The sequence below is a fragment of the Caretta caretta genome, chromosome 24 (assembly GCF_965140235.1).
Source record: "Caretta caretta isolate rCarCar2 chromosome 24, rCarCar1.hap1, whole genome shotgun sequence".
NCBI lineage: Eukaryota > Metazoa > Chordata > Testudines > Cheloniidae > Caretta > Caretta caretta.
In genome coordinates, this window is record NC_134229.1 from 13,337,767 (window position 1) to 13,398,714 (window position 60,948).

Consider the following 60,948-nt stretch of genomic DNA (forward strand, 5'->3'; position numbering starts at 1 on the left):
GCCAGTCTCTGATCACCTCCACCTTGGCTGGTTCCGGCTTTAGGCGGCCGCTCCCCACCCGATGGCCCAGGTAAGACACTTCCGCCATCCCCACCTTGCACTTCTCCGCTTTTACAGTCAGCCCAGCCCCCTGGAGTCGGTCCAGCACTTGTCTAACCTGGGACACGTGGTCCTCCCAGGTCTGGCTAAAGACACAGATGTCATCAATATACGCCACGGCAAAACTCTCCATCCCCCTCAGGAGCTGGTCCACCAGGCGCTGGAAGGTGGCCGGCGCTCCCTTGAGGCCGAAAGGCAGGGTCAGGAACTCATAGAGCCCCAGAGGGGTGATAAAGGCCGATTTCAGTCGGGCATCTGCATCCAGCGGCACTTGCCAGTAGCCCTTTGTAAGGTCCATGGTGGTAAGGTACCGAGCTCCTCCCAGTTTGTCTAGGAGCTCGTCCGGCCTGGGCATGGGGTAGGCATCAGATACAGTGATGGCATTGAGCTTCCGATAGTCCACGCAGAACCGGACCGACCCGTCCTTTTTGGGGACCAGCACCACCGGCGAGGCCCAAGGGCTGGCCGATGGCTGGATCACCCCCAAAGCCAGCATGTCCCAGACCTCTCTTTCCAGGTCCTGAGCAGTTTTCCCTGTGACTCGGAAGGGGGAGCATCTTATCGGCGGGTGCGACCCTGTCTGCACCCGGTGGACAGTCAGATTAGTGCGTCCAGGCTGGTTGGAAAACAGCTGTCGGTACGGATGCAGCACCCCCCTGACCTCAGCTTGCTGGGCAGGGGTTAGCTGATCCGAGAGGGGGATTGTTTCCAGGGGGGAACCAGCTCTGGTCCCAGGGAATAGATCTACTAAAGGGTCATCTCCCTGCTCCTCCCACTGTCCACACACGGCCAACACCACATTCCCCCTGGCATAATATGGCTTCATCATATTCACATGGTACACCCGGCGGTGGTGCGCCCGGTTCGACAGCTCCACCACATAGTTTACCTCATTGAGCTGCTTGACGACCTTGAAAGGGCCCTCCCAGGCGGCCTGTAGTTTGTTCTTTCTCACAGGGATGAGAACCATCACCGGATCCCCGGTGGCGTAGGCACGGGCCCTTGCCGTGCGGTCATACCAGACCTTCTGCTTCTTCTGGGCTCTGGCCAGATTCTCCCTGGCCAGGCCCATGAGTTCAGCCAGTCTCTCTCGGAAGATCAGGACATACTCCACCACTGACTCTCCATCGGGAGTGGCCTTCCCCTCCCACTCGTCTCTCATCAGGTCCAGGGGGCCCCTCACCCTCCTTCCATATAACAGTTCGAAAGGCGAAAATCCGGTAGACTCCTGGGGCACCTCCCTGTACGCGAACAGCAGGTGAGGTAAGTACTTGTCCCAATCCTGCGGGTGCTGGTTCATAAAGGTTTTCAGCATCATCTTTAGCGTCCCGTTAAACCTCTCCACCAGCCCGTTGGACTGGGGGTGATAAGCTGAGGCCCAGTCGTGCCGGACCCCACATTTCTCCCACAAGCACCGGAGCAGGGCCGACATGAAGTTGGAGCCTTGGTCTGTCAAGACTTCCTTGGGGAACCCCACTCGGCTGAAAATGGTCAGGAGCGCATCGGCCACGGTGTCTGCTTCAATGGAAGCTAAGGGCACTGCCTCGGGGTAGCGGGTGGCAAAATCTACCACCACCAGAATGTATTTCTTCCCCGACCGGGTCGTCTTGCTGAGAGGCCCCACGATGTCCATGGCCACCTTCTGGAAAGGCTCCTCTATGATGGGCAAAGGTCTCAAAGCCGCTTTCCCCTTGTCCCGGGCCTTCCCCACCCTCTGACAGGGGTCACAGGATCGGCAATACTGCCGGACCGTGGTAAAGACCCCGGGCCAGTAAAAGTTCTGTAGCAACCTCTGCCGGGTGCGCCGGATTCCCTGGTGCCCTGCGAGGGGGATGTCATGGGCCAGGTACAGGAGCTTGCGGCGATACTTCTGGGGGACCACCAGCTGCCTCCTGATCCCACAGGACTCTACTTCCCTTGTGGGAGCCCATTCTCGGTATAGGAACCCCTTCTCCCACAGGAACCTCTCCTGGCAGCCTCTCCTCATGGTCCGTACCACCCTGAGGTCGGCCAGGTCCCTGAGCTTCCGCAAGGAGGGATCTTTCCTCAACTCGGCCTGGAACTCAGCAGCTGGGGAAGGGATGGGGACCGGTTCCCCCTCAGTGGCCAGGTCTGAGGCCTCAGCCTCTCTGAGCCGTGCCCCTCGGCCCTCCCTTCCCACCAGGGTAGGGTCCTGCGCCTCCGGTGCGGTACCCTCCCCGAGGTCAGGGAGCAGTGGCCCTCGCCGGCTCTGGCTACGGGTCACAACCAGGGCGGTCTGGGGCTTGCTTGGCCAGTCCTCTAGGTCTCCCCCCATCAAAACTTCAGTGGGCAAATGGTGGTGTACCCCCACATCCTTGGGGCCCTCCTTGGCCCCCCATTTCAGGTGTACCCTTGCCACGGGCACCTTAAATGGGGTCCCGCCCACCCCTGTCAGGGTCAGGTAGGTGTTGGGCACCACCCGATCTGGGGCCACCACCTCGGGCCGGGCCAGCGTCACCTCCGCGCCCGTATCCCAGTATCCATTGACCTTCCTCCCATCCACCTCCAGGGGAACAAGGCACTCTCTCCGGAGGGACAGCCCCGCGCCCACCCTGTAAACTGAGCGCCCTGAGTCCAGAGCCTCCAGCCCTCTGGTGGAGCTGGCCTGGGGTACTCTTCCCTCCTGAGCAGGTGGTAAACTGGTAGGCCCCCTTTCCTGGGTCGTCTGCCCCTCGTCCAGCTGGGTCCCTACCCAATTAACCCTGGGTAGGTTGGGTCTGCTCAGTTTGTCCCTGAGCCCAGGGCACTGGGACCGTATGTGGCCTCTCTGGCCACAGTGATAGCAGCTCAGGTCACGTTGGTCCCCTCGAGCGGGTCGGAGGGGCCCGACGCCAGGCGTTCCCCTTTGGAGGGGGTTCTCCCTATTTCCCCGCTGGGAGGCCCCCTGGTGACTCTCTCTCTGCATCGGGGGGGGCCTGTTCTTTTGGGACTCCTCCCGGCTACCCCCTGACCGACTGTTCACAAACTCGTCGGCCAGCTGCCCTGCGTGCTGGGGGTTCTCGAGCTTTTTGTCCACCAACCACAGCCTCAGGTCGGAAGGGCACTGTTCATACAGTTGCTCCAGTACAATTAGGTCAAGCAGGTCCTCTTTAGCTCGGGCCCCAGCTGTCCACTTGCGGGCATACCCCTGCATCCGGTTGGCCAGTTGTAGGTAGGTGACCTCAGGCGTTTTACGCTGACTCCGGAACCTTCTCCGGTACATCTCGGGGGTCAGCCCAAACTCACGGAGCAGGGCCTGTTTGAACAGTTCATAGTCCCCTGCCTCCGGCCCTGTCATCCGGCTGTACACCTCCACGGCTTTGGGGTCCAGTAAGGGGGTGAGAAACTGGAGCCTGTCTGCAGGGTCAACCCTGTGCAGCTCACAGGCATTCTCAAAGGCCGTCAGGAAGCTATCTATGTCCTCCCCCTCCTTACGCTGGGCCAGGAAGCACTTATCAAAGTTCCTTGCAGTCTTGGGTCCCCCCTCATTCACCACAGCCGGGGCCCCACTGCTCTTCAGCCTGGCCAGCTCCAGTTCATGCTGTCTTTGTTTCTCCTTCTCCTGACGTTCCCTCTCCTTCTCCTGACGCTCCCTCTCCTTCTCCTCCTGCTCATGTTGACGTTGTTTCTCCTTCTCCTCCTGCTCATGTTGACGTTGTTTCTCCTCATGTTGACGTTGTTTTTCATGATCCTCCAGCTCCCTCATTTTCATCTCCCTCTCCCATTCCAGCCGCCTCCGCTCCAGGGATGGGGAGCTCCGCCGGGAGGATCCCCTGCTGGGTGCTGGGGTCAGGGTGCCCTCGGTATTCGCTGGGCTTCCCCCAACCCCTCCCCCAGGCATAGGTAGGAAGGGTCTCGGGATGTCCTCGGCAGCAGTCTGACCCCTCCCAGCCCGGTCAGGCCCCGGGGCCCACGCTGCGTCTGCCGGGCGGCTCCCCTCAGGGACAGGGATCGGGTCATCCAAGCGATCCCTCTCCTCCAACTGGGCAATCAGTTGTTCCTTGGTGGACCTCCCGATGCGCAGCCCCCTCTGCCTGCACAGCTCCACCAGGTCACTCTTAAGGCGTTTAGCGTACATCTCCCTGCTGGCCACTCGCAGGCCGGGCAGCTTCCCACGGTTTCCAGGAAAAGCCCTTAGTGTGCCAGTCCTTCTTGAGGTCACCACCTCTTTGCCAGGGTCGAGCTGCAGACTCCTCCGCCCCTGGGACCGCTCACTGCAATCCCCCGGGGGACCCTGTTACTGCAAAAGTCTTTCTCTCTGGTCACACATTCCCAGGGGTTAGCCGCCCCCCGAAACCGTCTCTCTCTGAATCTTCAGCACGCCTGGTCCCCGTCAATTCCCCTTCGTTTTACTGTTCCCCAGTCACTTACTGCAGGAAGCGCCGTTCACGGGGTGCAGTAGATCCCACCGCTGCCACCAGTTGTCGCGGAGTGTGGGGGAGTCCAGGCCCTGCACCCCTCTTCCTGGGATCCACTGAGACTCTCAGCCAGCCAGTAAAACAGAAGGTTTATTGGACAACAGGAACACAGTCCACAACAGAGCTTGTGGGTACAACCAGGACCCCTCAATCACGTCCTTCTGGGGGAGCAGGGAGCTTAGACCCCAGCCCTGGGGTTCCCTGTGTTCCTCTCCCCAGCCTCCCAAACTGCCAACTAAACCCACCCAGCAGGTTCCCTGCTGCAGCCTCTGTTCACATTCCTGGGCAGAGGTGTTACCTCCCCCTCCCCCTCCTGGCTCAGGTGACAGGCTCTCAGGTCTCCCATCCCCAGGGCACATTCCCAGGTCAACACTCCCCCCTCCCTGCTGAGTCACATCGTCACAGGAGGGAAATAGACTTCTAAGATGGAGGATGGCATAACTGATTAAGAGAGCTTTAAACTAGGAATTTGGGGGAGATGGTTGGGAGATATCCAGGTAATCTCCACGTCGGATTTTAACATTGAGAGGGAAGAAAACGAAGTAAGAAAGGCTACAGCCGTGGGTAGGAGAATGGACATAAGGAGGAAGGGCAGTGTGGATACCAGTCTAATAGGTGATACTGGCAGTAGAATGGCCATGCCTAATTGGGTAAAGAATGTGAGCAAAGCCAAACAGCAAAAATTAAGATGTTTGTACACTAATGCGAGGAGCCTAGGTAACAAAATGGAGGAACTAGAGCTACTGGTGCAGGAAGTGAAACCAGATATTATAGGGATAACAGAAACATGGTGGAATAGCAGTCACGGCTGGAGTACAGGTATTGAAGGGTATGTGCTGTTTAGGAAAGACAGAAATAAAGGCAAAGGTGGTGGAGTAGCATTGTATATCAATGATGAGGTAGACTGTAAAGAAATAAGAAGTGATGGAATGGATAAGACAGAGTCTGCCTGGGCAAAAATCACATTGGGGAAGAAAGCTACTAGAGCTTCCCCTGGGATAGTGCTTGGGGTGTGCTGTAAACCGCCAGGATCTGATTTGGATAGAGACCTCTTTAATGTCTTTAATGAAGTAAATCCTAATGGGAGACTTTAACTTCCCAGATATAGACTGGAGGACAAGTGCTAGTAATAATAATAGGGCTCAGATTTTCCTGGATGCGATAGCTGATGGATTCTGTCATCAAGTAGTTGCTGACCCAACAAGAAGGGATGCCATTTTAAATTTGGTTTTGGTGAGTAGTGAGGACCTCATAGAAGAAATGGTTGTAGGGGACAACCGCGGTTCAAGCGATCATGAGCTAATTCAGTTCAAACTAAATGGAAGGATAAACAAAAATAGATCTGCGGGTTTTTGATTTCCAAAGGGCTAACTTTAAAAAATTAAGGAAATTAGGCAAGTGGATTGGACTGAAGAACTTGTGGATCTAAAGGCGGAGGAGGCCTGGAATTACTTCAAGTCAAAGTTGCCAAAACTATCAGAAGCCTGCATCCCAAGAAAGGGGAAAAAATTCATGGGCAGGAGTTGTAGACCAGGCTAGATGAGCAAGCATCTCAGAGAGGTGATTAAGAAAAAGCAGAAAGCATACAAGGAGTGGAAGATGGGAGGGATCATCAAGGAAAGCTACCTTATTGAGGTCAGAACATGTAGGGATAAAGTGAGAAAGGCCAAAAGCCATGTAGAGTTGGACCTTGCAAAGGGAATTAAAACCAATAGTAAAAGGTTCTATAACCATATAAATAAGAAGAAAACAAAGAAAGAAGAAGTGGGACCGCTAAACGCTGAGGATGGAGTGGAGGTTAAGGATAATCTAGGCATGGCCCAATATCTAAACAAATACTTTTCCTCAGTCTTTAATTAGGATAACGAGGGGTTTAGGGATGATGGTAGGATGACAAATGGGAATGAGGATATGGAGGTAGATATTACCACATCCAAAATAGAAGCCAAACTTGAACAGCTTAATGGGACTAAATCGGGGGGCCAGATAGTCTTCATCCAAAAATATTAAAGGAATTGGCACATGAAATTGCAAGCCCATTAGCAAAAAATTTTAATGACTCTGTAAACTCAGGGGTTGTACCGTATGACTGGAGAATTGCTAACATAGTTCCTATTTTTAAGAAAGGGGAAAAAAGTGATCACAGAATCATAGAATATCAGGGTTGGATTGAACCTCAGGAGGTCATCTAGTCCAACCCCCTGCTCAAAACAGGACCGATCCCCGACTAAATCATCCCAGCCAGGGCTTTGTCAAGCCTGACCTTAAAAACTTCTAGGGAAGGAGATTCCACCACCTCCCTAGGTAATGCATTCCAGTGTTTCACCACCCTCGTAGTGAAAAAGTTTTTCCTAATATCCAACCTAAACCTCCCCCACTGCAACTTGAGACCATTACTCCTTGTTCTGTCATCTGCTACCACTGAGAACAGTCTAGAGCCATCCTCTATGGAACCCCCTTTCAGGTAGTTCAAAGCAGCTATCAAATCCCCCCTCATTTTTCTCTTCTGAAGACTAAACATCCCCAGTTCCCTCAGCCTCTCCTCATAAGTCATGTGTTCCAGTCTCCTAATCATTTTTGTTGCCCTCCGCTGGTCTCTTTCCAATTTTTCCACATCCTTCTTGTAGTGTAGGGCCCAAAATTGGACACAGTACTCCAGATGAGGCCTCACCAATGTCAAATAGAGGGGAACAATCACGTCCCTCGATCTGCTGGCAATGCCCCTACTTATACATCCCAAAATGCCATTGGCCTTCTTGGCAACAAGGGCACACTGTTGACTCATATCCAACTTCTCATCCACTGTAACCCCTAGGTCCTTTTCTGCAGAACTGCTGCTGAGCCATTCGGTCCCTAGTCTGTAGCGGTGCATGAGATTCTTCCGTCCTAAGTGCAGGACTCTGCACTTCTCCTTGTTGAACATCATCAGATTTCTTTTGGCCCAATCCTCCAATTTGTCTAGGTCCCTCTGTATCCTATCCCTACCCTCCAGCATATCTAACCACTCCTCCCAGTTTAGTGTCATCTGCAAACTTGCTGAGGGTGCAATCCACACCATCCTCCAGATCATTTATGAAGATATTGAACAAAACCAGCCCCAGGACCGACCCCTGGGGCACTCCACTTGATACCGGCTGCCAACTAGACATGGAGCCATTGATCACTACCCGTTGAGCCCGACAATCTAGCCAACTTTCTATCCACCTTATAGTCCATTCATCCAGCCCATACTTCTTTAACTTGCTGGCAAGAATACTGTGGGAGACCGTGTCAAAAGCTTTGCTAAAGTCAAGGAACAACACATCCACTGCTTTCCCTTCATCCACAGAGCCAGTTATCTCATCATAGAAGGCAATTAGATTAGTCAGGCATGACTTGCCCTTGGTGAATCCATGCTGACTGTTCCTGATCATTTTCCTCTCCTCTAAGTGCTTCAGAATTGATTCCTTGAGGACCTGCTCCATGAGTTTTCCAGGGACTGAGGTGAGGCTGACTGGCCTGCAGTTCCCAGGATCCTCCGTCTTCCCTTTTTAAAGATGGGCACTACATTAGCCTTTTTCCAGTCATCCGGGACCTCCCCCGATCACCATGAGTTTTCAAAGACAATGGCCAATGGCTCTGCAATCACATCCGCCAACTCCTTTAGCACTCTCGGATGCAGCGTGTCCGGCCCCATGGACTTGTGCTCGTCCAGCTTTTCTAAATAGTCCCGAACCACTTCTTTCTCCACAGAGGGCTGGTCACCTCCTCCCCATGCTGTGCTGCCCAGTGCAGTAGTCTGGGAGCTGACCTTGTTCGTGAAGACATAGGCAAAAAAAGCATTGAGTACATTAGCTTTTTCCACATCCTCTGTCACGAGGTTGCCTCCCTCATTCAGTAAGGGGCCCACACTTTCCTTGACTTTCTTCTTGTTGCTAACATACCTGAAGAAACCCTTCTTGTTACTCTTAACATCTCTTGCTAGCTGCACCTCCAGGTGTGATTTGGCCTTCCTGATTTCACTCCTGCAAGCCCGAGCAAATTTTTATACTCATCCCTGGTCATTTGTCCAATCTTCCACTTCTTGTAAGCTTCTTTTTTGTATTTAAGAGCAGCAAGGATTTCACTGTTAAGCCAAGCTGGTCGCCTGCCATATTTACTATTCTTTCTACACATTGGGATGGTTTATCCCTGTAACCTCAGTAAGGATTCTTTAAAATACAGCCAGCTCTCCTGGACTCCTTTCCCCCTCATGTTATTCTCCCAGGTGATCTTGCCCATCAGTTCCCTGAGAGAGTCAAAGTCTGCTTTTCTGAAGTCCAGGGTCTGTATTCTGCTGCTCTCTTTTCTTCCTTGTGTTAGGATCCTGAACTCGACCATTTCATGGTCACTGCCTCCCAGGTTCCCATCCACTTTTGCTTCCCCTACTAATTCTTCCCGGTTAGTGAGCAGCAGGTCAAGAAGAGCTCTGCCCCTAGTTGGTTCCTCCAGCACTTGCAGCAGGAAACTGTCCCCTACACTTTCCAAAAACTTCCTGGATTGTCTGTGCACCACTGTATTGCTCTCCCAGCAGATATCAGGGTGATTGAAGTCTCCCATGAGAACCAGGGCCTGCGATCTAGTAACTTCTGCGAGTTGCCGGAAGAAAGCCTTGTCCACCTCATCCCCCTGGTCCGGTGGTCTATAGTAGACTCCCACCACGACATCAGCCTTGTTGCTCACACTTCTAAACTTAATCCAGAGACTCTCAGGTTTTTCTGCAGTTTCACACTGGAGCTCTGAGCAGTCATACTGCTCCCTTACATACAGTGCAACTCCCCCACCTTTTCTGCCCTTCCTGTCCTTCCTGAACAGCTTATATCCATCCATGACAGTACTCCAGTCATGTGAGTTATCCCACCAAGTCTCTGTTATTCCAATCACATCATAATTCCTTGACTGTGCCAGGACTTCCAGTTCTCCCTGCTTGTTTTCCAGGCTTCATGCATTTGTATATAGGCACTTGAGGTAACCTGCTGATCGCCCCTCATTCTCAGTATGCGGCAGGAGCCCTCCCCCTCATGCGCTCCTGCTCGTGCCTCCTCCCGGTATCCCACTTCCCCACTTACTTCAGGGCTTTGGTCTCCTTCCCGCAGTGAACCTAGTTTAAAGCCCTCCTCACTAGGTTAGCCAGCTTGCTTGCGAAGATGCTCTTCCCTCTCTTCGTTAGGTGGAGCCCATCTCTGCCTAGCACTCCTTATTGGAACACCATCCCATGGTCAAAGAATCCAAAGCCTTCTCTCCGACACCACCTGCGTAGCCATTCGTTGACTTCCACGATTCGACGGTCCCTGCCCCGGCCTTTTCCTTCCATCCTCCACGGGGAGGATGGATGAGAACACCACTTGCGCCTCAAACTCCTTTATCCTTCTTTCCAGAGCCACGTAGTCTGCAGTGACCTGCTCAAGGTCATTCTTGGCAGTATCATTGGTGCCCACATGGAGAAGCAGGAAAGGGTAACGATCCGAGGGCTTGATGAGTCTCGGCAGTCTTTTCGTCACATCTCGAATCTTAGCTCCTGGCAAGCAGCAGACTTCTCGGTTTTCCTGGTCGGGGCGGCAGATAGATGACTCAGTCCCCCTGAGGAGAGAGTCCCCGACCACCACCACCTGCCTCCTTCTCTTGGGAGCGGTGGTCGTGGAACCCCCAACCCTAGGACAGTGCATCTCATGCCTTCCAATCGGCGGAGTCGGACTATGATCCGGGAAACTACAGGCCTGTTAGTTTGACATCTGTAGGATGCAAGGTCTTGGAAAAAAATTTTAAGTAGAAAGTAGTTAAGGATATGGAGGTCAATGGTAATTGGGACAAAATGCAACATGGCTTTACAAAAGGTAGATTGTGCCAAACCAACCTGATCTCCTTCTTTGAGAAGGTAACAGATTTTTTAGACAAAGGATCTAATTTACCTCGATTTCAGTAAGGCGTTTGATACGGTTCCACATGGGGAATTATTAGCTAAATTGGAAAAGATGGGGATCAATATGAAAACTGAAATGTGGATAAGGAACTGGTTAAAGGGGAGACTACAATGGGTCATACTGAAAGGTGAACTATCAGGCTGGAGAGAGGTTACTAGTGGAATTCCTCAGGGATCTTTTTTTTATTACTGACCTTGGCACAAAAAGCGGGATTGTGCTAATAAAGTTTGTGGATGACACAAAGCTGGGAGGTATTACCAATACAGAGCGGGACTGGGATATCATACAGGAAGATCTGGATGACCTTGTAAACTGGACTAATAGTAATAGGATGAAATTTAATAGTGAGAAGTGTAAGATCACGCATTTAGGGATTAATAACAAGAATTTTTGTTATAAACTGGGGACGCATCACTTGGAAGTAACAGAGGAGGAGAAGGACCTCGGAGTATTGGTTGATCACAGGATGACTATGAGCCGCCAATGTGATATGGCTGTGAAAAAAGCTAATGTGGTCTTGGGATGCATCAGGCGAGGTATTTCCAGCAGAGATAAGGAGGTGTTAGTACTGTTATACAAGGCACTGGTGAGACCTCATCTGGAATACTTTCCAGAGTAACAGCCGTGTTAGTCTGTATTCGCAAAAAGAAAAGGAGGACTTGTGGCACCTTAGAGACTAACCAATTTATTTGAGCATAAGCTTTCGTGAGCTGTAGCTCATGCTCAAATAAATTGGTTAGTCTCTAAGGTGCCACAAGTCCTCCTTTTCTTTTTATCTGGAATACTGTGTGCAATTCTGGTCTCCCATATTTAAGAAGGATGAATTCAAACTGGAACAGGTACAGAGAAGGGCTACTAGCATGATCCGAGGAATGGAAAACCTGTCTTATGAAAGAAGACTCAAAAAGTTTGTCTTGTTTAGCCTAATCAAAAGAAGGCTGAGGGGAGATATCATTGCTTTCTATAAATATGTCAGAAGGATAAATACCAGGGAGGAAGAGGAATTATTTAAGCTCAGTATCAGTGTGGACACAAGAACAAATGGATATAAAGTGGCCATCAGGAAGTTTAGACTTGAAATTAGATGGAGGTTTCTAACCATCAGAGGAGTGAAGTTCTGGAACAGCCTGCCAAGGGAAGCAGTGGGGGCAAAAGACATATCTGGTTTCAAGACTAAGCTTGATAAGTTTATGGAGGGGATGGTATGATGGGATAGCCTAATTTTGGCAATTAATTGATCTTTGACTATTAGCAGTAAATATGCCCAATGGCCTGTGATGGGACACTAGACAGGGTGGGATCTGAGTTACTACAAATAATTGTTTCCTGGGTGTCTGGCTGGTGAGTCTTGCCCACGTGCTCAGGGTTTAGCTGATAGCCCTATTTGGGGTCGGGAAGGAATTTTCCTCCAGGGCAGATTGGCAGAGGCCTTGGGGGTTTTTCGCCTTCCTCTTCAGTGTGGGGCACGGGTCACTTGCTGGAGGATTCTCTGCACTTTGAAGTCTTTAAACCACGATTTGAGGACTTCAATAGCTCAGACATAGGTTAGGGATTTGTTGCAGGAGTGGGTGGGTGAGATTCTGTGGCTTGCATTGTGCAGGAGGTCAGACTAGACAATCATAATGGTCCCTTCTGATCTTAAAGTCTATGATTCTATATTATTCTCAAGCTTCCCCAGGAAAGGGGGTGAAGGGGCTTGGGGGAATATTTTGGGGAAACAGGGACTCCAAGTGGCCCTTTTTCCTGAATTTTTGTGTAAATCACTTGGTGGTGGGAGCAATACCATCCAAGGACAAGGAAAGGATTTGTGCTTTGGGGAAGTTTTAACCTAAGCTGGTAGAAATAAGCTTAGGGGGTCTTTCATGTGGGTCCCCACATCTGTACCCCAGAGTTCACAGTGGGGAGGGAACCCTGACAACAGGGGAAGAACTACAAAGCTCTGGTTACTTGTCTGTCTGTAGCCAGACCCTGGAGCTGAGTGGGAAAACAGCCCTGCACAGGGGAGAGGTGGCTCACACTGGCTATGATGTGGCAACCAAAGCAGTGGGCTTACTCCCTACCCTCACTGGGACACGGGTGCTGTGGGTGGTCAGACCCCCAGTTAAGATCCTGTTGTGAGGACACATCTGAATGGGAGCCCTAAAAAGGTTGGGGTGCATGATCAGCTACCTGCAGAGGTGCTGATGGGGGATGGACTGAAGAACTGGCCAGACGGTGCCCTGGTCTTTGCCTGTGGCTGAGGTCAGGGAGGGCCACTTGGCCTGGCACCGACAATCCACCCTGCAGGGGGGCGTGGAACCTCCAATGGAGGAAGTGTGTTGCCAGGGACAGGGCTTTACAGGACTGAGCCGAAGGCCTTGTCCCGAGGTGGGTAAACTAAGGCACAGCAATGAGGGCTGCACCCCAAACCCAGCAGCTGAATTCTAGACCTAGCCACAGAAGCCCAGTGAAGACGGGGCTGGGATGTATCCAGGATGCAGGACGGATGATAGAGGCTGGAAAGGGTAAGATGAGGATGGCAGAGGTGTCGTACCTGGGCCACAAGGTGGGAAGCAGCTGCCTAAAGCCAGAGCCACCCAAGGTGAAGGTAACCAGAGATTGGTCCATTCCTCAAACCAAGACACAAGCCCAGGCCTCTAATGGGATGGCCGGGTACCACTGAAGGTTTGTACCCCACCTTAGCTCCCATTATGAAGATTGGTAAATTGGACAAGCCATACAAGGGGGTCTGGACCGAGTAATGCCAGGAGGGGGCGCTCTTGCACTGAAGGAGGCTCTAATCCAGAGGCTGGTGCTGGTAAACCCAGATTTGGACAAACCCTTTAGGGTATTCACCAACACACCTCACACTCAGGGCTGTCAAGGTTCCTTCCCCACTCTGAACTCTAGGGTACAGATGTGGGGACCTGCATGAAAACCTCCTAAGCTTATTCTTACCAGCTTAGGTTAAAAACTTCCTCAAGGTACAAACTTTGCCTTGTCCTTGAACCCCATGCTGCCACCACCAAGCGTGTTAAACAAAGAACAGGGAAAGAGGCGACTTGGAGACGTCTTCCCCCAAAATATCCCCTCAAGCCCTACACCCCCTTTCCTGGGGAAAGCTTGATAAAAATCCTCACCAAATTGTACAGGTGAACACAGACCCAAACCCTTGGATTTTAAGAACAATGAAAAATCAATCAGGTTCTTAAAAGAAGAATTTTAGTTAAAGAAAAGATAAAAGAATCACCTCTGTAAAATCAGGATGGTAAATACCTTACAGGGTAATCAGATTCAAAACACAGAAAATCCCTCTAGGCAAAACCTTAAGTTACAAAAAGACACAAAAACAGGAATATACATTCCATTCAGCACAGCTTATTTGACCAGCCATTAAACAAAAGGAAATCTAACGTATTTCTAGCTAGATTACGTACTAACAGAAGTTCTGAGACTGCATTCCTGATCTGTTCCTGGCAAAAGCATCACACAGACAGACAGGTTCTAGACTATTGGTTCTAGACTATTTGGTTCTAGACTATTCTCAGTGGTAGAAGAGGACAGGACAAGGAGTAATGGTCTCAAGTTGCAGTGGGGGAGGTTTAGGTTGGATATTAGGAAAAACTTTTTCACTAGGAGGGTGGTGAAACACTGGAATGCGTTACCTAGGGAGGTGGTAGAATCTCCTTCCTTAGAAGTTTTTAAGGTCAGGCTTGACAAAGCCCAGGCTGGGATGATTTAATTGGGGATTGGTCCTGCTTTGAGCAGGGGGTTGGACTAGATGACCTCCTGAGGTCCCTTCCAACCCTGATATTCTATGATTCTATGACAGACCCTTTACTCCCCCCCTCCAGCTTTGAAAGTAACTTGTCTCCTCATTGGTCATTTTGGTCAGGTGCCAGGGCCAAGCTAGCTTCTTAACCCTTTACAAGTGAAAGGGTTCTGCCTCTGGCCAGGAGGGATTTTATAACACTGTATACAGAAAGGTGGTTACCCTTCCCTTTATTTTTATGACACAGGCCAATCCGAAGGGGAATAGACATCCCATTGTGTACCTGAGCAAGAAGCTGCTCCACTGGGAGCAGAACTACGTGGCCAGAGAGAAGGAATACCTGGCCCAGGGATGGGCTCTTATAAAGTTGCAGCTGTATCTATTTGGGCAGCACTTTATGGTGTACACTGACCATTTGCCCTGATGTGTCTGCACCGGATGAAAGGGGACAATGCCAAATTCTTAGGGTAGAATCTGATCCACCAAGATTATCATCTGGGGATGGCTCATGTTAAGAGGAGCGCAAATGTTATATGTGACAGACCCAGACCAGTGGGATACAGGAGTCTGGTCCTATTAGGATCTGGTCTTATTGGGATCCAGGAAGTGGACGGGCAAAGCCCACCCACTGCTAAAGGATCCCCCCCCCAGCCTAAAGGTGGGGGGTCCACAGGACCTGGGAAACCAAATAATGACGGGGGACAACTAATGAACAACAGGGACAGGAGTGCGGTCAAAGGGTCAAACGAAGGGAACCAGACGGGGACACCGAGCAGAGAACCCCGGACAGCGCCCACCGCTCCTCAAAAGCATCAAGGGAGTCAGTGGACGCTGCCCAGAGGAACTCTGCCCGGAGGCGTGAACAGACGGAGGAGCAAAAGTAAGCCCCGCAGTCGCAGGAGACTCCATCAGCCAACCTCCTCACCCTGGTTTTATAGATGGCCACTTTAGCCAGGGCCAGGAGGAGGTTGACCAGGAGGTCCCGCGACTTAGTGGGGCCATGGACAGGGAGTGTGTAGATAAGAAGGTGAAGAGAAAAGTGCAACCAAAACCTTAACAGAATATTGGTGAGGAGCCGGAATAGGGGCTGCAACCTGGCGCAGTCTGTTAGGATATAGATATTCAGGCCTGTCTGTAAAGGCCTATACTCTAAGAATTTAGGTGTATTCTTATCACTTGGCTAGTGATAGAGGTATAAAAGAAAGAATCAAAACCACTGTCTGCCAGTGTAAGGGCCTTCTCTTACTGTGACAGTTTGTGGCCCTGTGCTTAGGCTCAGGCCTTTGGCTAAGCAGCAGAGGCAGCCATAAGCTGGGAAGCGAACGGTCACATCCTCACATTCCAAACTAGTCACATTGAAATAAGGTGCTATTGGGCTGTTAGGCACTATCAGGACAGGATTGTATTCCTATCACCTCCAGAGAAAGGGAAGTGCCTAGAAAATGTAAAAGGAAACTTAGTTTGATAGCATCCTGTCTGGCAAGAACTCACTTATCAATAGCTGGGATGTGAAATCCTCACTTCTGTATTGTTTTGTCATTATAGTTCCCACTTTGCTGTTGTTTGTCTGTATAATCTCTGTCTGGTTCTGTGATTGTTCCTGTCTGCTGTATAATTAATTTTGCTGGGTGTAAACTAATTGAGGTGGTGGGATATAATTGGTTACATAATCATGTTACAATATGTTAGGATTGGTTAGTTAAATTTCAGGAAAATGATTAGTTAAGGTATAGCTAAGCAGAACTCAAGTTTTACTATATAATCTGTAGTCAATGAGGAAGTGACTGGGTGTGGGTGGGGGTGGGCATGTGGGTGTGTGAGATGGGAACAGGGAATGGGGGTAAGAAAATTGGAATCATGTTTTGCTAAAGGGGGAGATGGGAACAGGGAATGGGGGTAAGAAAATTGGAATAATGTTTTGCTAAAGGGGGAAATGGGAACAGGGAATGGGAGTAAGGAAGTTGGAATCATGTTTGGCTAAGGGTAGGAATGGGAACAGGGACACACGTGTAAGGCTCTGTGGTGTCAGAGCTGGGAAGGAGGATACTAAGGAAGGAAACTGGAATCATGCTTGCTGGAAGTTCACCCCAATAAACATCGAATTGTTTGCACCTTTGGACTTCGGGTATTGTTGCTCTCTGTTCATGCGAGAAGGACCAGGGAAGTAAGTGGGTGAAGGAATAAGCCCCCTAACACAGTCCAGATAGACGTGCGCCAGGGTTTCCCTCATGCCGCAAAAGGGGCAGGTGTCCGGGATTGGGGTGAACTGCGCCAAGTACACGCCCGTGCTCATGGCCAACTAATATCCCCGGCGGGCCTCGGAACCAAGGTGGAATATAGGCTGGCCCACCGGGTCCTATTGGGATCTGGTCCTATTGGGATCCAGGAAGTGGGCGGGCGGAGCTCGTCCACTACGAAAGGAGCCCTCCCCAGCCTAAGGGGGAGATCCACAGGGCCTGGAGAGCCAACTAATTACGGGGGACAACTCATGAAAAACAGGGACGGGAGTGCGGTCAAAGGGTCAAACGAAGGGAACCGGACGGGGACACCGAGCAGAGAACCCCGGACAGCGCCCACCGCTCCTCAAAGGCGTCAAGGGAGTCAGTGGACGCCGCCCAGAGGAACTCTGCTCGGAGGTGTGAACGGACAGAGGATCGGAAATAGGCCCCGCAGTCGCAGGAGACTCCATCGGCCAACCTCCTCACCCTGGTTTTATAGATGGCCGCTTTAGCCAGGGCCAGGAGGAGGTTGACTAGGAGGTCCCGCGACTTAGTGGGGCCACGGACAGGGAGTGCGTAGATGAGAAGGTGAGGAGAAAAGTGCAACCAAAACCGTAACAAAAGATTGGTGAGGAGCCGGAATAGGGGCTGCAACCTGGCGCACTCCAGATAGACGTGTGCCAGGGTTTCCCTCACGCCGCAAAAGGGGCAGGTGTCCGGGATTGGGGTGAACCGCGCCAAGTACACGCCCGTGCTCACGGCCAACTAATATCCCCGGCGGGCCTCGGAACCAAGGTGGAATATAGGCTGGCCCACTGGGTCCTATTGGGATCTGGCAGAAGGCAAATATACTGGCCACTGGATGAATAGTTTTCTGTTCCCTGAGTGACCAGAGCAGGGACTGCACTAGAGCAATCACCAATTAAGACAGGCAAGCTAATTAAGACACCTGGAGTCAATTAAGAACATACTAGAATCAATTATGGCAGGCAGACTAATCAGGACACCTGATTTAAAAAGGACCTCCCATCATCTAGTGGGGGGCATACAAGGAGCAGGGAGTGAGATGGTGTGCTGCTGGAGGACTGATCAGGCTTCAGGAGGAAGGTCCTGTGGTGAGGATAAAGAAGGTGCTGGGGAGAGGCCATGGGGAAGTAGCCCAGGGAGTTGTAGCTGTCATGCAGCTGATTCAGGGAACATTGTGGACAGTTGTTATCCACAGGGCCCTGGGCTGGAACCCGGTGTAGAGGGTGGGCCCAGGTTTTCCCCCCTCTCCCTAACTCCTGACCCAAGACAGGAGGAGTTGACCTGGTCTGTGAGCAACACCAGAAAAGAAGGTCTAATTTGGAAAGGGATCTGGCCTGTCCCTGACCCACTAGGTAGGACACCGAGACTGTGGGGATTGTTCTCTGTTTCCTCCATGCTGGCCAGTGATGAGGTTTGCTGAGTGAACGGCAGGTTTGAGCTTCTAGCAGAAGTGGCCAAACTGAGGGCTGCCATGAATCTCTGAGGTGAGCAAATCCACCAAAAACTGCAGGACCCACCAAGGCAGAGGAGGAACTTTGTCAAATATAGCTGATGCTGTGTCCCAGAGAGGGGCTCCTGAACTTCCCCAGGTGGGAAGTGACCCCGCTCAGTTCAGACTCGAAGGGGGAAGAGATGTGAGGCAGTTTAGGATTTTTGTAGTGTTTTACATGAATAGCGTGTGCGTGCCTCAGTTTCCCTGTGTGCTTCATGTTTAAGAAGGTGGTGGGAGAGGGTGTGTTGTTGCAGAGGACCAGGTGTGACCTTGCCTGTCAGCCGGGACCACTGGACAACACCTGGAAATGGGGATCCCTAACAACTGGTGATTAAGAGGTCCACCCCAGCTTGGCAGTCAGCCAGTTCTGGCCAGTGGGAGGACCCTGGTGACCTGACCAACCAGTTCCAGCCAGAGGGGAACAAAGGACGTAGGAGGGAGGGCCCCAGTTACCCGTTTACCAGGGAGGGAAGAAAAAGGACAGGGGAGGAGCTGTTGGGGTCGGTGATATCAGATGCCCAGCTGGAAAGTGCAAGGTCTCTGGACTGGAGAGAGAGAGAGCAGGCAGAGCCCACCTGGATGCAGGGGAGACTTAGATGTATTGTGCTGAGGCAGGCCAGGCCTGAGGCCCTGAGTTTCCTATGCTGGGTTCAGACGCTCAATAAATCCTCCTGTTTTACAGTGGCTGGGAGTCACTCTGGTCTAGAGAACAGGGGGGCATTATTCCCTCTGGGAGTGGAGGCCCTGAGAGTCAGAGCAAGTGGACTCCCTGAGGGAGCCCATGGTGAGAGACAGACATGCTAAGGCTCAGAGAGGTATGGTTCTGGGTGGCGGAGGGGCTTAACCCCCAAGAGAGAGTGGACCCCCGAGAAGGGCTGTTGCACTGAAGAGGTTCTCTCCTCCCCCTCCCCCCCCGCCACCAGGGACCACACAGGGCCAAGAGTTGCCACGACCTGGGCATCCATGACACCCAGTACCAGCCCCTCCCTGCCCCCTGGAGCAGACACTTCCAGCTGGGTACCTAAGCGCCCACCCTTCCCCCCCCCGGAGCCGACCCAACCAGCCCATTATCCCCCCTCATCCTTGCCCCTAGGTCAGATCCCTGGGCCCATCCAGAGCAGCATCCTCCATTGGGGTTGTCACATGCATCACTCATGGGCTCTCCAGGCTGCAGTGTCCAGCCCCACATGTTCCAGACTCATGAGTGTCTGTCGAGATACGAGCTGTGTATTGGTCACCTGCTAGCTGAGGTGCCGGGGGAAGGCTAGAAACTCCCTTGTTCTTGGCAAGTACTGAACCATCCCAGAGCCCCGGGACTCCTGTTGCTGGGGTTTTAAGGAAAACAATAATTGTCACAAGACTGCTGACGAAATCCTGAGAGTTGGGAACCCGACAGCTACAGCTTTTTGCTCTCCAGGTTGCCCACGGGCTGGCCACCTAACAAACCTGCCTGCCCTTCCCCTGCTGGCTGGGAGCCCTGGCAGATGCTGGGGAGGGGGGGGGGGTCGGGGCCCCCTCAGGCAAACTCGCTGGAGGGAGCACCCAGTGAGGAGCAGGGGGCTGTAGGGACCAAAGTTTAGTCCCAGGGGATGGAGAAGCTGAGTGGCTTCCCCTGGTAAAAGGGTGAGACTCCAAGGGGGAATGGCCTGTGGATGCGCCCCCCAACCCCGGGCACCGGGCCTGTGGAGCTGAGACAAGGGTGTTAAGATGCTGATGCAGGCTGGTGGGGTCTGAACAACAGAAAGCTGGGGGCAGGGTGGGAGAGAAGGCTTAAATGGAGAGGCAAGACTTCTGGGCTCTGTTCCTTCTAGAGCTGAATGTTATCCACGAGTGCTCGACCCCACTACCTTGCCAGGGCTTGAGCCCAGGAGTCCTTGCTCCCAGCCCCCACGCTCTAACCACTGGACCCCACTCCTCTCCCAGCTCCAAGGAGAGAACCCAGGAGTCCTGGCTCCCAGCCCCCCTGCTCTAACCCACTAGACCCAACTCCCTTCCCAGAGCCAGGGAGAGAACCCAGGAGTCCTGACATCATGAACACCCCACCACACTCTCAGTGCCACACAACACTTCACAGGGATGGTGTAGTAGTAGGATTTTATGTTTGTATTTTGTATAATTTAGAATGAAAGATAAAGAATAATAATGTAGCATGTACTAAATGTATTGGTGTATCATTTAACCATATCCTGCCAGCCACCCTTTTTGAACAGCAGAAAGGAATGGGCCTAATGGGCCATTGGTAGAGATGTATCTGCCAGAATCTGTGGCTGAGCTGATTTCAAGGCAGTAACAGACCTTTTAGGGTCATCACTTTGTAGGTTTTAGCATTTTAAAACAAGTAAAAGAATACCATGATTGTTTTTCTTTTGCATTGCAACTTGATGATCCTGTTCAAATGTTCTGTGTAAATCAACTCTGTTTTGTGTGTGAATGAGGAATGTGTGTGTTGGAAGATAAGTGTGAAGGCCATCACCAAATCAGATGGTCTAAGGAGGAACCAAGGACCGACACAAGGGCGCCAGAAGATTACAACACGCCCTATTGAAATGTCAGAAGAGGGCAGATGGTTGATGCTAAAGATGAGACGGGCACCTATCAATGGGGACAAGATAGCTGTGATCATAACCAGCATGGGGTAACTCCCTGAGAGACTTGATGAAAGAACAAGAGAGAGGATGAGCAGGACAATTTAAGAAAACAAGCACTTGTCAAACAACAATTGATTACAGCACGATGGTGCAAAACTCAATGGTCCCAATGAAGGAAAATCACTATATAAACAGGGGGCCTGGCCATGGAACTTTGGGTTCGTCCTGCCAAGACTTCCCTGGAGCATTGTGTCGTGACCGACAGAACCCGGCTCCTCCCTACCTGTGTTCAACCTAGCTGGCCACTAGATTGATCCAGACTCTGGACTGGTAACTATAACACTGATTGGTGGGACAGTGTGTATGTATGGTGTGATTGAATGCATATGCTAATGGTTGTATCTTCAATAAACGCAGCGTATTGCCTTTTCCCCTGAAAAAGATCCTGTGTGCTTCTTATAAGCATGTTTCAGAGTAACAGCCGTGTTAGTCTGTATTCGCAAAAAGAAAAGGAGTACTTGTGGCACCTTAGAGACTAACCAATTTATTTGAGCATGAGCTTTCGTGAGCTACAGCTCACTTCATCGGATGCATACCGTGGAAACTGCAGCAGACTTTATATACACACAGAGAATATGAAACAATACCTCCTCCCACCCCACTGTCCTGCTGGTAATAGCTTATCTAAAGTGATCATCAAGTTGGGCCATTTCCAGCACAAATCCAGGTTTTCTCGCCCTCCACCCCCCCACACAAATTCACTCTCCTGCTGGTGATAGCCCATCCAAAGTGACAACTCTCCACACAATGTGCATGACAATCAAGTTGGGCCATTTCCTGCACAAATCCAGGTTCTCTCACCCCCCCACTTCCCTCCCAAAAACCACACACACAAACTCACTATCCCGCTGGCAATAGCTCATCCAAAGTGACCACTCTCCCCACAATGCGCATGATAATCAAGGTGCCCATGCACATTCACCAGTTCACAGTTCTGTTCAGACATTGCTTCTTTAGCAACAGTGACAAATTGATCCTAGAATATCAGGCTTGGAAGGGACCTCAAGAGGTCATCTAGTCCAGCCCCCTGCTCAAAGCAGGACCAAGCAGATCCCTAAATGGCCCCCTCAAGGATTGAACTCACAGCCCTGGGTTTAGTAGGCTAATGCTCAAACCACTGAGCTATTCCTCCCCCCCGCTTCTTTTCTTCTGATTGTAGTCTTTTGGCTTCAAGTTTGTTAGGGTAAAGCATGATCAGTCTTTTTTAACTTTATGAAGTTTTTAGGCTCACAAATCTTTCTCTATCATAAGGGAAAGAGAAGAAAAATAGCCTCTGAGAAAAGAACATTAGGAATCAAAATGCTTTTTTCTTTTTCTCTCTATTGCAAAGATTGCAAAATACATGTCTACTCTGGAGCAATTATTTGCAAAACTCAAGATACACTGTTGAATAAGTTTATGGAGGAGATGGTATGATGGGATAACATGATTTTGGTAATTAATTGATCTTTAAATATTCATGGTAAATAGGCCTAATGGCCTGTGATGGGATGTTAGATGGGGTGGGATCTGAGTTACCCAGGAAAGAATTTTCTGTAGTATCTGGCTGGTGAATCTTGCCCATATGTTCAGGGTTTAGCTGATCACCATATTTGGGGTCGGGAAGGAATTTTCCTCCAGGGCAGATTGGAAGAGGCCCTGGTGGTTTTTCGCTTTCCTCTGTAGCATGGGGCACGGGGCACTTGCTGGAGGATTCTCTGCTCCTTGAAGTCTTTAAACAACGATTTGAGGACTTCAATAGCTCAGACATGGGTGAAGTTTTTCAGGAGTGGGTGGGTGAGATTCTGTGGCCTGCGTTGTGCAGGAGGTCAAACTAGATGATCATAATGGTCCCTTCTGACCTTAGTATCTATGAATCTAAGTCTCTGCATGGGCATGGAAAAGTTATAAAGGTAAAACGGATTCATAAAGAAAATGTCAGGTGGTATTTTCTATGTGAGACCCAACTCTGAAGGATATAGGAGTGTGGGCAAATAGTGGTAGAACCTGTGGTGTGTTTTTTTCGTTTTTAAAGTTTAAAAGGAATCAATCCAAAGACAATACCTCCAAGTGGGGAGAAGAAAGATCACTACCTTTTGCTCAAGAGATTACTCCTTTTAAACAGATTTTGCTGTGTTAAACCAAACTCTGAAGAATATAGGAGTTTGGGTAGTGTGGTTTGTTTGAGTGATTGTTGTGATTTTCACAATTAAGCAGTTAAAAATCTTTAAGAAAAGGGACCAGGAGGAGTGGGGGGGCTAGTTGAGGAGCCCACCCTCCTTGCTAAATTGGTAGTGGAACAAAACCTGTGTCCATGAAAAGGGATGGTTAAGCGAGGAAAGCAGGATTGGGCCCAGAGAAGCCAGGCAGGAAATGGATAGAGATTGGAAAACTTGCTGGGAGCCCTGAAGGGCATAGTGGCAGGAGTAAGGGAAGCAGTAAGCACAGGCATGGGGATTTCAGATCCCTGGTGAAGGTGTCATTTTGGGAGATAAGCAAGTGATTTAAGGAAAGAGACTGAGAAGTTAACTCTGCAGAGGCTGGAGGGAATTAAGCAGTTAAACTTTGTGAAAATCTTAAAAAAGAAAAGTGTTATAGGGAGAGAATTATTGGTTTCTTTGCAGCCATTCTGAAGGAAAAATGGGCTCTTTTCCAAAGAAATGTCTGTAAATTGTCTCTTTGCCTGGATTATCTGATTTAAATAATTTGACTATGGACAATTTAGTCAAATTTGCTAAAAACATAAGGGACTTCTATTGGAACTTAACTGCCTCCAAATGTATAAAAGAAGATGTAATTTATGTATAGCCATGTAAATAAATTATTAGAGCAGTGTAAGGGATGTTAAGAAAAGTGTGTGTGTGTGTATATATATATATATATATATATCTGTGTGTGGTGAATATTGTGTATAAATATATTGTGTAAATATGTGGAGTGTTTAGGACCTAAACCAGCACTCCTAGCTTGTAAAACTCTTTTGTAAGTTTAAGATAAATTGGTTTTTGTTTTGTTTTTAAATAATACCACTAAAAATCCATTTGAATCTTTCATTCAAAGTTGCAAAACTGACTGACAGACACTTCTTGCCTGACACAGGTAAATAGTGGTGTTTGGCTTTGGTATTCAGCATTTAACTCTTAAGGTACCTCAGTGCTTTATAAAGTTCAATATCTCTTTTTAAAGACCAAAGTCGTGGCTGCAGCAGGGCAGTCAAACCCAGGAGAATGGGAAGAGATTCTGGATTTGTTTTTTGATAACAAAATAGCAGATAAGAGCTGTAGTAAAAGAATAAGAAACTTAAAAAAGACAGTGCCCCTCTGGAGCAACAGCAGGGGTGAAGTGCACAAAACAAAAAAAGCAACATTAGGAACACTGAGCCTTAAGGTGGCTCTGAGTTATCAGACTGTCACTTTGATAAGGGTACATGAAAACTGAGCCAAACAAGTTTCACAAAAAGAAAAGGAGTACTTGTGGCACCTTAGAGACTAACCAATTTATTTGAGCATGAGCTTTCGTGAGCTACAGGCTGGCTGGTTGCCCTTCAGCCAGGCTCTCCCCTTTGATCAGTGCTTCAGTCACTTGGTGGTGGTGTCTGTGGATATAGATGGAAGAGAGAGCAAACAAAAAACCGTTACACCTTATGTAAAAATTGATATGGCTAATACAAGTTAAACTATGAAAGGAATGTGCATTTTTCCCAGGACATGTGCGGTCTACATTGTAGAAGGGGTAAAAGAAATGCAAACAAAACATGCTACTTAATTAAAATCCTGTTAGGGCTCCAAAGGGAACAACAATAGGTTCTGTTTTCTTTTTCAGATTGCTGTGTGTTTTGGAAGCAGGAGTTGAAAGTGGAGAGAAATCAAAACTCTAGTGGAAGCTGATTGTATCCCTTTTAAGACAGAGTCTCTGAGCTCTGCTGATGGCTTTGGATCCAAAAGCAAGCCAGAAACCGTCTGTGTTGATGCAAATTTCCTCTCTGATAGAGGAAGGAGAGAAGTGCCCATAAATGGCAGCACAAAGGAGCTGCAGATAATGGACATACCTGGTCAGCAAGCAAACTACCTGAAACCAAAAGGCTCAAATTATGACCCTTCAGAGGAAGGTGGAAAAAGGAGTCAAACCTAAGAATACGAGGGACAAGTTAACCCTAAGTAGACAAAAATATTTCTTTTCTTTGTGTAAGCAATGCTGAAATCTGAAGACAGGTACAAAAGGAGTCAGCTTATATGCATAACACCCCAACCTTTTTAATTCACCAAAACCCCAAGGATATAATTCATGGTATAGCAAGATACTTTTAATGGATTTGATACATTTTTATCCCAATGTTTAATATTAAGGTTAATGAGTACCCCTGTAACCATGAATAGTGTGTGTGATTTTTGGACGTGGGGGAGGGGGAAAAAACCCCTTTAAGGTCATATGGTAATGATGCTTCTCATTTATTACCTGTGAATAAACTTAAAGTTCAGCACAGCAGAAAAAAACAATACAAACCTGGTCTGCTGTATAAGAAGGAAAACTGAGGTACATCACCTCATGAATTTAATAATTGAACAGTGAGAACTCACCCTAAACCCTTAAGCTATAAGCCATTGAAACCTGGCCTGCCTACAGAACGAAACACAGGAACGCATGGCGGTAATTCCTCTGCTTTGCCTGAAATCAGCAAGACAAGACTGTCTTGTCTCCTCATTGGTCATATTGGTCAGGTGCCAGCAAGGTTATCTTTAGCTCCTTAACCCTTTACAGGTGAAAGGGTTTTTTCCTCTGGCCAGGAGGGATTTAAAAGTGGTTAGCCTTCCCTTTATATTTATGACAGGCTCATTCACCTGCACATCTACCAATGTGATATACGCCAGCAATACCCCTCTGCCATGTACGTTGGCCAAACTGGACAGTCTCTACGTAAGAGAATAAATGGACACAAATCAGACGTCAAGAATTATAACATTCAAAAACCAGTCGGAGAACACTTCAATCTCTTTGGTCACTCGATTACAGACCTAAAGGTGGTAATTCAACAAAAAAAAACCCTTCAAAAACAGTCTCCAACAAGAGACTGCTGAATTGGAATTAATTTGCAAACTGGATACAATTAATTTAGGCTTGAATAAAGACTGGGAGTGGATGGGTCATTACACAAAGTAAAACTATTTCCCCATGTTTATTCCCCCCTCCCCGCACTGTTCCTCACACGTTCATAGAATCATAGAATATAAGGGTTGGTAGGGACCCCAGAAGGTCACCTAGTCCAACCCCCTGCTCGAAGCAGGACCAATTCCCAGTTAAATCATCCCAGCCAGGGCTTTGTCAAGCCTGACCTTAAAAACCTCTAAGGAAGGAGATTCTACCACCTCCCTAGGTAACGCATTCCAGTGTTTCACCACCCTCATAGTGAAAAAGTTTTTCCTAATATCCAATCTAAACCTCCCCCACTGCAGCTTGAGACCATTACTCCTCGTTCTGTCATCTGCTACCATTGAGAACAGTCTAGAGCCATCCTCTTTGGAACCCCCTTTCAGGTAGTTGAAAGCAGCTATCAAATCCCCCCTCATTCTTCTCTTCTGCAGGCTAAACAATCCCAGCTCCCTCAGCTTCTCCTCATAAGTCATGTGTTCCAGACCCCTAATCATTTTTGTTGCCCTTCGCTGGACTCTCTCCAATTTATCCACATCCTTCTTGAAGTGTGGGGCCCAAAACTGGACACAGTACTCCAGATGAGGCCTCACCAATGTCGAATAGTTCTTGTCAACTGCTGGAAATGGCCCACCTTGATTATCACTACAAAAGGTTTTCCGACCCCCCGCTTTCCTGCTGGTAATAGCTCACCTTACCTGATAACTCTTGTTACAGTGTGTGTGGTAACACCCACTGTTTCTTGTTCTCTGTGTATATAAATTCTCTCCACTGTATTTTTCCACTGCATGCATCCGATGAAGTGAGCTGTAGCTCGCGAAAGCTTATGCTCAAATTTTAGTCTCTAAGGTGCCACAAGTACTCCTTTTCTTTTTGCGGATACAAACTAACAAGGCTGCTACTCTGAAACATGAATCTACTGTTGCAACAAAAATTGTGGTTGTGTTTTGTCTTGTTGCTAGCATTGTTTTGTATTGTTACAAAAAAAACCCAACATTCTGAATTAGGCAGAAAAGGATTAATAAGCATTTTAACTGTATTTACAGAAACCAATGTTGCAGATGGGCAGAGATCAAGGAATGCCAGCCTGTTAACAGAGATACATCCTCAGGTAGCAGACACCATATTAGGAGGGATTTGTTTTGGAGCCATGTGACAAAGTGGGGGATTTTCTTGTCTTGTTTTTTTTTCCTTGTTTTTTCCAATGGTTTGCATGCAGAGGGGGTGGGATGCAGTTTCCCTGGGTATTACTACTTTAATGAGGTGATGGGAGAGGGAGTTTTACAGAGGACCAGCAATGGAACTTGGGACCCCAGCCAATGGCCTGGAGAATGGACACCCCAGTGACTGGTGGCCGGTAGGCCCAGCTCGGGAGTCACAGCCTTTTCTGGTCAGTGGGAGGACAAAGGGGTGAGGAGAGAGGACCCTGGTGACCTGACCAGCCAGAGGGGGACAGAGGAGAGGAGGCCCAGGCGACCCTGTTTACCTGGATAGATAATGGACAGAGGCGGGGCTTGGGGTCAGTGATATCAGATGCCCAGCTGGAAAGAGGGAGGTCTCTGGGCTTGGAGGAGAGAGGAGGCAGAGTCCACCTGGATGCAGGGGAGACTTAGATGATTTGTACTGTGCTAAGGGAGACCAGGCCTGAGGGCCCAGAGAGTTTCCTGTGATGTGTTCAGACGCTCAATAAACTGTCCTGTTTTATGCTGGCTGAGAGTCGCTCTGGTCCAGAGATCAGGATTGCATTATTCCCTCTGCGAGTCGAGGCCCTGGGAGTCCAGAGTGAGTGGACTCCCTGAAGGGGCCCACAGCGAGAGACAGGCGCGCTAAGGCTCAGAGATGCGGTTCCAGGATGTGGAGGGGCATAACCCCCAAGAGAATGGACCCCCGAGAAGGGCTGTCACACTGAAGGGGTTTCCCCCCCAGGGACCGCATAGGGCCAAGAGTGGGCACGACCTGGGAGTCCATGACCAGGAGGAATTATGAACTCCCTAGGTAACGCATTCCAGTGTTTCACCACCCTCTTAGTGAAAAAGTTTTTCCTAATATCTAATCTAAACCTCCCCCACTGCAGCTTGAGACCATTACTCCTCGTTCTGTCATCTGCTACCATTGAGAACAGTCTAGAGCCATCCTCTTTGGAACCCCCTTTCAGGTAGTTGAAAGCAGCTATCAAATCCCCCCTCATTCTTCTCTTCTGCAGGCTAAACAATCCCAGCTCCCTCAGCCTCTCCTCATAACTCATGTGTTCCAGACCCCTAATCATTTTTGTTGCCCTTCGCTGGACTCTCTCCAATTTATCCACATTAATTAAGGTAATTAAGAATAAGTTAAGTTCTTTGCCACAACTGTAAGATAGCCTCATTCACAAGCAGGCAGATACTACTGTGGACGTGGTACAAATAGGTCTGGGAAACCTGAAAGCAACATGAAGTATATGGTGGTGGCTGAACACCACCTCCTGTCTGTTGTATAAACAACAAATAGAATTAGGGAATAAAACTACCTTGGCAATGGGATATCCTGAGATGCAAATTCTTAGTTTAGCATCACTTGAGCACAAAATGTTTTGTGTAATATTTTGTTCAGGTATTAACGCATCTTTTAAAACAACAGAAAAGGTCCACAGTAGAAAAGGTCCTTGTTTGACACCTCCAAACATGAATGGATGCAATATGTTTCCAGCATGATTAAGCCTGATTTGTTAGTAGGTGAAATTATTGTTAAAATTGCTCATCAACAATCTGTAAAGACAGAAATATGGAAAGTAAGCCCACTCCCCTAATTGACCATGGGATCCTTTTGGCTACTCAGGGTTATGGGTCAGTGGGCTGGGAAAGAGGAGAAATTATTGGATACCCGAGGGTGTATGGAATGGAGCCCTCAGAAATGGGTGTGCTTGTTCCCTACCTGTCACTACAGAACCATATAGCAGAGATACATCATTGAGAATGTGTGTGGGATGAACTAGAAAATGTGTCGCATGTTTTGTACAACAGACAATGTGTATGTGTTACATCCTGGGAAACAGTATTTTGGGAAGATGCAAGTATCAGCCAACCCGCAGTGGATGAACGTAGATGTAAAGCCAGCGTATTATATACTAGCAATCTCACATTCTATTTACCAAAAATAGAAAAAGCATAGAACACTATAACCTCTACCTTGGTTAATTTCTCTGTTACCCTTGGTCTGGATTGGCACGATTTAACTGATCGATCACTTGTCAGAAATAAAGGTGACTCTCAGTTTTTACAACAGCCATGGAGGGATATAGGGAAGCGTGTCATTCAGATATTACAAGCAAATGGCGACATGCTAGACATTGCTAGGTCTGAAAAAACTGACAGCCTATCACTGGTACAATGTTTTTACAGGCTGGTCCCAGACTTCTAAGGGCATATTATCTATTAGGTTTCACCCATTACTAGTTGTGTTAATATTGTCCTGTGTTTGCTTACTAGGAATGTGTTGTATGTGCTGCTGGAGAAAGAGAATGTTTGTTAAATTACAACCACAAGCTCAAATGGCCTTTCAGTATATTGCTATGAAACAGTTGTATAAAATATGACCCACTCAAGAATTGTTCTGGAGGAGTCAAAAGGGGGACATGTAGTAGTAGGATTTTGTTTATATTTTGTATAATTTAGAATGAAGGATAAAGAATAATAATGTAGCATGTATTAAATGTATTGGTGTATAATTTGACAGCCACCCTTTTTGAATAGCAGAAAGGAATGGCCTAATGGGCCACTGGTAGAGATGTGTGTGTGTTAGAAGAGAAGTGTGAAGGCTATCACCAAACCGGATGTTCTAAGGAGGAACCAAGGACAGACAAAAGGGTGCCAGAAGATTACAACACGCCCCTATTGAAATGTCAGAAGAGGGCAGATTGACAAGCTAAAGATGAGATGGGCACCCATCAATGGGGACAAGATAGCTGTGATCATAACCAGCATGGGGTAACTCAGAAGTCGGGGACCTTTGAGGGGAGGGATAGCTCAGTGGTTTGAGCATTGGCCTGCTAAACCTAAGGATGTTAGTTCAGTTCTTGAGGGGGCCATTTAGGGATCAAGGCAAAAATTGGGGATTGGTCCTGCTTTGAGCAGGGGGTTGGACTAGATGACCTCCCGAGGTCCCTTCCAACCCTGATATTCTATTCTAACTCCCTGAGAGATTTGATGAAAGAACAAGAGAGACGATGAGAAGGACAATTTAAGAAAACAAGCACTCGTCAAACAACAATTGATTACAGCATGATGGTGCAAAACTCATTGGTCCCAATGAAGCAAAATCACTATATAAACAGGGGGCCTTGTCGTGGAACTTTGGGTTTGTCCTGCCAAGACTTCCCTGGAGCGTCGAGACTGACAGAACCCGGCTCCTCCCTAGCTGTGATCAACCTAGATTGATCCGGACTCTGGACTGGTAACTATAACATTGACTTATGGGACTCTGAGTGTGAGAATGCATATGCTAATTGTTGCATCTTTAATAAATGAGAAGTATTGCCTTTTCCCCTGAAAAAGATCCCATGTGCCTCTTATAAGGATAACAATGGCTCACCTGGAGCTGGGATGTAGCCACCTGTGGGGTGGGGACCAGCCTCCCACATATTTAGTACAGGAAGTAGACCCTGTCCCCAAGTGGGCCACTTCAGAGAAGGCTGAAGATGTCCCTGGGGCTAGGATAGTGCGAGTACATGTGGGTTCATGGCATGGTTGTTAGGGGAAGAGCCAGGGAATATCTGAGAGGTTGGAGGGAGGAGAAAAGTCTTTGTGCATGAGCAAATTTGCTCCAGGACCATGTCAGCTCAGCTCCTCCCACACACTCTCTAAATGGATTCCCCCTGGGGTTAGCAGAGGCAGCCTCTTTTGCTATCCCCCCCCCCCGAGTTTGGCCTCTAGGGGATATGGTCTCCTTGGGGCCCCAGATGCTTGGGCCAGGGGGCCCCAGGAAGAAAAGAAAGGGAATAATAGCAGATAGGGACAGAGCAGGAGAGACAGACCCCTCCCCCTCCCAGAGCTGGGGAAAGAACTCAGGAGTCCTGGCTCCTAGCCCCCCGTTCTAACTCATTAGGTTCCACTCCCCTCCCAGACGGGTTCCTGTCACAGCTGTAGCTGGAGATGCTTTTCATACTCCATTCCCCAAGCTGGGACAGAGCTAATGGCAGAGGGTGGAGCCATCTTAGCCCCACCCCTATAGGACTGTTGCCCCATGGCTGTGTTTCTGAGTGGGTAGGGTCAGTGCTGGCTATGTAGGGGTGCAACGGGGGCAGGCTGAGGTTTTGGGGTGTATTAGTTAGGGGGCAGCCCCTGTCACTATGGCTGTCTTCCAATAGGGGACACTGGTCTCATGTGGGGGGTCCAGCCCCCTCAGTATGGGGCGGGCACACAGGAGACCGCAAACCAGCTTCTTCCTCCCTCTGCCTTAGTGGGGGCTTGTGCTGTTCTGGCCATGGGGGCTCAGCATGGGGGTGAGGGGAGTGGCTGGCTGGGCCTGCTCTCTTAGGGGGTTGGGGAAGGGCTCTGATGGGGGTTGTGGGCGTGGAGCTGGGGGGACTGGCTTATCCCCATAGTCCAACTAGGCTCCCTGGCCTGGGTCTCCATAGCCCAACTAGCCAACTGTCTAATCACACAAACCCAAATACCCTTGTCCCTTCCCCTGCCCTACCCCTTCCTCAAGGTCCCACCCCCCTCCATCACTCACTCTCCCCCCCCCCCCCACTCACTCTCACCGGGCTGAGGCAGGGGGTTGGGGTGTGGGAGGGGGTGCAGGCTCTAGGCTGGGGGGTGAAGATGAGGGGTTTGGAGTGTTGGAGGGGTCTCTGAGCTGAGCCTGGGGCAGGGTGTTGGGATGCAGAAAGAAGTTTGGGGTGTGGGATCTGAGAGGGAGTTTGGGTGTGGGAGGGGGCTCAGGGCTGGGGCAGGAGATTGGGGTGCGGGAGGGGTTCAGGGCACAGGCTCCAGTGGGGCAGAAAGTACTTTGGGTGGTTCCCGGAAGCGGCGGCATGTCCGGCAGCAGCTCCTAGGCTCAGGGTGGCCAGGCAGCCCTGTGTGCTAGGCCTGCCTGCAAGCACCACGCTCAGAACTCCCATTGGCCGTGGTTCCCCATTCCCAGCTAATGGGAGCTGCGGAGTCGGTGCTCGGGGCAGGGGCAGCGCATGGAGACCACCTGGCCACACCTCCCCCTAGAAGCCACAGTTGGACATTCAGGCCCCTTCTGGGAGCGGCACAAAGCTGGGGCAGAGCGGGAGCCTGCCTTAGCCCAGCTGCACCACCGGACTTCTAGCGGCCTAAAATATCCCAGTTCGACTTCAGTAGCCTCCGGGAGATCGAGCCCAATTCTGGGAGACTCCCAGCCAAACCGGGAGGGTTGGTGACCCTAAGCCAGCCCCCTGGTCTAACTGCTGCCCCCTGTGGTCTCTGTCCCTGGCAGGGGCCTGGTGGGGTCTGTGAGGACACGGTCATGACTGGGGGCATCCAGGTGCCCCAGCTTCATTGCCCTGGCCACCATTCCTTATTGCCGGCCTCCTGGTCTGGCAGCTGCTCTGGGAGTACCTGGAGCGGAAGGGCTAGGAGCCAGGACTTCTGAGTTCTCTTCCTGGCTCTAGTGGGTTAAATCAGGGGTCAGACTCAGGTAATGGCCAGGGTCTACTGGTTTGAGGGAAGCAGTATGGAGGGTGTCATGGGCGTGGAGGGGCTACTTGGTTGGTGGTGTCAGGGGATCCCTGTGAGGTGGGGGGGTGGGAAGCAGCTGCCTGTGCTTGGTCCCCTGCCTTGCCCAATTGCTCTGTCTCCTGCTCTCACAGTTAAACCTGACCCAGATGCTGGGGTTCCTAGCCCCATGGCTCCTCCTGACTGGCCTTCCTGCTCTACAGTGGCCGGTTAACCCTTTCCGAACTGAGCTACTCTCTGGAGCTGGAGGTGCCTGGGTCAGCCACCTTCCAGGGGCTGGCAGACTTTGTGGGAAAGCCTGTGAGCAGCACCCCCTCCTCCCTCTGCCCCTCACCCAGCCTCCTCTGCCAGGGAGAGGCTGTAAGATCCCTGCCACTAAGGGGCACCACCAACCCACATGTCCTACTGTGCACCAGAAAGAGCAGGGCCAGAAGATTAGAGCAGGCGGGCTGGGAGCCAGGACTCTTGGGTTCTATCTCCAGTGGGAATCTAACCCACTTTCCTTTCTGTCTTGTTCCCAGTTGAATGATCCCTACAGCAGGATCTTTGGCCTAACTTCTTCAGGGCTTCTGCTGTCACAGCCTTCAGGTGAGTTCCCCAGCTGCCCTACCCCAGAGGTGGGCGCATCTCAGGGATTCATCGACCCATCTCTCTCTCTGTCTCTCTCCGCAGCAATGGCAGCATCCTCTGCTACATCTGGCTGCGATTCGAGGTGCCAGCACCTGCTGCCAACCTCCTGACCCCGGCCATGGGGGCCCTGCTGGACGTCGCTCCGGACCATGTCAGCCTGCTGCAGACCCTGCACATTGATCGCAGGTGTCCAGCTCTCTGGTGGGTGAGATGCCTGGGTGGGGCTGGCATGGGGAGGGGGGAAATTGCCCAGATTCTGCCAGCTGGAGCTAGGGCATGGGGGTGCTGTGGGGAGTTAATCACTGCACCAGGAAGGGGTTCAGTGGGGTGGAGGGGCCGGGAGCAGTGTTGGGGGAGTCCCAAAAAGGGGGGACATGGGAGAGGGGTGCCTAGAATACACCAGGAGGGGCATTGAGAAAGGGGGGGTGAGATTGTGAGGTGGGGGGCCACTCTGGGATGGGGGGCTCTATGGGACTGAGGCTCTGGTTTTCCCAGCCTGTGCATGGGAGGGGCTGCACCAGGGATGCGGGGTTCTCTCAGCTGGACTTGCCCCCTTTCCTCTCCTCAGCTGCTGACCCCTGCACCGTGAAACCACTGGGTGACTGAGTGCTCCGTCCCCAGCAGGAACCCCCGAAACACAGGGACATGGGGGTATTTCTACCCCAGTGTCCTGGGGCCCCTTCCTCAGGGCTGAACAGTGAGGGTAGGGGCAGAGACTTCTGGGGGGTCTGAAACTGCAGGACCCCAGGCAGAAGGGAACCCCTTAGATACAGCTGTGCAGTGATCCCCCAATGGCTCCTTCTGCTTCTGATTGGGGCAATCCCCCCAAAAGCTGGCTGCATTTGTGGGGGTATATGACACCCTGAACCCCAGCCTCTGGAACTTCCTTGTCCAATGAGGGGGGTAGGGGAGGCTTGGGGGACACCGCTGGGGTATGGGGGAGGCATTGCGGGGGGACTCAGTGAGGGGCACCTTGGGGGGGGCACCGAAGGGTGGGGGGCTCATTAGGGCCTCCGGTGGGGTGTGTGTTTTAATAAGTTATAAAAGCAAACTCTGGATGCCTGGAATTTCAAGACTTTCTCCCCAAGTGCCCTGGTGTGAACCCAGGTGTCCTGGCTGGATGCTACAGGGTGTAAGTCTCTGCTCACTCCCTAAAACCCCCCTTTGGGTATCCTTCACTTCCTGTCCCGAGCTTCTGCAGCTCTAACTCATCTGTACCGCCCCAGAGATGGCTGCATCTCCACGCCAGGCGAGGGGTCCCTGTATAACCAGCCACCCCTTTTCAGAGCTGGCTGCATCTCAGAGCCTGGCAAGCCGTCCCCACAGCTTGTTGCTCAGTAGCTCATGGCAGTCCCTGGCGGGGACTGATCTAAGATCCCCTCTGTCTCCCCAGGCACTGTGGGCAGCAGCCAGTCCCCTTGCCATCATCCCCTTTGGGAACATAGTCCTTGTGGCTTTTGTCTCGGACCAGAGCTACTGGTCCCCTGGCTTCCAGGCTGAGTTCTGGCAGGAGCTCAAAGCCCCATGTGAGGAGTACTGGCTTCTAATGGGTTGGTGGGGTAGGGCCAAGTTGTCTTGTTAGGGGGTGCCCCTCTGCTGGGGCTTGGAGTCAGGACACCTGGGGTCTATCTCCAGCTCTGGGAAGGGAGGGGAGTCCCGTGAGTTACAGTGTGTGTGGGGAGGGGGGCTGGGAGCCAGGAATCCTGGCTTCTGTCCCTGGCTATGGGAGGGGAGAGGTGCGGTGGGACTCGGGACTGCTGGGTTAGAGCCCCAAGTCTATAAGGCAATGGTGCCCATTATCTGCCAGGCCTTGCTCAGTGTCCTGAGAAGAGCACAGAACCACATTGACCTGTGGAACTCCCTGCTACAGAGTGTGTGGGCCCTCGGTGCAGGCCCCACATTGCAGTGGCTGGAGCCTGTGTCATGACTCCCTTGCTTGGGGGGTGGAGAAACTGCCCCCATCTGTGTGTCCATCCCTCTCTCGGGGCTGCATGGTCTCCCCACACACCCACCTTCCCGGACCAGGTCTGGCTTGGTCTGCGTTGCTAGGACCAGTGTCCCTGGCCTGAGGGGGGGTTGGGCTGCCACATCCCCAGAAGCGGGGCTTCTCCCCGCTGTGGGTCTGGCGAGGGCGGGGTCTGTCCCTGCTCCCTGGCTGTCGGGAGGGGGGTTCTGTGCGCCTGTCGCGGGGGGGTGTCCGGGCTGGGGGCGGGGCCGGGGGGGCTGCAGCAGCCGGGAGCCGCCGCAGCTGGCGGGCCAGGCTCCTCCTGTCACAGCCCAGCCAGGAGGGAGCCGCAGCGCCGGGGCTGGTACATCCGCGGCGAGCTTGGGGAGAGCGCCGAGCCGAGCCGAGCCGGGCGGGGCGGGGCGGGGCGGGGCGGGGCGGCCCGGCTGAGAGCGGGGAGCTCAGGTTCGCCTGGCCGGCTCCAAGCGCGGCGAGGCGAGCGGGAGGCCGGCACTCGCGGGGCAGGGAGCTCGCCGGGAGCCGCGGCCATGGCTCTGCCCGCGGGGCTCTGGGCAGCCTGGATCCAGCTGGTGCTGAGCGCTGGAGCCGCCAGCCAGGTGAGGGGGCTGGGGGCCTCCAGGGTTATGGGGGTGGGGCAATATGGACGGGGGTGGGGGGTGCCTGGTTGGGGGTGGCGAGGGGGGCACAGGCAGCGCCCTGTGGAGGGTTTGCTGGAGGGGGCGTTGTTCCTGTGCAGCCATAGGAGGCCGGGAGGCGGGTGGGGGTCAGATGGAGGTGGGGGGGGGAGCGAAGAGGGGTGTAAATCACCCAATTCCTTCACCTGGGGCAGGCCACGACATAGGCTGAGCCGCCCGTCCCTGTGTGTGGTGGGGGGAGGGTTCTTAGTGGGGGCTCTCCAGATGTGACTGTTCATGAAGGTGGTTGGGGGGCGGAAGTGAGGCACAGAGGGACTTACCAAGGTCACCCCATGAGCAAGAGAGAGAACCCAGGAGTCCTGGCTCCCAGCCCCCTGCTCTAACCCACCAGACCCAGTCCCCTCCCTGACCAAGGAGAGAACACAGAAGTCCTGGCCCCCTACTCGCTGGTGGTGCCCCACCAGTGCCCTGTTGTGATAGGGAGTAGCAGTAGTGGTGGACCCCCAGCTCCAGGTCTCATGTGGTCGAGGTCCCCCTCGCCACCCTCAACCAGGCATCCCCCACCCCCATCCATATTGCCCCAGCCCCATCCATCCGTCCTGCCCCTCAAGCCCCGCATCACCCCCTTTCCTCAGGTGTTCCCCATTACTCCATTCTGGGACCCAGTGCTCGGGCCTCACAGCCCCACAGCATAGGCGGGTCTGGCCTGAAGCTACCCTTTTGTCCCCCATAAGAGTTTCCTGGGGGGGGGTGGCTGTGCCCCATGCCAATGGGGCAGCCTGGTGGCTTGGGGAGGGGAGCCTACCTCCTTGGATAGCACGATCACTGCTGAGCTGTGAGCCCCCCCTCTGGACTTTTGGGGCTCCAGTCCTGCACAGGGGAGCCCCCCTGAACACCAGCTGCTGCTGAGTTCCCCCGGGAGCTGCCAGTCTCTGGTGATGCCCCCGTCTGACCCCAGGCAGGCCTGGTTAGCACTCACGTCACTGGTGCCACCAGCTGGCACTGCACATGGGGCAGCACCACAATGGCCATGCTTGTCCTGTTGCCAGTGGGCCCCGGGGATGGTGGTAAGTGGGCCTCGTGCTCGCTGGGCTATGGAGCCATGTGGGGATCTTCCCCCCCGCCCATATCTTCCTGGGCACCCAGCTCTATCCCATGCCAACTGCTGGCTCTGGCTCAAGCCGGGTGGAAGGGCAGCTCTTGGCTCTGGGCCCCTTGATACCAGAAAGCCAAACTGGAGAGAGGTGAGGAGGCCTGGGTGTGGAGCCAGGATGCCTGGGTTCTATCCCTGGCTCTAGGAGGGGAGTGGGGTACAGGGGATAGAGCAGGAGGGATGGGGACCAGGACTCCTGGGTTCTATCCCAGCTCTGGGAGGGGAACGGGGAGGGTGTGTGTGGGGAGGGGGTTCTTCTGTAGTGGGGGATGCTGCTCCCCATGGCTTTGCTCCCCCCATGAATTTGGGAAGATCCTTCCGTCTGCCCCTTGGTCCTATGTTGCTGCTAGTTTCTTCCCCCCCCCCTCCCCCAGGACACGGGCTCCAGCTTGCCATCTGGTGCTTTAATGTACTGATGGATGTAGCATGGATAATTCATGGGCTGCGGGGAGACAAGAGGTGGGGATGGAGGGGGTTGGGGGAGGGACAGAAAGTAGGGGGAAGGGTGGATGGGGTGGGAAGGGGATGGGTGAGGGGCACAGCTCGTAATTTTCACCCTGGCAACCTCCATTCCTTCTGTTGTCCCCCGCCCCCACTGGTCCCTCTCCTGCCGCAGCCCTCCATCCCATTAGCTGCCCCAGGTAACATCTACCCCCCTGTTGCTGCCCCCCACCCCCACCCCAAAGGTACTGGACTGATGGGAGGCCGGAGTCAGCCCAGGCTAAATCGCAGCAGCTGCTGAAAAGCCAACAGTGAGCGGCTTAGCCAGGGAGAGCCGGGGTAATCCGGGCTGAACCAGGGCCAGGCCCCTCTGGCATTCCCCCACCAGTGCCAGCCCTGCCCCTCCCACACTGCACAGACACAGCCCCCTGCCCAGCCAGTGCCCCTCCCCCACAGAGACCCTGCCCCCGTCCCCCACGGTTGCTGCCCAGCCAGTGCCCCTCCACAGCTCCCTACCCCACAACCTCAGTGTCCCTCCCCCACAGAGACACCGCCCCCTGCCCAGCCAGTGCCCCTCCCCAAGACACAGCCACATGCTCCCCCACCTCAGTCCTCATCCCCCACTGCATCGACACAGACCCCTGCCCTGCCTCCACAGACACACAGCTCCCTGCCCCCCACTTCTCTTGCCCATCTAAGGGCTCCCCGTCTTCCATGCACCCCACAGAGAGATGAGGGTCACCCTACTGGGGATGGGAAGGGAAACACTCTGCACCCCTCCGCCACCGAAACCTGATACTCCTCCCAGTGGGTACCCAAGTGGGGGCTGAGAAAGGAAGAGCCCTCCTGACATATGGGGGGATCTGTGTAGGCCCCCCAAAACCCTGGGGTCTCTGACCTTCACTGGGGCATCTGAGCTTGGGGCAAGGGTGAGGCCCTTGGGATTATGGCTCAGTGCCACAAAACAGGGCAGAGAATCCTGACCCGCAGCCACTGCTAGCCCAGCCCTGCCCTCTACCACTCTGCCAGTGCCCCTCACTCCCAACCCACAGGCCCCGCTAGCCCAGCCCTGTTGGTGTCCCTCATTCCCGACCCGCAGCCCCTTGGCTGCCCTGGCAGGGTGAGAATGAGCCTTTGTTGTTGTTGTTTAGATTGGGCCGGGTGAGGCTGTGAAAGGCAGTTTGTTAAAGGGCCAAGGCTGGCACTGTGCCTGGTGGGGGCAGGGATGGCACCTGGTTCCTCAGCCCCAGGGCTCCGTGGGGGAGGGGGGATGACCTGCATGCCCTGCTAGGAACCTTCCTCCCTGGGGAAGATGGGGGGCATTGGGGCAAATGGGGGGTGGGGATCCCATTTCTTCAGCACTGATGAGGGGTAATGGTGGGGGATGGGGGAATGAGTGAGACAGGGAGGGGCTGGGATGGGGGGAGGGAGGGCTGGAATGCGGGAGGGTGATCCTGGGGGGCAGGAGGTGGGGAGAGGGGCTGGGATGGGGGAGAAGGAAGGGTGAGTGGAGGGGGGCTGAGATGGGGGAGGGTGATCCTGGAGGGGGCTACTGGGGGGGAGGGAGAGGATGATGTGGGGAGGGTTATTTAAAATTCCTTCTGGGAGACTGTCTCCATGGCGACCAGGAAGATCGGGCAACTCCATGGGGAGCAATTACCACAGCAACAACATCCCGGTTGTTGCTTGGGAGAGAGAGAGAGATGGATGGGGGGGGAACAAATGTGTCATTTAGCCACCCCCAACGGTCCCCCAGCTCTAACAGTGCCCCCCAACCCAACCCACAGCCCTCCAGCTGCTGGCCTAGAGGGAAAAGGCCCCATGTCCCATTCCCTGCCCCCGTAAGCCTGCCAGTCCTTGCACTGTGCAGATCGCAGCCAGCGCCCCCTCGAGGGGAAAGGCCCCATGTCCTGCCCCTGTCCTCAGGGGGCGATGTGCAGGGACAGCTGGGCCAGTGCAGTCGGGTTTGTCCTGCCTGAGTCTCCAGGCCCCGGGTTCAGACTCTGCTCAGTGCACACCGAAGGGGAAGAGGGGCGGGATCGGCTGGGGGCCCAATCCGGCATCAGGATCAGGGCTCCCCCACCTGGCCGCTGGGAGCTGCATCTCCTGCTCTCATCCCAGCAAGATGGGCAGGGTGCAGTGGGGTTCGGGTGCAGTGGCAGGGCAGGTTCGGGTGCATGTTCGGGTGCAGTGGGGTTGAGTGGGGCAGGGGCAGGGCAGGCTGGGGACTAACCCTTCCTCCCATGGCAGGCACTGGGTGTGGCGAGGGTGGAGCAGTGCAGGGACTAACCTCTCCCCCGTGGCTGGCACTGGGCGTGGTGGGGCAGGGCCGGCCAGGTGCTAACCCCTCCACCCATGGCAGGCGTGGGCATGGTGGGGGCTGGCCAAGCACTAAACCCTCACTTCGTGACAGGTGCTGGGTGTGGCAGGGGCGTGGCTGGATGGGCACTAACCCCTGTGGCAGGTGGGGGTGGGGCCAGCCAGGTTCTAACCCCTCCCTCCATGGCAGGGGCTGGGCATGGCGGGGGTGGGGCTGGATGGTTACTAACCCCTCCCTCCATGGCAGGCGCTGGGCATGGTGGGGACATCTGTGTCCGAACCCCAGGTGGCCGTGTTCTGTGGGAAGCTGACCATGCATCGAAACCTGCAGACAGGCAGGTGGGACCCCGATGCTGCTGGTGCCCGCAGCTGCTTCCGCAGCCGCCAGGAGATTCTCGCCTACTGCCAGGAGGTACCTGCCCCATGGGCCCCTGCCCCACGGTTCCCGCACATCCCATGGGCTCTCTCTGCACCCTGCCAGGAGATATTCTCCTACTCCTAGGAGGTACCTGCCCCATGGCTCCCACACATCCCATCCTTTTCCCCCTACACCCTCCGCACTTGCATCCTGCCCAGAGATCCTCGCCTACTGCCAGAAGGTACCCACCCCCTCTCTCCCACACTCCTTGACACACCCCCACCAGGTCCTTTTCCATAGTCTGTTTCCTCCCCCCCCCCCCAGTGATGGGGTCTCCCCATGCTGTGCTCTTCACACAACAGTGCAAAGGGCTGAAGATATTTGGGGGTGGGGAGCTGCTCCATCCCTGGGGGAGACCCAGGGTGAGGAAAAAGGGACCGAGACCCCTATTGAATCCTTGCTGTCCCATGGTTCCTCCCCACAGCCCCTGCTGTCTGCCCCCATCTTTGGGGGGGAGGGCAAGATTTTATGCCTCTATTGACCCCACTGGTGATAACTGCCATACCCCCGTCTGCCCCACAGGTGTACCCTGAGCTGCAGATCACCAATGCAGTGGAAGGCACCCAGCCAGTCACCATTGACAACTGGTGCAAGAAAGGACGTCCCCAGTGCAAGGGACATCGGCACATTGTGGTCCCCTACAGGTGCCTGGGTGAGTGGGGTAGGGCGCAGGATGCCTGGGTTCCATCCCTGACTCTGGGAGGGCCTGAGGTCTAGTGGGTAGTGTGTGTGGGGATGGGGGGTGAGAGCCAGGACTTCTGGGTTCTCTCCACAGCTCTGGGAGGGGAGGAAGGTCTGGGGGTGCAAGCAGGGTGTGGGGGGGCCATGCTGACCACGTGTGTGTGTCATTCCCCACCCCCGCAGTGGGTGAGTTTGTCAGTGAAGCTCTTCTTGTGCCTGACACCTGCAAGTTCCTGCACCAGGAGAAGATGGACTCATGTGAGAGCTACATCTACTGGCACGGCGTGGCCAAGGAGGTGAGTGTGGGCAGGGGTGCCAGAGGATCCCCATGTTGCCCCCGGGCCACCAGTGCACCCCCCCTTGGGAAGACTGCCCCTTGCAGGCACCAGCACGTACCACTGCCTTCTGGGAGAGTTGGGGATGGGGTTCTCGGGAGATACCACTCTCATGGGGGTAGGTAGGGGTTCAGGACAGACAATGGGGGGAGGGGCTTGGGAGATACCACTGCCATCTGGGGAAGGGGTTCTTGGGAGATACTATTCCAGGGAATTCTTGGGAGATACCATTGTCATTTGGGAGCAGGGAGTTTGTGGGAGATATCGGGGTGGGGGCAGTTTTTGGAAGATTCCACTGCTATTAAGGGGGATATCATTGCCATCTGGGAAAGGTCTAGCGCAGGGGTTCTCAAACTGGGAGTTGGGACCACTCAGGGGGTCGCAAGGTTATTACATGAGGGGTTGTGAGCTGTCAGCCTCCACTCCAAACCTCGCTTTGCGTCCAGCATTTGTAATGGTGTTAAATATATAAAAAGGTGTTTTTAATTTATATGCGGGGTCGCATTTAGGGGCTTGCTGTGTGAAAGGGGTCACCAGTACAAAGGTTTGGGAACCACTGGTCGAGTGGGATACTATGGCCATCAGGGAGGGTTGGTCTGAGGGTTGGGGGAGGGTAAGTCTGGGGACATACCATTGCTGTCGGGGAGTGGGCAGTTTTCAGGACATACCATTGCCGGGGGGAGTTCTTGGGGAAAATGTTGTTGCTATTTGGGGGTGTTAGGAGATACCACTGCCGTTGCAAGGGGGGAGCTCTCAGGAGATACCATTGCTATTGGGAGATTCCACTGCCCTGGAGGTAGGCAGGAGGGTGCTTGTGGATATACCAATCCTGGATTGTGTAGGGGTGTCTGATGCTGCTCTTTCTCCCCCTCCTCCTCCCCCTTCCAGGCCTGCAGCAGTGAGGGGCTGGAGCTGCACAGCTATGGGATGCTGCTGCCCTGTGGGGCTGACCGCTTCCGGGGCGTGGAGTACGTGTGCTGTCCCTCACGCCCCCTCCCTCTCCAGCTGGAGGAGCCCACCCCAGGCCCCCGCAACATGGCCCATCTGAAGGAAGAGCCCAAGCGCAGGTGAGGCACATATAGGACACTGCTATGGGGGAGCTTGCACCCTGTCTCCTTTGCTTGGGGCACTGCTGGGAGGGAAGCTCACAGAATTCCCATCCCCTGCAGCTCAGGGCACCGCTGTGAGGGAAGCTCACAGCCCATCCCTGATTCTTGCCCCTCAACTCTGCTGTAGTGAGAGGCTCCCAACGGGCCGGGCCCCCACAGAAGAGGAGACGCTGGAGGCAGAGGGGGATGGGGAGGAGGATGTTGAGGAGGAGGAAGAGAACCAAGGCCCCAGGGACAGCGCAGCTGACACCGACCCTTTCCCCGCCACCTGGGATGACTATTTTGTGGAGCCCGGTTACTACGATGACAGCATAACCCCGACCACCATCACCACCACCATGCGGAGCACCGAGGAGGAGAACAAAGGTGAGACACAGTCCCCAGGCAGGGTGCAGCCGCATTGGGTGCGGGGGGGCGGGTCATCCACAATCCTCCAGGGCAGATGACTGCAGCGGCAGAGCTGGAAGTGTCCTACAGTCCCCCAGGGGCAGGGCATTGGTGGGGGGGAAAGAGCTGGCGGTGTCCCAGAATCCCCTGGGGCAGGCATTGCTGGGGAGGGGGAGCTGGCGATTTCCCAGAATCCCCTAGGGTGGGGTACTTCTGGTAGTTTCCCAGAATCCCCTGGGGCAGGTGCTGCTGTGGGGGGACCTTTTCAGGAGGGGCAGGAGTTCCCAGGCGAAGGGGCATGGCACAGTCTGGCATGGAGCTGATGCACCTGTGAATGGGGGGGCGGGAGATGGGATGCTCAGCTGCCTGGGCTGTTTTCATCTCCTCCCCACATCACAATGCGACTCCTGTTCTGCGTGGCGCAGTGCCCAGCTGTGCCAGGCTCAGAGGCAGCTGCCAGAGACCCTCCACCCTGCCCGGGCTCAGAAGAAACTGCAGCCCAATGCCCAAGTGCAGTGCTAAGGGGGCGCTCAGCTGTAGGGGCAGGGGCTCGGCAGAAGGTGCTGTGCTGCGGGGAGCGGGGCAGGAGCTCGGCGGGGGGCGCTGTGCTGCAGGGTGGAGGGTGCCGTGGTGTGGGGAGTGAGGAGGGGCGCCGTACTGCAGGGGCAGCAGGGCTCGGCAGGGGGTGCTGAGCTGTGGGGCATGGTCTGATGGGGGCTCATTAGGAGGCACCATGCTGACAGCTCCTCTCCCCACAGCCACTCCTACCCCACGCCCCACAGATGGCGTGGATATCTATTTTGAGATGCCAGGTGATGGGAGTGAACATGCTAACTTCCTGCGAGCCAAGATGGACCTAGAGGAGCGCAGGATGAAACAAATTAATGAGGTGCTTGGGGGGGAAGGACTCGGGCCCCCCACATCCACCACCCTGCCCCCCCTTGGTCTTCCCCGGCACAGTAGCCCACACATGGGCTCCACCCCCATGTCCTCCGTGGCCAGTTCCGCATGGCCAGGGCTGCCTCTGACTCACCTGTCAGCAGGTCCTTGCTGCCTTGGGGCATGTTATCATGTCCGTAAGTGGTCCATGTTGGTGGCCTGTGCGCCGGCGAGCATGGAGAACATGCCCCATCCCGAGCTGGACTGTGGAGTTTGCAGGCCTGGGGGCTGAAGGCTGACGACAGGGAGGGAGCTGGGCATAGGGCCAGGCTCCCCATTCATCCCCGGTACCCCCCCCCAGGTGATGAAGGAGTGGGCCGAGGCGGACAACCAGGCCAAGGAGCTGCCCAAGGCTGACCGGCAGGCGCTGAATGAGGTGAGGCCCATGTCTGCAGGGAGAGCAGGGTGGGGCTGCCCCCCCCGACCGGTTCCTGACCCCGCCCCCTCTATGGCTGCTCACTCCTGACACCCAGGGCTGTCCCACAGCCACCCTGCAGTGGCACTCAAGTCTACCTGAGGGGTTGGGGGACCCCACTCACTCGCCCCTGCCCCACTGTGGCCCCTCACTCTTCCCCTATGGGTTCCTGGCCCCGCCTCCACTGACTAGCCCTGCCTCCTCTGACCTCCCTGGCCTCATCCATTTGAGTTCTTGACCATGGACCCGCTGCCCCCCATGGAGGATTCCCTGCCCCACCTCCAGTAACCTTCCCCCTGGATTCTCAGCCCCGCCCCCTTGAGGGCTCCTGGCCCAGCCCCTGCTGACCCCCGGCCTCTCCCCAAGCAGCATTTCCAGTCCATCCTGCAGACGCTGGAGGAGCAGGTGGCGGGCGAGAGGCAGCGGCTGGTGGAGACACACCTGGCCCGGGTGGTGGCCCTGCTGAACGACAATCGGCGCGTGGCACTGGAGAGCTACCTGAGCGCTGTGCAGAGCGACAGCCCACAGGTGGACCAGGCAGCCTTGATCCGGGAGCACTGGATCCGGGGGGGGGGAGGGGGGGCGGCAGGTCAGCCCAGAATTGTTTCTAGAGCAGGGGTGCTAATTGGTTGGCTCAGATGCCACCTATGCCCTGGGATTGGCTGCCCCAGCTGGGGCAAGTGCTGCACAGGTTGGTGGGGTAAGCCAGACTAGAACAGGTTCCAGAAGGGGTTCTAGAGTTCTGATTTGCCAGCTCTGACTCCTCCTCTCTCCTGTATTTCGCTGCCCTAGTTAGAGCAAGTGCTGCATGGATTGGTGGGAGTGGGCCAGTCTTGAACTGGTTCTCAAACAGGTTCTAGAGTTGGGATTTCTATTGGTCAGCTCTGACTCTGCCTCTCCCCTGCGATTGGCTGCCCAGCCAGAGCAAGTGCTGAGTGTATTGGCAGGGGTGCGCCAATCTAGAATGTGTTCTAGAGTAGGGGTGCTGATTAGCCAGCTCTGACTCCGTCTCTCCCTTGCGATTGGCTGCCCAGCCAGAGCGGGTGCTGCAGGCGCTGAGGCGGTACGTGCGGGCGGAGCAGAAGGACCAGCGGCACACGCTGCGGCACTACCAGCATGTCTGCGCCGTCGACCCCGAGAAGGCCGAGCAGATGAAGTTCCAGGTGGGGACCCCCCTGTGCCCTCAGCCATCCCCCACCCCCGGTGGGCAGGGGAGGGGCATGCCTGTCCTAGCAGCCCCCCATCTCTCTGTCCTCCTCCATCTGTTCCCAGGTGTACACCCACCTGCACGTCATCGAGGAGCGCATGAACCAGAGCCTGGCCCTGCTCTACAAGAACCCTCGGCTCTCCACGGGACTGCGGGACCAGATACGTAAGTATCCCGATGGCCCTTCACCCTTCTCTCCGTGGGGCTGCGGGACCAGATACATACATACCCTGATGGCCCTGGGCCGCTGACATCCCTCCCCCAGACAGTCCCCCTGGCTCTCCGTGGAGCTGAGGGACCAGAAACATACATACCCCAACGGCCCCTCCCCCAGCTCTCCGCAGGGCTGCGGGACCAGATATATACGTACCCCAATGGCCCCCTGGGCCCCTGACATCCCTCCCCCATGACAGCCTCCCGGCTCTCTGTGGGGCTGAGGGACCAGACACCTACGTACCCCAATGACCCCCTTACGCCCCCTGATATGTCCTCCCACGATAGCGCCCCTCAGGTCTCCGTGGGGCTGCGGGACTAAACATGAACATACCCCGACGGCCCCATCCCCCTGCCGGCCTCTCTGGCTCTCCATGGGGCTGCAGGTCAAGATACGTACAAACCCTGATGGCCTGGCCCCCCGACATCTTTTCTCCTGATGGCCACCCCACAACGTCCCCAGCATCCCAAAGGCCTCTGCCCCTGATGGCCACCTGACACCCCTCCCCACAATGTCCCAGTCCCCAATGGCCAGTGTCCCCGATGGCCAAGCCCCGCTGATGCCCCCTTCCTCTTACATCGCCTTCCCCCAGCAACCCCCCTTAACATCCCCTTCACCCACTCCTGGCTCTTGGAGGAGCTGTGGGACCTGTGTGTACCTTCCTGCCAACTCTGCCCCCAATACTCCCCCCACTTTCTCCCCATGACACTCACCCCACCAGCTACTTGCACGTGCTGCCCTCGCCCGGCTCTCAGAGGGGGTGTGGGAATACGTACATGCCAGCTCCCACACCTAGGGGCGGCGAGTTGTATGGGCCCGTGGTTCCACCAATATGTGAGCATGGGGGCCCCGCTCCACCAAAGTTCGGGGCCGGGTCTTTCCCCTGGCCCCGCCTGCCACCCCCAGGCAATTTAAAAGCACCTGGGGCCCCTGCTGCCACCACTGGCAGCACAATGGGACTAAGCCCATTCCACTTCCGGAAGTGGCCAGAACGTCCCTGCAGGGGGTGAGGGTGTCTCTACGTGCTGCCCCTACCCCGCGCGCCAACTCTGCCAACAGTGGCCAATGGGAGCTGCGGGGGCGGCGCCTATGGGCAGTGGTGCGTGGAGACCCCTTCGTCCCCCCGCCTAGGAGCTGCTGCCAGAGGGTTGCCGTCGCTTTTGGGAGCAGCCCGAGATAAGGGCTGCACCCCTCACCCTCTCCTGCACATCTGCCCCAGTCCAGACCCCTCACCCAGACTCCCTCCGAGCCCACCCCCCCCTCGCACCCTGTCCCCAAACTCCCTCCCAGAGCCTGACCTCTCCCGCACCCAAACTCCCTCCCAGAGCCTAAGGCAGGTGTGTGTGGGGGGGGGGATGGGACTTGGACCCATTCTGGGCACCACCAAAAATTATACAAACCCGCCGCCCCTGCCCACACCCACCTGGGATGCCTCCTGCCCTGACACCCTCGTGCTCAGCTCTGGGAGGGGAGTGGGGTCTAGTGCGTTAGAGCAGGGAGGCTGGGAGCCAGGACTCCTGGGTTCTATCCCTGGTTCTGGGAGGGGAGTGGGGTGATGGGTTGGGTCACAGAGACCCCCATGGGACTGTTACCTGATGTGATGAAACTACCTCTGAGCCCGTTTTCCCTGCCAGCTTGGGATTCCAGAACCCTGCATTGTTGAGCAAGACACACTACTCTGCTGCAACACAGACCCAGGGTCTGAACCACGCCTCCCAAAGCTGCAGGCTCTAACCAAAAACCGCTCAGCGAGTCACCTATGTCCAGCACCCAGACCCCCAGTTCCCAATGGGATCCAAACCCCAAATAAATCTGTTTTACTCTGTATAAAGCTTATACAGGGTAAACTCATAAATTGTCCACCCTCTCTAACACTGATAGAGAGAGATGCACAGCTGTTTGCTCCCCCAGGAATTAATCACTTATTCTGGGTTAATGAATAAACAAAAGTGATTTTATTAAGTATAAAAAGTAGGATTTAAGTGGTTTCAAGTAATAATAGACAGAACAAAGTAAGCTACCAAGCAAAATAAAATAAAACACGCAAGTCTAAGCCTAATACATTTAAGAAACTGAATACAGGTAAATCTCACCCTCAGAGCTGTTCCAATAAGCTTTTTTCACACACTAGACTCCTTTTCAGTCTGGGCCCAATCATTTCCCCAGTACAATTCTTGTTAGTTCCAGCTCAGGTGGTAACTAGGGGATTTCTCATGACTGGCAGCCCCCTTTGTTCAGTTCCACCCCCTTTTATAGCTTTGGCACAAGGCGGAAATCCTTTGTCTGTCTCTGGGGTTTCCACTCTTCCTTTTAAATGGAAAAGCACCAGGTTTAAGATGGGTTCTGGTATCATGTGACATATTCACATGTCCTGTGAGACTTCATTACTCACTGGCTGGCACCCACAGGAAGGCTTACAAGTAAACAGAGCTGTTTACAACCAATTGTCCTAGTTAATGGGAGCCATCAAGATTCCAAGCCACCATTAATGGCCCACACTTTGCATAGTTACAATAGGACTTCAGAGTAATACTCCATATTTCTAGCTTCAGATACAAGAATGATACATACATACAAATAGGATGAACACACTCAGTGGATTATAAGATTTGTAATGATATCTTACAAGAAACCTTTTTTATGAAGCATATTCCAGTTACATTATATTCACACTCATTTGCACTCTATATGTTTTATGGAAATATGCTATGTCACATGGGATCTAGTGGTTAGAGCAGGGGGGCTGGGAGCCAGGTCTCCTGGGTTCAATCCCCAGCTCTGGGAGGGGAGTGGGGTCTAGTGGTTAGTGCAGAGGCGCCAGGTTCCCAAGAGGTGGGGTGGGGGGGGCTGCTTCTTGCTGGGGAAGGTCTCTCCCTGCTTTGACCCATGTCCCCGTCTCCTCAGAGGAGCTGCTGCGGGCAGAGCGGGCAGGGACCAGCAGCCTGCTCACAACATCCATCTCCGAGACACACACCACCGAGGAGTTCCTGCCACTGGACAGCAGTGAGGACCTGAACCCTGAGGACCATCCTGACCACCTGGGAGCCGGGGACCTCTTCCAGGGGGAAGGTGAGGGGGTGGGGCCAGAACCTGGTGGGGGATGGATCCTATGGGGGTGGGGTCAGAACCTGCAAGTGTGGGGCCAGAGCCTGTGGGGATGGATTTCATTGGGGCTGGGGTCAGAGCCTGTGGGGGTGGGGTCAGGTCTTGTGGGGCAGGGCCAGAATCTGCAAGGGCAGAGCCAGAGCCTGTGGGGGTGGATCTCACAAGGGTGGGGCCAGAGCCTGTGGGTCAGGAACTGATCAGGACTCCACAACCTGCTGGGACAGGACTAGAACCTACAGGGTTGGGAGTGTAGAGAAGGTGAAAGGTGCAGGGCCAGGGCCAGAACCTTTGGGGGTGGGGCCATGACCCAAAGCATCAGGCCAAGGGCAGGGAAGGGGCTAAAGCTGGTCGGAGCGGTGCTGTGGGGCAGGGAGGGGGATTTGAAGGGGGATACCCCCCCATGTGCCTGTGCCTACCCCAGGCTGTGTGTGTGGAGACAGGGCAGCTTGTTTTCCATGGGGGAGAGGTCAGGATGGGCCCCCCAGCCCCCACTTCAACACATCTGTTGTCTCTGCTCTGTCTCTCTTTCTGTTGCTCCTCCACCCAACGGGCCGTCTTCTTCTGCCGCTCCCGCGGGGACCCCTCCTCGGCAGACTCCCAGCCAGTCGAGAAGAAAGGTGAGTGCCTGGGGGTGGCTGACTGCACCTCATCCCCTTGCAGGGGTCAACCTGCTTGACCTTTACACACCAGGACTACTTCCCCCACTGCCTATGGGACTCTTTTCTTCCCCACAGCCTCGGGGATGGTGGCGGAGTATGACTACCTCACCAGCGAGAAGACCCCATTGGGCGAGGATGAGCAGAGGGTGAGCAGGACTGGGGACTCGGGGGCCACCCCACATTAGTGAGTAGGGGTGGGAGGGGAACAGCCACCCTGGGGTGCACAAGACCTTCCCCTGGATGGAATGAGGGCACAGCTTGACATGACCCCCCCCCTCAGCTGGAGATGTGGGTGCAATGCATGATGGGAGATCTGCATTGTGGGAGCAGCTTGATGTGACTCCCCCTGAATGGAATGAGGGCACAGTGCATTATGGGAGACATGATCTCCTCTAAGACTGTATGATGGCAGTGTGGAAGGGGTGTGCGGCTAAGCACCATTTACACACAGTACTTTGCACCCTGTTGCCATGGAGGGATAGGTGCTCCCTCTCAGCTCTAATGTCTCTATCTCCCCATACCCCCTAGGTAAACATTTCCATGGGGGACATCAAGGAAGTGGTGTACAAGTCCCCGGAGATCCAGCGCGACGAGCTGGTGAGCAATTGCGACATCCGCAACGGCAGCGCTGCCTCCCCCCACCCCGCTGTGTGCACTCTGGAACTGTGTCCCCCTGCAGCGCTCCCTGTCCCCACCCGGCTCTGACGCGTGTGCCCTACATCTGTGCCCCCTGCAGCACTGCCTACCCCCACCCCCCGCTGTGTGTGCCCTGCAAGTATGTCCCCCTGCAGTGTACCTTCCCCCACCCCGCTCTGCTGGGTGTGCCTTTGTGCCCCGCAACTGTGTCCCCCTGCAGTGCTGCCTCCCCCCGCCATGTGCGCTCTGAATCTGTGTCCCTGTGCAGTATTGCCTTCCCCCCTGCTGTGTGCACTCTGCAACTGTGTCCCTCTGTCGCGCTGCCTCCCCCCACCTGGCATGCGCCTTGAAACTATTGTCCCGCAGCGCTGCCTTCCCCCCACTCTGCCACCTGTGCCCCACATCTGTGTCTCCCTGCAGCGCTGCCTTCCCCCCCCCCCCCCCGCGCCGTGGGGGACCTGCAACTGTGTCCCCCTGCAGTGCTGACTTCCCCCCCCCCCCCCCGCTGTGTGGGACCTGCAACTGTGTCCCCCTGCACCATGTGCATTTTGAAACTGTCTCCCCCTGTAGTGCTGCCTTCTCATGGCCCTGCCATGTGCTCTCCGCATCTCAGGCCCCCTGCAGCATGGCCTCCCCCATGTGGTTCTCCCTTAAGCCCCTCCACTCCCGCGTGCGCACACAGCTGCCTACATTCTACCACAATGTCCCCCTTTGCATTGATGCCCCCACAGCTGTGTGCACCCTTTAGCTTGCCGCCCCTGCGATGGTGCCTGCTGCTCACTTGCCCCTCCACCACCACTGGACACAATCCCCGTCTAGTAACACCTCTTCCTATAAGCTCATGCTCAAATAAATTGGTTAGTCTCTAAGGTGCCACAAGTACTCCTTTTCTTTTTGCGAATACAGACTAACACGGCTGTTCCTCTGAAACCTCTTCCTATAGTTGCTGCTGAGTGCTTCCCCCCTCTGCAGCCCCAGTCCTTCTGCTGTGCACCCCCAGCTGCTGCAACCTCGCCCCATCACGAACCCTAGAAAGTCTAGGGTGTCCCTGATCCGCACACCCCCCCTCAGAGGGGATGGGGGGTGAGACTAACCTGAACCCTAAACTGGGGCTCCTCCGTCTAAGGCTGTGGGACTCCCACCTGCTAAGCCCCCCAGCCTCCCCCAGTGAGTCTACCAAGAAGGGGGAGGTGGAACATGACTCTCTCTGTCCCCCACAGGAGCCGGACACCCTGGTAACCATTAACAGGGGTGCCCTGATTGGCCTGCTGGTGGTGGCAGTGGCAGTCGCCATGGTGATCATCATCAGTCTCTTGATGGTTCGCCGGAAGCCCTATGGGACCATCAGCCACGGCATTGTCGAGGTAACGACCCCTTCAACCCCTCACAGGGACTGCTGCCCTCATAGGGGACAGGGTGGGGTGGCACAGCCAGGCAGAGCCAAAGGTGTCCTGGCTTCCAGCCCCTGGCCTTGCTCTGACCCACTAGACCCCACTTTCCCCCAGAGCTCGGGACAGACCCAGGAGTCCTGGCTTCTAGACCCCCACCTCGCTCTGACCCACTAGACCCCACTCCCCTCCCAGAGCTGGGGAGAGACCTAGGGGTTCCGGCTCCCAGCCCCACTGTGCTGCCTCCTAGCAATGAGGTTTGGGAGTAGTCACCCTAAATCTTTTCACTTGTGGGGAAAGGGGGTGGAGCCTCCAGCCCCGACACCCCTAACCTCTGTGTCTGTCTGTCTCCATCCCTGGGGCAGGTGGACCCCATGGTGAGCCCCGAGGAGCGGCAGCTCAGCAAGATGCAGAACCACGGCTACGAGAACCCCACCTACAAATTCTTCGAGGAGATGCACTGAGAGGCTGACTGCACCATGGGCGGGAGGGGCAGTGGGGGGGACACAGCGTGAAGCATTCACAAACCCTCCCCCAACACTGACAGGAGAGGATTAAATCCGCTTCCCCCCCCCATGCCTTCCCGTCCCATCTCCCCTTTGCCCACTGCCCCCCACAATGCTACCCACCCCCACAGTGTGTCTCCCTCCAGTGTTTTCCCAGCCCCTGACAACCCTACCCCTAGTGCTTCCCACAGCCCCTTTCCCCCTCCCCCGCCCTGGTTTCTAAACAATCCACTCAACCCACATGGAATCATGTCCCTACAACGAGGAGAGCTTTGGGTGGGCTGTGAGGGTCGATCCCATCAACTGGGCTGTTCAGGGAGGTGTTTTTTCTAGGTGTTTCTAATGTGTGTGCGTGCACACAGCACCCCAGCTACACACAGCACCCTATCAACGTTCACCCACTCCCACGGGCAACGCTGAGCCCTATGCTCACACAGCGCAGACATGGCACCATAACCTACAGCCAACCCTGCACACAGCAACACTTGCATCCAAATCCATGTGCTGTTAGCTCACCACCTGGCTGTTAGGTACACCCATATTATGCCCCCCCCTTCACTAGCTGTACTTAGTATCAGAGGAGTAGCCATCTTAGCGTGTATCCACAGAAACGAGGAGGCCAGTGGCACCTTAAAGACTAATACATGGATTTAGGCATAAAGTTTTGTGGGTAAAAAACCACTTCTTCAGATGCATGGAGTGAAATGCCTGTATGTGTAATTTTCACTCCATGTATCTGAAGAAGTGTTTTTTTACCCATGCAAGCTTATGCCCAAATAACTGTTAGTGTTTAAGGTGCCCCCAGACTCCTCCTTGTTTTAGTTGTACTTTAATTTATTTCAAAGCTGGATGGGGGTTGGATGGACATACACAGAGCAGGGCTCATCCCCTCCAGTAGGGGGTGGCAGGGACACACACACCCCGCTCCCCAAATCCCCCACTACTATATTCAGCTGCACTTTAATGGGGAGTCAGAGAGGGGTGGATAAACCCATCATTCTCAACTCCACCGTGGGGAGGGCTTCACGGGGCCAGTCCATTCAGTTGGTGGGATATGAACTGCCTGTGGGGCGGGGTGGTGGTTGGGGGGGAAGTGGGATGGGGGAATGGGATAGGGTAAATCCACCTCCCATGACTGGAGAGCACGGTGCCTGGAGGAGGCAGGACCAGACAGCGGCGCCCTGGGTCTCCAGAGCCTACACTTGCCCCCTGCCCTGCCAATTTGTATGAACACGTGTGTTCAATCTAACTCCACACACGTAAACTCCCCAACTCAGTAGAACGGCGGAAACAGGATATACCATCTTACTCCCTGCAGGGAGGGGCGGCATTGGGGATATACCATCTACCCTCTGGAGTGGTGGGGGGAACAGTTAGGATATCTCATCGTGCCTGCTGCGGGTGGGGGGTATTTGGGATATACCATCTTGTCGCTTGCCATTGGGGGTGGGAGTGTATTTGGGACATACCATCTTACTCCCTGCAGGGGGGTAGATGGAGGGGTTAACGAAATAAAAAATGAGGGTAATTTATTTTCTCTGCGTAAAATTCCGTGCACACTGGGTTTCGTCCTTTGTTCCCTCTGCGTTTCGTACCAGTAACGGAGCGCCCATGGTCCCGAGGTCTGGGGGATTCGCCTTTGCTCTGGGGCTGGGTTTTATTGTTGGGAGGAGTCTGAGAGGATGTACCACCTGCCGCATTTAGGGGGTATTCGGGATATACCATAGTGTCACCTGTAGAAGGCACAGATTGATACAGGCGGGAGCTATCATTTTACACCTGTTTCAGAGGAGCAGCCCTGTTAGTCTGTATCCGCAAAAAGAACAGGAGGACTTGTGGCACCTTAGAGACTAACACATTTATTTGAGCGTGAGCTTTCGTGAAAGGTTATGCTCACATAAATGTGTTAGTCTCTAAGGTGCCACATTTTACACTTGCCGTGGGATATACTATCTTGCCCCTGGAGCGGGGGGTTGCATTGGGGATTTACCATCTTATCCCCTGGAGCAGGGGGTGTTGCAGGAGCTGCATCAACTTCATCGCTGGGAGGAGGGAGATTGCAGTGGCGCTGGCACTTCCCACCTGCGCTCCTTGGAGGAGGGGGGGGCAAACCAACGACCATGGGGACTTATCCCTCTCCCCACGAGTGGCACCCCAGGGGGAGGGGTCCCCTTGATCATTCCACCCCTTATATAGCCCCCCCAGCTGTTGGCATGCCCCTATTTCGTATGTCTGTGATTAGAGAAGGGAGGGATGACAGGAAGAGGGTGTTTGCCCACCAAACACACCTACCCACCACGTCTCTGCCCCCCCCACCCATGTGCCTGCCTCTCTTTAATCCTTCTGTGCCCTGGCTGCAGAGCACCAGGTGTGTGCTATTTCCCAGGCTGCTCGCTCTCCTTCGCACTCTTCGGGGCTCACCCAGCTGGGAATGGCGAGATGCAGAATATCACCCGCTGGGAGCGGGGGGGGGGGGGGGTTTGTACCACCCGGCCGCCACCCCAACTAATAAAATATTGTCACTTCCTGAAACCCACCTTGTGCCTGGACTGTCTGTGCTGCTTGAAGTTGGGGGAGGCAGGGCAAGGAGAGATGCTGCCACATGGGGTGTTAAAGCTAGGAGGCGCTGTGATGTAGGGTGTTCAATAGGGAGCATGGTGCTGCAGGGAGGGGGCGGGGGCTCGGCGAGGGGTGCCATGCTGCAAGGAGGGGGGGGCAGGGCTCAGGATGGGTGCTGTGGTGCAGGGAGCAGGTGGGGGGGTTCAGCAGGGGTTGCCTAGCTCAGCAGGGTGCACCAGGGGGCTCAGTAGGCTCGCTCACCTCTTGCTGGCCCAGTACAGCATTAGGGGACGCTGTGCTGCTCAAGCTATTAGGCAGGGGTGGCCAACCTGTGGCTCCGGAGCCACATGCAGCTCTTGTCTAGGCACCGACTCCAGGGTTGGAGTTACAGGCACCAACTTTCCACTGTGCCGGGGGGGCTCACTGCTCAACCCCTGGCTCTGCCCAGGCCCTGCCTCCACTCCACCCCTTCCTGCCCCCTCCCCTGAGCCTGCCACGCCCTCACTAGTCAGGACTCTGGGGAAGTCTCCTCTCCATGAGCAGACTGTCTCCAGGACACACAGCTCACACAACTTCCACCTTCCTGGGTCTGACCTTGGAGCATTCAGCATCCTCTGCCCCTCCATGCGCTTCCCACAGCGAGTCCGCCCAGGCGGGATCCTGGGGAAGCCAGAGGGTCCTGCCCCCCAACTCCACAGTTAGACGTGACTCTCAGCCAACTGGTAAAACCAGGTTTATTAGACGACAGGAACATGGTCTAACACAGAGCTTGTAGGTGCAGAGAACAGGACCCCTCAGCTGGGTCCATTTTGGGTGGCCGTGAGCCAGACAAACACGTCTGCCCTTCACTCCACATCCCCAGCCAGCGCTGATTGGCAGGGCTGCCGGCTGGGAGTGGGGTGGGTGGGACCTGACGTGGTACTGGGGCTCTTTGGCAATGTACATTGGTACATCCTGGCTCCTTCTCAGGCTCAGGTTGGCAGCCCCAGCTCTTCGGGTTGTGTTGGATCCGAGGGGAAGGAGCTCTCTGCTGGGAGCCTGGGCTCAGCCTAAGGCCAGCAGGTCTTCTGTCCAGGAGCACCACAGCCCCAGTCACTGACAAGGCCCTGTCCCTGCTCATTCGGGCAGCCATGGCCTACTGCTGTCTTAGCCGAGGTTGCTGCCCAGGCCAGGACAGACTCGGAGCCACCCCCATGTGCCACCTTTCAGATGGGATGTGCTCTGACTTGGAGCTTTGGGCCCCTTCCTCAAACTATTACAATGCAGCGGCCTCAGAGAGCCGGGACAAAACTTGTGATTCGTAAGTCCCAAATCCCAGACCCCCGGCTCTAATCCACTAGATCCCACTCCCCTGCCATAGCCAGGGTAGAACCAAGGAGTCTTGGCTCCCAGCTCCAACCTACTAGACCCCCCCCTCCCCTCCCCGAGCAGGGGATATAACTCAGGAATCCTGAATTCAGCAGCCATGAATCTTGGTAATTATCCTGCCACTAGCCTCCCACGGTCACCACCCTCTACTCTGACGTGTGATGAGTTTACAAGACCTCAACATATCCCCATTCACATAGCACCCTGGGTTTGGGGGTGGGGATACAAGACCTCCCCTCCTCAGCCAGCTGCAAACAGGCCTGTATCTGAACTGTGGCATGTTCTGCACCAGGGTGAAAGGGCGGTGCCCAGATGGATCGTGTTCGGGGGAACAATGGGGTGTTCCCGGTGCTGCTGGAGATGCTAAGGACACACTGGGGCAGGAGAACCATTGTGGTGTGCGGGAGGGGCTGCCCATGGGGGTGCCTTCCCACAGTGGTGCCACCCCCCCACGAGCCCGGCTCCCAAACCTATCTCCCTCCCCAGCCCACCCACTGTAGGAGGGACCCATTAACCCTTTGGGAGCTGCAGGGCTGGGGGTGGAGCCTGGCTGGGGTGGGACGGGACTCTGGACCTCTTGCCCCTGGCTGCTAATCAGCCCAGCCTGGGGCTTCCCTCGCTGGCTCCTCCCAGCCAGGTGGGTATAAAGGGGTGGCTGGGCTGGGGCTATAGTCAGCTATTGCAGGAGTGAACAGCAGGTGAGTGGGCTGGGGGGCAGAGCAATGGGTGAGGTGGGGGACCGGGGCTGGGACCTGGCTGATGGGATGAGCAGGGCTGGGGCAGAGTGATGTGTGAGGTGGGGGGCTGGGCTGTGGCTGATTCGGGTGAGGGCAGTGGGGGGATGAGCAGGGCTGGGGGGCAGAGGCAAGCCAATGGGTGAGGTGGGGGGCTGGGCTGACAGGTGGGGAGTAAGGGAGCAGCTGTGTAGGGAACAGGTGGTGCTGATGGGGTTGATAGGAGCAAGGGGATGTACTGGGTGTGGGGGGGCTGTGGGGCATGTAACAGATGTTGGAGGGGTGAAGACTTCTCACTTCTAAGCTCTGGAAGGAAGCCAGGACTCATGGGTTCCCTCCTTGGCTCTGGCACAGGAGTGGGGGCTAGTGGGGAGGGGCTCTGGCTTGGGGGGCTGGGTGTGCCTGGGAAGGGAATCTGTAAAATGCTTGGGGGGGAAGAAATGTGGGGCAGCTGGAAAAACCTGCTGAGCTCCCCTGGGGCCAGAGGAATCTGGCTGGGTGAGTCCCTGGGATGGGCTGCAGTGAGCCCATGGAGGGGGTGGACAGTGAGGCCAGGGGAGGATCCAGACCTCTCTGGCCACTTGTGGGGCTGTGACCCCCTGAAGGCCAGCATTGTGCTGGGGTGCTGACCCAGACTGGCCTTGATGCCTCTGACACCTTCCCCCCCCCCCCCCCCCCCGCCCCAGGGTCTGTCAATGCTTGCTGTGGCTGGCTCTGGACTTGGTGCAGGCTCTGGGGGGTGAGGGGGAACAGAACTCCAGGCTCACTTTGGGGCGGGGGCTTGCATTTGCATAAACTAGCAGCATAAATTAGCATGCCAATTCAGATGCCCCCTCTGCAGGATTGGGGGTGGCACTCGGTCTCTAAACCCCCTTGTCTGTTGCAGGGTCTGAGCTGGCAGAGCCTCCCCCCTAAAGGCAGAACATGATGGAAAAAGGAAACCCCTTTATTGTGGGGTTGCTGATTCTTGGGAACATCATCATCCTGGTGAGGTGGTTGGGGAGCCTGCCAGGCTGAGGGGGGTGGGTATGTGGGGCTTTGGAGGTTGGGGTGTTGAGGCTATTTGGGGGATCTGGGAATTTGAATTTCTAAAGGATCCCCTCACAGCTGGCTGGGCTGGTGCTGTATGCCATGGGGGGTTCAGGGGGCTGGGCCAGACTTGGGAGTCCCAGGGCACTCGTACCCCTTCCCCTAACCCCCTACCCCATAGATGTGTGGCCTGAGTTCTGGGGGGGGGTTGCATGGGGGTGGAGTTTGGGGTCCTGGGGCTCATCCCCCCCCCCCACCCTGCCCCAGACATGCAGTGTAGGGGATGGGTTGGGGGCTGAAGTTCAGGGTCTGAGGGCTCACCCCAAACCCTGTCCCCAGATGTGCGGCATCGCGCTCTATGCGGAGACTGTCTGGGTCACAGCCGACCAATACAAGGTTTACCCCATCCTGGGTGTGTCGGGCAAGGATGACGTCTACGCCGGTGCCTGGATCGCCATCTTCTGCGGCTTCGCCTTCTTCTGTCTTGGCGTCTTCGGCATTGTGGCCCTGGCCAGGGGCAGCCGCCTGCAGCTCATGCTGGTGACTGGGGCGGGGCCATGTTGGGAGGGAGGGCTGTATGGGGGTGCTGTGGGGCAGGTGCTGGGGGAGGGAAATCTGTATGGGGGGCATTGTGGGGCAGGAGGTGGCTGCTTGGGGGGCACTGGAGAGTAGGAGGATTGTGCCATGGGGCAAACGGCTGATTGGGGGGCGGGTGCAGGGCAGCCACATGGTATTACTGACTGGGGGGAAGACCTAAGGGGGAGTTCGAGAGAGGAGTGTCCTGGGGGCAGGGAGGGGTGAAATCAGTGAGGCAGCCTGGGCCATGGGGGGGGCCCTCAGGGGTTCATGCCCCCCACAGCAGTGTCTCACCAGCTCTCTTCTCTTCTCCCCCAGTACCTGGTACTGATGCTGATAGTCTACATCTTCGAATGTGCCTCTTGCATCACCTCCTACACCCACCGTGACTTCGTGAGTGTGGCATCTGGACACCGGGGTTCCCTCCCTGGGAGGGAGGGTCTAGTGTGTAGAGCTGGGGGACTGGGGACCAGGACATCTGGGATGTATCCCAGCTCTGGGGGCGGGGGGAGACTGGGAGTCAGGATACCTAGGCTGGCGGGGCAGGCTGGGGGATGGGCCCATGAGGGCCTCAGCCTGGCCCTGCCCCCATGGGTCCCTCCTGCCCCTCCAGGTGGTCTCCAATCACAGGATGGTCACCAAGCAGATGCTGACATTCTACGCGGCCCCTACAGCCCAGGGCCGGGAGCTGACCCGCATGTGGGACCGGATCATGATGGAGGTGGGTCTAGCCTGCCCTGTGATGCGGCCCCCCCCCGCTGGCTGCTGGTAGTGCAGTGGGCCCAAGGCAGGCTCCCTGTGGCTCCCAGAAGCAGCAGCATGTCCCCATCCAGCTCCTATGTGTAAGGGCAGCCAGGGCTCCACGCAGGGTTGGCTCTCAGCACCAGCTAAGCACGCTGAAGGGGTGGCACTCTGGCTGCAGCACCTCTCCATTGTTTCCCGCCGCGACTCTTCTGACTCAGGGCTCGCTGTCGGCGGCGATTCAGCGGCAGCTTCCTCCAATGTTCCAGTTCTCTCCTCCAGCAGCGTATTCGGCAGGGGTGGAGTTTTTTTGCTGCTTGGGGTGGCAAAATTGTAGAGCTGGTCCTGGGCTCCACATGCTGCCCCCTCCCCAAGCCCCGGCTCGGCAACTCCCATTGGCCAGGAACCATGATCAATGGGAGCTGTGGGGCTGGTGCCTGCAGATGGGGGAAGCACCCAGAGCTGCCTGGCCGTGCCTCTGCGAAGGAGCCAGAGTGGGGACCTGCTGCTGCTTCCAGGAGCCGCCTGAGGTAAGCGTTGCCTGGAGCCTGCACCCTGATGCCCTCCTGCACCCCAGCCCTGATCCCTCACCCCCTCCCGCACCCCAACCCCCTACCTCAGCCTCCCTCCCATACTCAAACCTGTTGGCTCCACCCCCAATCCAGAGACCCCTCCTGCACCCAAAACTCCTCATCCCTGGAACCTGCACCCCCAGCTGGAGCCCTCAGTCTATCCTGCACCTCAGCCCCCTGAGCCAGCCCAGTGAAAATGAGTGAGGATGGGGGGCCTTGGGTGGGGGAGTGAGTTGGGGTGTTCAGTTCTGTGGGAGTAGAAAGTTGGCAACCCTAGCTGGGAGGCCAGCAAGGGGGTGGGGTTTGGGGGGGTTGTTCACCCCAGGGATGAAAGCCTTGGCTAGGAGGGCTAGATTAACCCTTTCTTGTTCCTTTGCAGCAGATGGAGGAGGAGGCCTGATCCTGGGCGGGGTGGGGGCTGTGCTCAGCTTTATGCCCCCTATATTCATGGTGGGCTCTGGGGCTCAGGACTGTGTGGTGGGGTGGAGGGGAGCCTGGCAGAGAAGGGGCGGGGGGGGACCAGGCACGTTGGGTAGGAGGCAGGGGGGGACCAGGCACGTTGGGTAGGAGGGGCTTTGGGAAGGGGGCAGCGCTAACAGGTGTCATCTGTTCTCCCCACCCCCACACAGCAACAGTGCTGTGGCGCGACAGGCCCCCTGGACTGGGTGAACCATACGTCCACCTTCCGCTCCTTCTACCCCGAGGGGCTGGCGCCCTGGCCCTTCCTCTGCTGCAAGCGCGACGCCAACTTTGTCATCCTCAGCCCAGAGGGCTGCCGTGTGGGGCATGTGGATTATATCAACACCAAGGTAAGGGGTGCTGCCCAGCCCTGCCCCCTCAGCTCTGCCAGCACCCTGGGCTCCCCCACCATCTCTGCCAGTACCCCACACTCCCAACCCACAGCCCCCTGCTGTTCCTTGGCACCCAACTACTTAGCTCTGCCTTAGTCCTGGTTTCCAGTCCCTCCTCCAGCCCCCACTCCCTACCCAGACGTCCATCTGTGCGGGACTCAGCGTCTGTCTCCCTAGGGCTGCTTTGAGCACATTGAAAACGCCATTAACAGCTACACCTGGGGCATCTCCTGGTTTGGATTCGCCATCCTCATGTTCACGGTGGGTCTGGGCTCCAACTTGGGCTGGGGAGGGAGGGAGTGTGTGTGTGGGGGGGGGCGAATCCTGCCTGGGAGGGGAGGTTCTAAATACTCTTCAGCATGTGGGATACCAGGGGGGCAGATGGGCTTGGGGGAGGGGGGCAGGTTTGGAAGATGGGATACCAGGGCAGATGGGCCAATGGGCTAGGTGGACTGGTGGGTATGATCTGAGGGTCTCTCTCTCCCCGCAGTGCCCAGTGATGCTCTTGGCCATGTACCATTACACCACGCTGTGACCCCCCCCACACACACTCCTGCTGTGTGGCAGGGCTCCTTTGACCTGCCACCTGTGGAGTCAGTGAGGGGAGGGAGCCAGCCAGCCCCAGCCTCTCTCTCTGAGCTGGGGAGACCATCCTGGTGACCACCTGGGCCCCTGTCAGCCCTGCTCCTGACCCCATCGTGGTGGCTGGGGGTTGGAGGCAGCACCTCAGGAGAGCTGATCACTGTGTAAAACACCCCTGCTGACTTCTGATCTTTTTAAAATGTCTCCATTAAATCCCCTGAAAAATCCATCTGGGTCTGTGTGCTGGGGGGCAGGGAGGGGCGGTGCTGGGGGCCAGGGCCCTGAGGTGGGGTTGTAAATGTCCCTGGTCTGTGACAGCAGGCTGCTGTGCACTGGTGTTGGTGCCTGGGTGGGATGTCCCCTGCCCCAGCAGCATGGGGGCCCTTCCCCTTTGAATGG

The 60,948-nt window shown here is 54.8% G+C and overlaps 2 protein-coding genes across 3 annotated transcripts; both read left to right on the forward strand.

Moving 5' to 3' along the window:
* The first annotated feature begins 35,286 nt into the window (after positions 1-35,286).
* APLP1 (amyloid beta precursor like protein 1) lies at positions 35,287-54,069 on the forward strand. Of its 2 annotated transcripts, none has more exons than XM_048828809.2 (17): positions 35,287-35,586; positions 39,786-39,950; positions 40,479-40,608; positions 40,821-40,933; positions 41,861-42,039; positions 42,209-42,447; positions 43,227-43,357; positions 43,709-43,783; positions 44,192-44,350; positions 44,857-44,985; positions 45,095-45,194; positions 48,148-48,312; positions 48,942-48,965; positions 49,083-49,153; positions 49,536-49,604; positions 50,864-51,007; positions 51,397-54,069. In XM_048828809.2, exons 1-17 carry the CDS (start codon positions 35,518-35,520, stop codon positions 51,493-51,495), a joined length of 2,061 nt encoding a protein of 686 aa, XP_048684766.1. In that variant the 5' UTR covers positions 35,287-35,517; the 3' UTR covers positions 51,496-54,069. The 2 variants fall into 2 exon arrangements, with proteins under 2 accessions (XP_048684766.1, XP_048684764.1); XM_048828807.2 differs by lacking the exon at positions 35,287-35,586 and adding an exon at positions 36,705-36,869.
* A 3,020-nt stretch (positions 54,070-57,089) lies between these two features.
* UPK1A (uroplakin 1A) lies at positions 57,090-60,718 on the forward strand. The gene is made up of 7 exons (XM_048828818.2): positions 57,090-57,185; positions 57,567-57,767; positions 58,122-58,196; positions 58,417-58,524; positions 59,746-59,925; positions 60,145-60,228; positions 60,458-60,718. The coding sequence occupies exons 1-7, from the start codon at positions 57,123-57,125 to the stop codon at positions 60,500-60,502; spliced, it is 756 nt and encodes a 251-aa protein (XP_048684775.1). The 5' UTR covers positions 57,090-57,122; the 3' UTR covers positions 60,503-60,718.
* Positions 60,719-60,948: the final 230 nt, after the last annotated feature.

Excerpts from the sequence above, each read along its gene's own strand:
- UPK1A (XM_048828818.2), top strand. The coding sequence starts at position 57,123 with ATGATGGAAAAAGGAAACCCCTTTATTGTGGGGTTGCTGATTCTTGGG. Across the intron at positions 58,197-58,416 it reads CCTACACCCACCGTGACTTC|GTGGTCTCCAATCACAGGAT; the intron begins GTGAGTGTGGCA and ends CTGCCCCTCCAG. Across the intron at positions 60,229-60,457 it reads TCGCCATCCTCATGTTCACG|TGCCCAGTGATGCTCTTGGC; the intron begins GTGGGTCTGGGC and ends CTCTCCCCGCAG.
- APLP1 (XM_048828807.2), top strand. The coding sequence starts at position 36,720 with ATGGAGCCATGTGGGGATCTTCCCCCCCGCCCATATCTTCCTGGGCAC. Across the intron at positions 42,040-42,208 it reads AAGGAAGAGCCCAAGCGCAG|TGAGAGGCTCCCAACGGGCC; the intron begins GTGAGGCACATA and ends ACTCTGCTGTAG. Across the intron at positions 42,448-43,226 it reads CACCGAGGAGGAGAACAAAG|CCACTCCTACCCCACGCCCC; the intron begins GTGAGACACAGT and ends CTCTCCCCACAG.